Here is a 72,089-nt window from a genome sequence, read left to right as displayed (position 1 = left end):
GGAGTTGAACTAAATTGGGCAAGTACCAAGTCCAAAGTGTAATTGGAGACTCGGCAAATCAGTTCCTCGACGGTTGGCTCACTGGAGTCAAATGAAAACTTTCCCTCCCTTTGAAGAAGGGTTTTTAACCAGCCTGTATTCTCCTTTGCCAACAAAATGCTAACTCTGCTAAAGTAGGGTTGTAGGGCCAAGTAAGGGCTACTGCCACACCCAAGTGCTTGCTCCAAACCAATACTTTATCCAAGAACAACAGAGTCACACCAGGCATCCAAACTCAATTCTAACTTTTTACTAAGTGTTACTAACCTTAAGAACTAGGACCCTACCAAGTTTGGTCCCAATCTACCAAAAATAGAAATTTATTATTTTGGGCTCCCTAGGCCAACTAGGTAGAAGGGAGCTACATTTGTCAGGGTCAACTTGATCGGGCCGTAACTTTTGACTCCGAACTCCGATTGGGGTGTTCAAGTAGTTATCTACTACAGAAAACAAGGAATCCAAATATGCAAAAACTATGCAGTTCTGGATTCTCTATTAAAACTTATTGTAGTTCAGGGAACAACTTTTTATAGGGTTTCCAATTGTTTTCTTTATGGTTTCCCTTGTATTGACAATAGAGGGTACATCAATAGAGGATAAGGGAGTGTAAACACACCCTTGGGTGGGCGGGCCCTAGTCCTCTCCAAATCCTTATCAAGGTTCGTTTATCCCCCTAGTAACTAGGGAAATCAAACTCAATCTTCTCCATAAGGAGGTTTTTGTTGCGACACTCAAATGCAAAATTAGCGTGGAAGAGTTTTTGAGCCTATCACAACTAGCATATTAAAGCACTTCTCCTGGGCTAGATGTGCTAGGCTAATAGCCCCTATAAATTTCTTTCCACATACCAACCCTTGGTGGAATCAGTTAAGTAGCTTGGCTAGTAGAACCCAACCTTTACTATTCCAGGTAATGACTCACCAAATCCTGATTTTGTTGGCACGGAGTCAGGCACAACAGAGAATTTGCGAGCTTTTGCATAAAGTTCAGTTGTCTCATGACTTGCTCAATTTCAAGTTCTTCACAAGGAAGATACTTATTCTCCCAAACATCTTTGTTAAAATAGAATCCCAAATCCAGATTTTCAATCTTGAAAACTACGGGATTCAAGGGGTTTACATTGCAATATCCTTCACAAGGTACTACATTAAAGACCCTGTGGGCTTTCTCAATATACACATGCTTGCTTAAGGAATCCATGTAGCATCTTTTCAATATTGTCATGTCGTCTAGGACTCTTTCCCAATCACGTGGCATTGGTTCACTTAGAGTTTTCCGAGCAGGCTCAACAAGGATCTCAAGGAAACGATTCAAGCATTCCTCAAACATTTTAGAATGGGTTCACTTAGAGTTTTCCGAGCAGGCTCACCAACAAGGATCTCAAGGAAATGATTCAAGCATTCCTCAGACATTTTAGAATGGGTTCTTGGAACCAAGAATCGTCACTTAAGAAGGAAAGGTGATCCAACTCACTAAGATCTCTCAAGGTTAGTTGAGGCCTTGGAAGAGCTTCTTTTAATTGGTTCTTGCTTGCATAGCTACCTGCCGTAGGAGCGTGCAAAGCTTTGTTCGATGCGCTTCTCAAAGAGTTAGGCGATCACTCTACCACTTCTAAGGTGCATTAAAAAACTGTCCCCGAGGGCTTAGTCTAGTCAGTTATTGGTCTTTTCTCACTCTACCACTTCTAAGGTGCATTAAAAAAGTGTCCCCAAATGTAGTGTCAAACTCAGAAGGGCTTAGTCTAGTCAGTTATTGGTCTTTTCTCAAATTTACTAAAAATAGTAGTTAGACCAATGATGTCAGAGTTGAACTAAATTGGGCAAGTACCGAGTCCAAAGTGTAATTGGAGACTCGGCAAATCAGTTCCTCGACGGTTGGCTCACTGGAGTCAAACGAGAACTTTCCCTCCCTTTGAAGAAGGGTTTTTAACCAGCCTGTATTCTCCTTTGCCAACAAAATGCTAACTCTGCTAAAGTAGGGTTGTAGGGCCAAGTAAGGGCTACTGCCACACCCAAGTGCTTGCTCCAAACCAATACTTTATCCAGGAACAACAGAGTCACAGGCATCCAAACTCAATTCTAACTTTTTACTAAGTGTTACTAACCTTAAGAACTAGGACCCTACCAAGTTTGGTCCCAATCTACCAAAAATAGAAATTTATTATTTTGGGCTCCCTAGGCCAACTAGGTAGAAGAGAGCTACATTTGATAGGGTCAACTTGATCGGGCCGTAACTTTTGACTCCGAACTCCGATTTGGGGTGTTCAAGTAGTTATCTACCAGAAAACAAGGAATCCAAATATGCAAAAACTATGCAGTTCTGGATTCTCTATTAAAACTTATTGTAGTTCAGGGAACAACTTTTTATAGGGTTTCCAATTGTTTTCTTTTTGGTTTCCCTTGTATTGACAATAGAGGGTACATCAATAGAGGATAAGGGAGTGTAAACACACCCTTGGGTGGGCGGGCCCTAGTCCTCTCCAAATCCTTATCAAGGTTCGTTTATCCCCCTAGTAACTAGGGAAATCAAACTCAATCTTCTCCATAAGGAGGTTTTTGTTGCGACACTCAACTGCAAAATTAGCGTGGAAGAGTTTTTGAGCCTATCACAACTAGCATATTAAAGCACTTCTCCTGGGCTAGATGTGCTAGGCAAATAGCCCCTATAAATTTCTTTCCACATACCAACCCTTGGTGGAATCAGTTAAGTAGCTTGGCTAGTAGCATTCCTCAGACATTTTAGAATGGGTTCACTTAGAGTTTTCCGAGCAGGCTCACCAACAAGGATCTCAAGGAAATGATTCAAGCATTCCTCAGACATTTTAGAATGGGTTCTTGGAACCAAGAATCGTCACTTAAGAAGGAAAGGTGATCCAACTCACTAAGATCTCTCAAGGTTAGTTGAGGCCTTGGAAGAGCTTCTTTTAATTGGTTCTTGCTTGCATAGCTACCTGCCGTAGGAGCGTCCAAAGCTTTGTTCGATGCGCTTCTCAAAGAGTTAGCCGATCACTCTACCACATCTAAGGTGCATTAAAAAACTGTCCCCGAATGCAAACTCGAATGCAAACTCGGAATGCAAACTCGGGAGGGCTTAGTCTAGTCAGTTATTGGTCTTTTCTCGCTCTACCACTTCTAAGGTGCATTAAAAAAGTGTCCCCAAATGAGTCTCAAACTCAGAAGGGCTTAGTCTAGTCAGTTATTGGTCTTTTCTCAAATTTACTAAAAATAGTAGTTAGACCAATGATGTCGGAGTTGAACTAAATTGGGGAAGTACCAAGTCCAAAGTGTAATTGGAGACTCGGCAAATCAGTTCCTCGAAAAGATGCCCAGTTGGCTCACTGGAGTCAAACGAAAACTTTCCCTCCCTTTGAAGATGGGTTTTTAACCAGCCTGTATTCTCCTTTGCCAACAAAATGCTAACTCTGCTAAAGTAGGGTTGTAGGGCCAAGTAAGGGCTACTGCCACACCCAAGTGCTTGCTCCAAACCAATACTTTATCCAGGAACAACAGAGTCACACCAGGCATCCAAACTCAATTCTAACTTTTTACTAAGTGTTACTAACCTTAAGAACTAGGACCCTACCAAGTTTGGTCCCAATCTACCAAAAATATAAATTTATTATTTTGGGCTCCCTAGGCCAACTAGGTAGAAGAGAGCTACATTTGACAGGGTCAACTTGATCGGGCCGTAACTTTTGACTCCGAACTCCGATTGGGGTGTTCAAGTAGTTATCTACTACAAAACTCCGATTGGGGTGTTCAAGTAGTTATCTACTACAGAAAAGAAGGAATCCAAATATGCAAAAACTATGCAGTTCTGGATTCTCTATCAAAACTTATTGTAGTTCAGGGAACAACTTTTTATAGGGTTTCCAATTGTTTTCTTTATGGTTTCCCTTGTATTGACAATAGAGGGTACTTCAATGGAGTGTAAACACACCCTTGGGTGGGCGGGCCCTAGTCCTCTCCAAATCCTTATCAAGGTTCGTTTATCCCCCTAACTAGGGAAATCAAACTCAATCTTCTCCATAAGGAGGTTTTTGTTGCGACACTCAAATGCAAAATTAGCGTGGAAGAGTTTTTGAGCCTATCACAACTAGCATATTAAAGCACTTCTCCTGGGCTAGATGTGCTAGGCTAATAGCCCCTATAAATTTCTTTCCACATACCAACCCTTGGTGGAATCAGTTAAGCAGCTTGGCTAGTAGACCCCAACCTTTACTATTCCAGGTAATGACACCAAATCCTGATTTTGTTGGCACGGAGTCAGGCACAACAGAGAATTTGCGAGCTTTTGCATAAAGTTCAGTTGTCTCGTGACTTGCTCGATTTCAAGTTCTTCACAAGGAAGATACTTATTCTCCCAAACATCTTTGTTAAAATAGAATCCCAAATCCAGATTTTCAATCTTGAAAACTACGAGATTCAAGGGGTTTACATTGCAATATCCTTCACAAGGTACTACATTAAAGACCCTGTGGGCTTTGTCAATATACACATGCTTGCTTAAGGAATCCATGTAGCATCTTTTCAATGTTGTCATGTCGTCTAGGACTCTTGCCCAATCACGTGGCATTGGTTCACTTAGAGTTTTCCGAGCAGGCTCAACAAGGATCTCAAGGAAATGATTCAAGCATTCCTCAGACATTTTAGAATGGGTTCACTTAGAGTTTTTCGAGCAGGCTCACCAACAAGGATCTCAAGGAAATGATTCAAGCATTCCTCAGACATTTTAGAATGGGTTCCGGGAACCAAGAATCGTCACTTAAGAAGGAAAGGTGATCCAACTCACTAAGATCTCTCAAGGTTAGTTGAGGCCTTGGAAGAGCTTCTTTTAATTGGTTCTTGCTTGCATAGCTACCTGCCGTAGGAGCGTGCAAAGCTTTGTTCGATGCGCTTCTCAAAGAGCTAGGCGATCACTCTACCACTTCTAAGGTGCATTAAAAAAGTGTCCTCGAATGAGTGTCAAACTCAGAAGGACTTAGTCTAGTCAGTTATTGGTCTTTTCTCACTCTACCACTTCTAAGGTGCATTAAAAAAGTGTCCCCAAATGAGTGTCAAACTCAGAAGGGCTTGGTCTAGTCAGTTATTGGTCTTTTCTCAAATTTACTAAAAATAGTAGTTAGACCAATGATGTCAGAGTTGAACTAAATTGGGCAAGTACCGAGTCCAAAGTGTAATTGGAGACTCGGCAAATCAGTTCCTCGACGGTTGGCTCACTGGAGTCAAATGAAAACTTTCCCTCCCTTTGAAGAAGGGTTTTCAACCAGCCTGTATTCTCCTTTGCCAACAAAATGCTAACTCTGCTAAAGTAGGGTTGTAGGGCCAAGTAAGGGCTACTGCCACACCCAAGTGCTTGCTCCAAACCAATACTTTATCCAGGAACAACAGAGTCACACCAAGCATCCAAACTCAATTCTAACTTTTTACTAAGTGTTACTAACCTTAAGAACTAGGACCCTACCAAGTTTGGTCCCAATCTACCAAAAATAGAAATTTATTATTTTGGGCTCCCTAGGCCAACTAGGTAGAAGAGAGCTACATTTGACAGGGTCAACTTGATCGGGCCTTAACTTTTGACTCCGAACTCCGATTGGGGTGTTCAAGTAGTTATCTACTACAGAAAACAAGGAATCCAAATATGCAAAAACTATGCAGTTCTGGATTCTCTATTAAAACTTATTGTAGTTCAGGGAACAACTTTTTATAGGGTTTCCAATTGTTTTCTTTTTGGTTTCCCTTGTATTGACAATAGAGGGTACATCAATAGAGGATAAGGGAGTGTAAACACACCCTTGGGTGGGCGGGCCCTAGTCCTCTCCAAATCCTTATCAAGGTTCGTTTATCCCCCTAGTAACTAGGGAAATCAAACTCAATCTTCTCCATAAGGAGGTTTTTGTTGCGACACTCAACTGCAAAATTAGCGTGGAAGAGTTTTTGAGCCTATCACAACTAGCATATTAAAGCACTTCTCCTGGGCTAGATGTGCTAGGCAAATAGCCCCTATAAATTTCTTTCCACATACCAACCCTTGGTGGAATCAGTTAAGTAGCTTGGCTAGTAGACCCCAACCTTTACTATTCCAGGTAATGACTCACCAAATCCTGATTTTGTTGGCACGGAGTCAGGCACAATAGAGAATTTGCGAGCTTTTGCATAAAGTTCAGTTGTCTCGTGAGTTGCTCAATTTCAAGTTCTTCACAAGGAAGATACTTATTCTCCCAAACATCTTTGTTAAAATAGAATCCCAAATACAGATTTTCAATCTTGAAAACTACAGGATTCAAGGGGTTTACATTGAAATATCCTTCACAAGGTACTACATTAAAGACCCTGTGGGCTTTGTCAATATACACATGCTTGCTTAAGGAATCCATGTAGCATCTTTTCAATATTGTCATGTCCTCTAAGACTCTTGCCCAATCACGTGGCATTGATTCACTAAGAGTTTTCCGAGGAGGCTCATCTACAACGATCTCAAGGAAATGATTCAAGCATTCCTCAGACATTTTAAGAATGGGTTCACTTAGAGTTTTCCGAGCAGGCTCACCAACAAGGATCTTAAGGAAATGATTCAAGCATTCCTCAGACATTTTAGAATGGGTTCCTGGAACCAAGAATCGTCACTTAAGAAGGAAAGGTGATCCAACTCACTAAGATCTCTCAAGGTTAGTTGAGGCCTTGGAAGAGCTTCTTTTAATTGGTTCTTGCTTGCATAGCTACCTGCCGTAGGAGCGTGCAAAGCTTTGTTCGATGCGCTTCTCAAAGAGTTAGCCGATCACTCTACCACTTGTAAGGTGCATTAAAAAACTGTCCCCGAATGCAAACTCGAATGCAAACTCGGAATGCAAACTCGGGAGGGCTTAGTCTAGTCAGTTATTGGTCTTTTCTCGCTCTACCACTTCTAAGGTGCATTAAAAAAGTGTCCCCAAATGAGTGTCAAACTCAGAAGGGCTTAGTCTAGTCAGTTATTGGTCTTTTCTCAAATTTACTAAAAATAGTAGTTAGACCAATGATAACAGAGTTGAACTAAATTGGGTAAGTACCAAGTCCAAAGTGTAATTGGAGACTCGGCAAATCAGTTCCTCGAAAAGATGCCCAGTTGGCTCACTGGAGTCAAACGAAAACTTTCCCTCCCTTTGAAGATGGGTTTTTAACCAGCCTGTATTCTCCTTTGCCAACAAAATGCTAACTCTGCTAAAGTAGGGTTGTAGGGCCAAGTAAGGGCTACTGCCACACCCAAGTGCTTGCTCCAAACCAATACTTTATCCAGGAACAACAGAGTCACACCAAGCATCCAAACTCAATTCTAACTTTTTACTAAGTGTTACTAACCTTAAGAACTAGGACCCTACCAAGTTTAGTCCCAATCTACCAAAAATATAAATTTATTATTTTGGGCTCCCTAGGCCAACTAGGTAGAAGAGAGCTACATTTGACAGGGTCAACTTGATCGGGCCGTAACTTTTGACTCCGAACTCCGATTGGGGTGTTCAAGTAGTTATCTACTACAGAACTCCGATTGGGGTGTTCAAGTAGTTATCTACTACAGAAAACAAGGAATCCAAATATGCAAAAACTATGCAGTTCTGGATTCTCTATTAAAACTTATTGTAGTTCAGGGAACAACTTCTTATAGGGTTTCCAATTGTTTTCTTTATGGTTTCCCTTGTATTGACAATAGAGGGTACTTCAATGGAGTGTAAACACACCCTTGGGTGGGTGGGCCCTAGTCCTCTCCAAATCCTTATCAAGGTTTGTTTATCCCCCTAACTAGGGAAATCAAACTCAATCTTCTCCATAAGGAGGTTTTTGTTGCGACACTCAAATGCAAAATTAGCGTGGAAGAGTTTTTGAGCCTATCACAACTAGCATATTAAAGCACTTCTCCTGGGCTAGATGTGCTAGGCTAATAGCCCCTATAAATTTCTTTCCACATACCAACCCTTGGTGGAATCAGTTAAGCAGCTTGGGTAGTACACCCCAACCTTTACTATTCCAGGTAATGACTCACCAAATCTTGATTTTGTTGGCACAGAGTCAGGCACAACAGAGAATTTGCGAGCTTTTGCATAAAGTTCAGTTGTCTCGTGACTTGCTCGATTTCAAGTTCTTCACAAGGAAGATACTTATTCTCCCAAACATCTTTGTTAAAATAGAATCCCAAATCCAAATTTTCAATCTTGAAAACTACGAGATTCAAGGGGTTTACATTGCAATATCCTTCACAAGGTACTACATTAAAGACCCTGTGGGCTTTGTCAATATACACATGCTTGCTTAAGGAATCCATGTAGCATCTTTTCAATATTGTCATGTCCTCTAGGACTCTTGCCCAATCACGTGGCATTGGTTCACTTAGAGTTTTCCGAGCAGGCTCAAAAAGGATCTCAAGGAAATGATTCAAGCATTCCTCAGACATTTTAGAATGGGTTCACTTAGAGTTTTTCGAGCAGGCTCACCAACAAGGATCTCAAGGAAATGATTCAAGCATTCCTCAGACATTTTAGAATGGGTTCCTGGAACCAAGAATTGTCACTTAAGAAGGAAAGGTGATCCAACTGACTAAGATCTCTCAAGGTTAGTTGAGGCCTTGGAAGAGCTTCTTTTAATTGGTTCTTGCTTGCATAACTACCTGCCGTAGGAGCGTGCAAAGCTTTGTTCGATGCGCTTCTCAAAGAGTTAGCCGATCACTCTACCACTTCTAAGGTGCATTAAAAAATTGTCCCCGAATGAGTGTCAAACTCAGAAGGGCTTAGTCTAGTGAGTTATTGGTCTTTTCTCACTCTACCACTTCTAAGGTGCATTAAAAAAGTGTCCCCAAATGTGTAAGATTCCTCCCCCAACCCCTTTTTGATGTCTAGCATATTCCCCTATAATCAATCCCTCTTCAGAAATATAAAGACCTTGTTTCTAACTGTTTTAGCCTAGAGAGAGAAAATTATTCTAGAGAGAGAATATTCAGATTATGAATATTTTTGAATAGAAAAATAACTCATCTTATTAAAATAAGTTCCCCTGAAACAAAAATTCAGAAAGAATTTTCCAATGTGCAATTGGAATTAATTGGAAATAGGTATAAAGAACCTTAGTCTAAGGGTCTAGATTTTCAGAAATTTTTAGATTATGGTCCAATTAAGGTTCCTATGTGCCAATAGCATCAATCCATGTGTAGGGAGGAGATAAATCCAATTTGAAAAAGAAGAAACGAAAAATGAGTAAATGCTCACATAAGATGAAGAGTTGAAAATGTACAAGGTTTATTAGTAAAAAACTATGAGCAATAAAATTTTGACACATATGTAAGGAAGGAGAGTTCTTTAAAGAAGGTGCATATTTCACATAAAATGAAGAGTTGAAAATGTACAAGGTTTATTAGTAAAAAACTATGAAGAATATTAAAAATATGAGATATTTTGGGTATCCAAAAATGAGTAAATGCTCACATAAGATGAAGAGTTGAAAATGTACAAGGTTTATTAGTAAATAAACACATATGTAAGGAAGGGGAGTTCTTTAAAGGAGGTGCATATTTCACATAAGATGAAGAGTTGAAAATATACAAGGTTTATTAGTAAAAAAAACTATGACACATATGTAAGGAAGAGGAGTTCTTTAAAGGAGGTGCATATTTCACATAAGATGAAGGGTTGAAAATGTACAAGGTTTATTAGTAAAAAACTATGAGCAATAAAATTTTGACACATATGTAAGGAAGGAAAATTCTTTAAAGGAGGTGCATATTTCACATGCTTGAATGAGTTTTAAACTCAAAAATAATGTGATATTTTTATCTCTCATCTCTCTTGAACCAAACCAAATCAAAATGGAACCAAACCGAATCAAAAAGTAACCAAACTAGGTCCAAATCTAGTCCAAATTCAACCAAACTGACTTGGAAAATTCTAGAATCAATTTGTTTGGTTAGGAGCTCAATTTTTCCTATAAATAGAAGCCTCCCCTTGTTGAAAAGAATATAATGTCTTATGCATTGTTACTCTACTCTACCTAAGCCAAGAACTGTGAATTCTTTAATAATTCACTAGTTTTTGATACTTCTCTCTTTCTTCAATCCCCATTGGTGGCTCCATCAACATACTAAACCAATTGATTGGTTCGGGGCCTCTACCGTGAACAAAGAATCAAGCAAATTATAAGATAAGTATAGTGAATTATGATCTTTTCTATAATTTCTCAATGATTCTCTCTTCTCAACCCCTCTCAAGCTTGAGAATCTTAATTGGTATGGTTTTTGAAATGCTATTGAAGTTAATTAATTAATGATAGTAAAGAATTACATAAATTTCTATTTATATTTAATTCTAATGGTTTTTCTCTCTTTCTCACTTAAGAAATGGTCATACTTAAGAAATGGTCTCACTTAAGAAATGGTCATACTCATGACCCTTTTCAATCCAAATGAAGCTTTTCATAAGGCTTTTCCTTAATCCAAGATTAAGCTATGCTTGAGACCAAATTAATGGCTTTTTTCTATGCTTTTAGTTTATGTATAATGATGATTCAATCCATTATGGATTGATGATCCAATTAGAGACCATTCTAATTATTTTCTTAATGATCCAATTAGAGACCATTATGGATTGATGATCCAATTAGAGACCATTCTAATTATTTTCTTAATGATTTAATTAGAGACCATTATGGATTGATGATCCAATTAGAGACCATTCTAATTATTTCTTTAATAATGAGCCTTATCCCTTAGAAAAAAATTGAGATTTATCAGTCATAGTAGCGGAGCTATGGCAAAATTTTTATAGAAATTACGCATAAAATAATTTCATTCAAAGCATAAAAAGAGGACTTCCTACCATATTCTAGGAACTATCATCCTAGATTAATGAAAAGAATATTATTATGCATGGAGATATGGATGTTTGCATGTAGATGTAGAGGTATGGATGTGAGTGTGAATGTGGAGGTGGATGTATGCATGGAGATGTGGATGTATGCATGTAGAAATAGATGTGTAGATGAGGATGTAAATGGAGATGTGGATGGATGCATGTAGAAGTAGATGTATAGATGTAGATGTGAATGGAGATGTGGATGTATACATGTAGATGTAGATGTATAGATGTAGATGTGGATGTGGAGGTGGATGGATGCATGTAGATGTAGATGTGGATGTGGAGGTGGATGGATGCATGTAGAAGTAGTAGATGTATAGATGTAGATGTGAATGGAGATGTGGATGTATACATGTAGATGTAGATGTATAGATGTAGATGTGGATGTGGAGGTGGATGGATGCATGTAGATGTAGATGTAAAGATGTAGATGTGAATGGAGATGTGGATGTATGCATGTAGATGTAGGTGTATAGATGTAGATGTGGATGTAGAGGTGGATGTATACATGTAGATGTAGATGTATAGATGTGGATGTGAATGTGGAGGTGGATGTATGCATGTAGATGTAGATGTATGGAGGTGAATGTGAATGTGGATGTGGATGTATGCATAGAGATGTGGATGTATGCATGTAGATGTGAATGTACGCATATAGATGTGGATGTATGGATGTGAATGTGCATGTAGATGTGGACGTATGGATGTGGATGCATGAATGTGCATGTAGATGTGGATGTGAAAATAGATGTATGGATGTAGATGTGGATGTATGGATGTGAATGTGGATGTGGATGTAGATATATGTGATGTGAAGGAATCTGAAGTGATGAGATGGAAAATGACGTGATGGGATGAGTACACATATAACTGGAATGTGGAATAAGCAATGTGGATTGATGAGGGATAATGTGGAAAAATGAGAGTTAATATAGAAACTGTATTTTGTGACTGTTTGTAAATGTTGTTTGTAAATGACTGTTTTATGTCAAGATTGTTGGGAAAGCATTGTGACCATCTTGTGATTAAGGTCGTGGAGACCTAACTGAAAAAGTTACAACTGCTGACGGAGAGTCAATGAAGGACATCTCGCGTAGCAAGGTCGGCCGAGGTCTTGACCAACCTCGGTGCGATTAAAATGGTGAGCTTCCGGTATGGTGGATGAGGGGCCAAGGAAGCGGCCTATGAGTGAAGCGCTAGGTCACCTACGAAGGATCCTAGAGGGTGCTGACCATACGGTGCTCGGGCTCTGGATCGCCTAGGATACCCACGCGTGCGTCGAGGAAGATATTGGAACAGAGTTGGAGTCGTTTTCTGAAATCGGGCATGGATCTGGTTGATTGACCTTGCTGGTCTTCAATGGATGAGTCCATGGCTCTTTATATGGATCTGTTGGTTGATCTTGCTGATCTTCAACGAGAGTCCATCTTGATAAGTGATTATATTGCCGAGTAGTATGGGCTAGGGATTAGGAAACGGCCCCTGAGTGGACAGGTGGTGAGCGTCCTAGTTGCCAATGATTCCATAGATACTTTGATAAAGGAATGATGGAAAAATTAAGAATCAACTGGATAAATTGGAAGATGGTGATCAGTGATACTATGGTTTTATTAAAGGATTGTTTTAAACTGGTTGAATCTATGAAAAGGCAATTTCATATTGGGTGTGTGAGTGGTGTGACTAGTTTTATTTTGCATGAACATCTGGCTAGGGGGCCTTGGAACTCTTTTCCTTGGTACCCGGGACAAAACCTAACCAAATTATTAATTGGATCCCATCACTACAGTGGTTGGGCGGTTGGCTAACCCATGGGATCGGCGGATGGGGTTAGGCTGGACTGATGGATCCGTAAATCGAGACTCAAACTTTTGTTTTTACGATAGATAAAATAAATCCCGAACAGTAACTGTTCTATGGATAGGAATCAACGCGGCTGTGCCTCTTGAATGGGGAAAAAAGCGTTGATCCCAATGATCCAAGTGCAAGTTTCTTCCTTGATCTGACCAAGTATCTTATAGACGTAATTGGATCAGCTCGATCAGAAATGATCTTGACTACGTTAGAGTAAAAAGTTATCCTGGTGGAATCGCCCGTGCTTTCCGGTAAAGGAAGTTTTTCCGGGTTCGGTTTTGGAACAACCGACGGATTAGTCTCTTATCCGGATATCCGTGGTTGGGTGAGGCCCCGAATGTGGGACCCCTGTCCCGCGCAAGAAGTGCTACTTCCGCTGCTAGTATCCCGAATCTGTTGCTCGGTGGGAACAGGGATCTTACAGTTGGTATCAGAGCATTTGGTTAATAAAGATCAACTAAGAAGACAAATATATCAAAAATTTATCAAGAAATACAAAAAGGTTATAATTGTGTGATATAATTCATACAAATTGATATTCAAACTGAAACTCGTAATTTGGTAATTGGGTCTTCAGATGGAAGTACCGCAATTATATAGAATCCCTGACTTGCTTGAGGCCTAGACATGATAGTATTTACCTTATAATTCCAAGGGCCGTGACTACCCGTATATATTGAGAGTATACTGCAGCTCTTTACTGACAGCATATACGAGTAAATCTAAGACTTGAAATTATAAGCGTTAATGCTATCCAGATGATGATTTCGAATGTGATTGATATGATTTTAATTCTGTTTGAGAATTGATGAATTGATTGGATTCTGATTGAAAATTCTGATTGAAAAATGATGATTTTTAAAATTAGTTGAAATATAATGAAACCACAATGAGGGGGAATGGGACGAGTCCCTGTGATGATATTCATAACTAGAATGATGATAACGAATTCAGCAAATCACTATGAGATTAGTGGGTTGTGCTGTCAGATTGCTACTGTTAATACTTGACTGGTAGATCAAGTTAAGGGATGTCAAATTGAGGACTAACTTAACTGGAATTCCCGTGAAGGAAGGCTCCGAAGGAAATTTTTCGGTCTAATGGACCATTATCATGTTAAAGATATGAATGATATGATCTGAATGAATTGTTAGTTAATGATGAGTTCTATATAAGGGATATTTATCCCAGTGTTCTGTTGGGTTGACCAGAATATAAGGAACCCCAGAATAAAATTGGATGTTAAGAAAAAGAGCTGTCCTCTACCTTGCGAGATGAGGACATCTCGCACTTTTTAAGTGGGGTAGAATGTAAGATTCCTCCTCCCCAGCCTTCGAGGTATAAGGAGTAAGAATCTCCCTTTCTGATCTTATAATTATTCCCTCTCTAAAATAAAAGAAAGTTTCTGTTTAAAAAAAGGAAGACCCTTTTCCTAGAATACTTCTCAGGAGTCCCACCTGTTTTAAGGATTTAGAACAATGAGTTCAGAAGTGAGAATCGGTGTTTTGGATACCAAGGTTTTGGTTTTCATTCGAGTACGGCTCAAAAGAAGTTCTTTATCTCTTAGGGAGTATAAGAAGTTATCCCCCAGATATTGTGACCCTTATATCTGAATTCAATATGAAAGTAGGTGACTTAGCCTACAAGCTTCTTTTATCTCCTCATCTCAAAATTCTTAATGCCTTCTATAGAAAAATGTGTCAAACACAAATCATGGAAAGACGGTAAGACTTCAGTGGCAAGTTACCGTTGGCTTCTAGGTTACGCTAGCTCCTTCCTTTATATAAGTCGTAACTTTTACTTGCCGCTCACAATAATCTTACTTCCATCAATCTCCTTTCTTTCTTAATCTCCTTCATGGCCTGGTAACAAGAATTAGTTTTATCCATAATGATTCCTCACCTTCAAGATGCAAGTGAGTCTGTGAAGAAGGATTTTATAGAACAATATGAGCGCTCACTTTTCCCTCACTTGGGAACTTCTGTAGCTCAGACCAAATGGCGGACCTATCAAGACATAACTAGGGTAACACCCTGGGGTCAGCAGCACCTTCGTAATAATGTCCGCTTGGCCATGGTTATTGAAGCCTTGGGTTTGGGTCCCCGATACTACTGCGTCATGAGATCAAGGCATCTTGGGTTTTCTGAGAGCGGATCTTCTTACTGGCGTGTTTTCTTCCTCATGAGAAGATATGCCTTTATCCCGTTTTTGGCTTGCCTCTCAGAGGTCCTTTTGTTAGATCGCATCATACCACTGAGATAGGTGTAGCAATAACCAGCAGAATCATTCCCATAGATGAGTTACCCTATACGTGCGCAGCTTGTGAGTACTGCTTTTGTGATCATATGATGGACGGGCTTATGGAAGTATAAAGAGTTCTTCTATCTTTACTGTATAAGTTCCGAGAATGAATAAAGTTTAAATCTTGTTCTTATCTTGCTTTCTTTAAGACTTTTCTTGGTGGTTAAACTTGATTAAAATTTTTCTCTAAGTCTCATATTCGTGCTTCTTGTGAAATTATCCCAGCTTGCGAGATGAGGACATCTCGCATTCTTTAAGTGGGGTAGAATGTAAGATTCCTCCCCCAACCCCCTTTTTGATGTCTAGCATATTCCCCTGTAATCAATCCCTCTTCAGAAATATAAAGACCTTGTTTCTAACTGTTTTAGCTTAGAGAGAGAAAATTATTCTAGAGAGAGAATATTCAGATTATGAATATTTTTTAATAGAAAAATAACTCATCTTATTAAAATAAGTTTCCCTGAAACAAAAATTCAGAAAGAATTTTCCAATGTGCAATTGGAATTAATTGGAAATAGGTATAAAGAACCTTAGTCTAAGGGTCTAGATTTTCAGAAATTTTTAGATTATGGTCCAATTAAGGTTCCTATGGGCCAATAGCATCAATCCATGTGTAGGGAGGAGATAAATCCAATTTGAAAAAGAAGAAACCAAAAATGAGTAAATGCTCACATAAGATGAAGAGTTGAAAATATACAAGGTTTATTAGTAAAAAACTATGAGCAATAAAATTTTGACACATATGTAAGGAAGGAGAGTTCTTTAAAGAAGGTGCATATTTCACATAAAATGAAGAGTTGAAAATGTACAAGGTTTATTAGTAAAAAACTATGAGGAATATTAAAAATATGAGATATTTTGGGTATCCAAAAATGAGTAAATGCTCACATAAGATGAAGAGTTGAAAATGTACAAGGTTTATTAGTAAATAAACACATATGTAAGGAAGGGGAGTTCTTTAAAGGAGGTGCATATTTCACATAAGATGAAGAGTTGAAAATATACAAGGTTTATTAGTAAAAAAACTATGACACATATGTAAGGAAGAGGAGTTCTTTAAAGGAGGTGCATATTTCACATAAGATGAAGGGTTGAAAATGTACAAGGTTTATTAGTAAAAAACTATGAGCAATAAAATTTTGACACATATGTAAGGAAGGGAAATTCTTTAAAGGAGGTGCATATTTCACATGCTTGAATGAGTTTTAAACTCAAAAATAATGTGATATTTTTATCTCTCATCTCTCTTGAACCAAACCAAATCAAAATGAAACCAAACCGAATCAAAAAGTAACCAAACTAGGTCCAAATCTAGTCCAAATTCAACCAAACTGACTTGGAAAATTTTAGAATCAATTTGTTTGGTTAGGAGCTCGATTTTTCCTATAAATAAAAGCCTCCCCTTGTTGAAAAAAATATAATGTCTTATGCATTGTTACTCTACTCTACCTAAGCCAAGAACTGTGAATTCTTTAATAATTCACTAGTTTTTGATACTTCTCTCTTTCTTCAATCCCCATTGGTGGCTCCATCAACATACTAAACCAATTGATTGGTTGGGGGCCTCTACCGTGAACAAAGAATCCAGCAAATTATAAGATAAGTATAGTGAATTATGATCTTTTCTATAATTTCTCAATGATTCTCTCTTCTCAACCCCTCTCAAGCTTGAGAAGCTTAATTGGTATGGTTTTTGAAATGCTATTGAAGTTAATTAATTAATGATAGTAAAGAATTACATAAATTTCTATTTATATTTAATTCTAATGGTTTTTCTCTCTTTCTCACTTAAGAAATGGTCATACTTAAGAAATGGTCTCACTTAAGAAATGGTCATACTCATGACCCTTTTCAATCCAAATGGTCTCACTTAAGAAATGGTCTCACTTAAGAAAGGGTCATACTCATGACCCTTTTCAATCCAAATGAAGCTTTTCATAAGGCTTTTCCTTAATCCAAGATTAAGCTATGCTTGAGGCCAAATTAATGGCTTTTTTCTATGCTTTTAGTTTATGTATATTGATGATTCAATCCATTATGGATTGATGATCCAATTAGAGACCATTCTAATTATTTTCTTAATGATCCAATTAGAGACCATTATGGATTGATGATCCAATTAGAGACCATTCTAATTATTTTCTTAATGATCCAATTAGAGACCATTATGGATTGATGATCCAATTAGAGACCATTCTAATTATTTCTTTAATAATGAGCCTTATCCCTTAGAAAAAAATTGAGATTTATCAGTCATAGTAGCGGAGCTATGGCAAAATTTTTATAGAAATTACGCATAAAATAATTTCATTCAAAGCATAAAAAGAGGACTTCCTACCATATTCTAGGAACTATCATCCTAGATTAATTAAAAGAATATTATTATGCATGGAGATATGGATGTTTGCATGTAGATGTAGAGGTATGGATGTGAGTGTGAATGTGGAGGTAGATGTATGCATGGAGATGTGGATGTATGCATGTAGAAATAGATGTGTAGATGAGGATGTAAATGGAGATGTGGATGGATGCATGTAGAAGTAGATGTATAGATGTAGATGTGAATGGAGATGTGGATGTATACATGTAGATGTAGATGTATAGATGTAGATGTGGATGTGGAGGTGGATGGATGCATGTAGATGTAGATGTGGATATGGAGGTGGATGGATGCATGTAGAAGTAGTAGATGTATAGATGTAGATGTGAATGGAGATGTGGATGTATACATGTAGATGTAGATGTATAGATATAGATGTGGATGTGGAGGTGGATGGATGCATGTAGATGTAGATGTAAAGATGTAGATGTGAATGGAGATGTGGATGTATGCATGTAGATGTAGGTGTATAGATGTAGATGTGGATGTAGAGGTGGATGTATACATGTAGATGTGGATGTGAATGTGGAGGTGGATGTATGCATGTAGATGTAGATGTATGGAGGTGAATGTGAATGTGGATGTGGATGTATGCATAGAGATGTGGATGTATGCATGTAGATGTGAATGTACGCATATAGATGTGGATGTATGGATGTGAATGTGCATGTAGATGTGGACGTATGGATGTGGATGCATGAATGTGCATGTAGATGTGGATGTGAAAATAGATGTATGGATGTAGATGTGGATGTATGGATGTGAATGTGGATGTGGATGTAGATATATGTGATGTGAAGGAATCTGAAGTGATGAGATGGAAAATGATGTGATGGGATGAGTACACATATAACTGGAATGTGGAATAAGCAATGTGGATTGATGAGGGATAATGTGGAAAAATGAGAGTTAATATAGAAACTGTATTTTGTGACTGTTTGTAAATGTTGTTTGTAAATGACTGTTTTATGTCAAGATTGCTGGGAAAGCATTGTGACCATCTTGTGATTAAGGTCGTGGAGACCTAACTGAAAAAGTTGCAACTACTGACGGAGAGTCAATGAAGAACGTCTCGCGTAGCAAGGTCGGCCGAGGTCTTGACCAGCCTCGGTGCGACTAAAATGGTGAGCTTCCGGTACGGTGGATGAGGGGCCAAGGAAGCGGCCTATGAGTGAAGCGCTAGGTCACCTGCGAAGGATCCTACAGGGTGCTGACCATACGGTGCTCGGGCTCTGGGTCGCCTAGGATACCCACGCGTGCGTCGAGGAAGATATTGGAACAGAGTTGGAGTTGTTTTCTGAAATCGGGCATGGATCTGGTTGATTGACCTTGCTGGTCTTCAATGGATGAGTCCATGGCTCTTTATATGGATCTGTTGGTTGATCTTGCTGATCTTCAACGAGAGTCCATCTTGATAAGTGATTATATTACCGAGTATTATGGGCTAGGGATTAGGAAATGGCCCTTGTGAGTGGACAGGTGGTGAGCATCCTAGTTGCCAATGATGCCATAGATACTCTGATGAAGGAATGATGGAAAAATTAAGAATCAACTGGATAAATTGGAAGATGGTGATCAGTGATACTATGGTTTTATTAAAGGATTGTTTTAAACTGGTTGAATCTGTGAAAAGGCAATTTCATATTGGGTGTGTGAGTGGTGTGACTAGTTTTATTTTGCATGAACATCCGGCTAGGGGGCCTTGGAACTCTTTTCCTTGGTACCCGGGACAAAACCTAACCAAATTATTAATTGGATCCCATCACTACAGTGGTTGGGCGGTTGGCTAACCCATGGGATCGGCGGATGGGGTTAGGCTGGACTGATGGATCCGTAAATCGAGACTCAAACTTTTGTTTTTACGATAGATAAAATAAATCCCGAACAGTAACTGTTCTATGGATAGGAATCAACGCGGCTGTGCCTCTTGAATGGGGAAAAAAGCGTTGATCCCAATGATCCAAGTGCAAGTTTCTTCCTTGATCTGACCAAGTATCTTATAGATGTAATTGGATCAGCTCGATCAGAAATGATCTTGACTACGTTAGAGTAAAAAGTTATCCTGGTGGAATCGCCCGTGCTTTCCGGTAAAGGAAGTTTTTCCGGGTTCGGTTTTGGAACAACCGACGGATTAGTCTCTTATCCGGATATCCGTGGGTGAGGCCCCGAATGTGGGACCCCTGTCCCGCGCGAGAAGTGCTACTTCCGCTGCTAGTATCCCGAATCTGTTGCTCGGTGGGAACAGGGATCTTACAAAATGAGTGTCAAACTCAGAAGGGCTTAGTCTAGTCAGTTATTGGTCTTTTCTCAAATTTACTAAAAATAGTAGTTAGACCAATGATGTCGGAGTTGAACTAAATTGGGCAAGTACCAAGTTCAAAGTGTAATTGGAGACTCGGTAAATCAGTTCCTCGAAAAGATGCCCAGTTGAAAAAGTCACACTTTTATAATAAAATAATCAACTTTTATGCATGCCTCTATGCATGAAATCCAAATATGATAAAAGTCGCAACCTAATCAGATAATGTAGGCATGGATACTCAAAAACCAACAATAACTCATTAGGATAATGCCTCAATTTATAGTGTTTACATCAATAAGATGCCAAGCATCTAATCCCACTGATTTCTCCTTGATTTGTGCCACCTCCCCTACACACGTGGGGGCACCTTTTCCTAGAATCTTTCCACACTCCTATATTCACTCATGCTACCCTTGATTCTCTCATCAGTAGATACCTCTCACCTTTTCACTGCTACCCACTCATTTACAAGCTCTTTTTATAGCCTCTTGTGGAGTGGTTTTGGCTTGATTTTTGAATTAACCGTAGGGGCTTGTGGATGAGCTTCTCGTATTCTTGGTAAGCATACTCAGCAACCACCACTACAGTAAGTACTGGTAAGTGTCCTAATCTATTATCTTTGCAAGGAAAGAATTTAGTTTGAGGGCATACAAACCCCCTCAAACACATCTTCTCCTTCGTAAAGATCTTATATTCAAGGCAAGTCTCATCTTTTGGTGAGCAAAGTGGAGGTTCTTCGGCTGACTAGGATCATCTCCAAGTGCTAGCAACTCAACCAAAGCTACAGGGGCTTCACCAACAAGAGTCTTAAGCCACGGTAAGTATGGAAGGCTCTTGTACTCTCATCCCTCACTGGCACTCTTTAGCAACATACTCTTTTAGGTCACTGTTGCAAGTCCTATTGTGTCCACACTTCCACTTGGTAAAGAACTAAAATGTTGTTGAATTTTTTAAGTTTTTACTAAATCTTGTACCATTTGATTTTGTAAGAAAAATTAATACAAGATTTAAGTGCACAAGAGAGCCAATGGATAAGGAGCTTCGAGAGACACAATTCATTCGACATTTGGGACGCTTCTACGAGATATCAAGAGATGTTGAGCTCTCCAAGTAAGATATAGAATCTAATCCATGCATTCTTTTATCCCAATTTATTATATCTAAGCTTACTTAAGGGAAAAACAATCAATGCAAGTAATGGAGGAGTCATTTGGGTCAGGAAAAATGCTTGAGAATATGGTCAAAAAGTTAAAGTTCCCTGAATTGCAATAACTTTTGATAGAGAATCCATTTCTGTAGAGTTTTTGTAGATTTGGATTCCTTGTTTTTTGTAGATAACTTTTGACTACATGAACACCCCAATCGTAGTTCGGAGTCAAAAGTTATGGCTGTCTGAATTTTACCCTATCCACAGGAAGGAGCTATCCACCAAGAGGGGCTTGGTAGCCTCCATGTTTGGATTTTGTGCTCACACTAGGTATCCAAACTCAATTCTAACTTTTGTCTTAGGCTAAGGATACCTTGGACTAACTTCCTACCAAGTCTCAACCCGATTGGCCAAATTTAGAAATTTGCTATTTTAGGTACCTTGTTCGAGTTGGTTTTTCAGACTAGCATAATTAGCCATAGAGATTCTTGAATCTCAACCTTGGGTACTAGGTTTGTAGACCTCATAAATTACTACTACCATACCAAGCCATGGAGCAATTAGATTATTCTTGATTCATTTATAGAAACTCCAAAAGTGCAAGTTCTCTTGCCAGGTGTTGGTTAAGAGTTAAAGAGTGTAAAAACCCGCTCTCAAGAGGGATTTGGTTGGGGTCTACTAGCCAAGCTACTTAACTGATTCCACCAAGGGTTGGTATGTGGAAAGAAATTTATAGGGGCTATTAGCCTAGCACATCTAGCCCAGGAGAAGTGCTTTAATATGCTAGTTGTGATAGGCTCAAAAACTCTTCCACGCTAATTTTGCATTTGAGTGTCGCAACAAAAACCTCCTTATGGAGAAGATTGAGTTTGATTTCCCTAGTTAGGGGGTTAAACGAACCTTGATAAGGATTTGGAGAGGACTAGGGCCCACCCACCCAAGGGTGTGTTTACACTCCCTTATCCTCTATTGAAGTACCCTCTATTGTCAATACAAGGGAAACCATAAAGAAAACAATTGGAAACCCTATAAAAAGTTGTTCCCTGAACTACAATAAGTTTTAATAGAGAATCCAGAACTGCATAGTTTTTGCATATTTGGATTCCTTGTTTTCTGTAGTAGATAACTACTTGAACACCCCAATCGGAGTTCGGAGTCAAAAGTTACGGCCCGATCAAGTTGACCCTGTCAAATGTAGCTCTCTTCTACCTAGTTGGCCTAGGGAGCCCAAAATAATAAATTTCTATTTTTGGTAGATTGGGACCAAACTTGGTAGGGTCCTAGTTCTTAAGGTTAGTAACACTTAGTAAAAAGTTAGGGGTGTGAAAAGATTCTAGGAAAAGGTGTCCCTAGATGTAGGGGAGGTGGCACAAATCAAGGAGAAATCAGTGGGATTAGATGCTTGGCATCTTGTTGATGTAAACACTATAAATTAAGGCATTGGCCTAATGAGTATTTGCTGGTTTTTGAGTATCCATGCCTACATTATTTGATTAGGTTACACTAATCTTATCTTAAATCATCATCTAAACTTTTATTAATTATGTTGATTCTAGTATTTGATCCACCATAGCCCACTCTTGCTTTCATTTTAACACAAGGATTTACTCTTTATTTGAAATAAAAATGGATGGAAGCTAAACTATGAACAACACATTGAATACAACATCATGGATTGGTAAGCTGAACTATGAATGGCACATCAAATACAACATCATGGATTGGTAAGCGTATTGTCTTGGCTTAATTTCAATAAACTTTAATTTATAAGAGTATTTATTAGAGCCTTGTAATTTTTCACATAATAGGAAAGATCACATAGAAACTTTCCTCTTTGGGCTTAACAAACAGATGGATATGGATCACTAGCTTGTTTTTACTGTAAGAACAAACCTGTATATAGAAGAATGTGTAGTGCTACGATGTACTATTGTATGCCTGCTGATCCACATATGTCAAGATTGATGATACATCAAGGGGAACATTTGCATGAGTTGCAAAGGGACACATCAAGGCAGGCATTGCAAAAGATAAGAGAACTTGTGCAAGAGGCAATTTCAGAGGTTGCTACAAGTGGTCCAAGGAATGTACCAATGGATATCACCAAACAACGCATATTAGATGCAGTTGTCATCAGGAAGCATATGAAGAATGAATCAAATATTAGCAACATGGAGTTGTCACTATTATTAGAACACATGCATCCCCTAATTTAATGTCAAAGGTAATGTTCTTTCCATATTGATTTTAATTATTTGGTAATTGTCTTGTGAATGAACGTTTACATAGTTTGTTAATTGGTCCAATTCTCTTGTAGATTCAAGAGGATGGTGCGTGCTTCTAGGATCAACAATTCAGTGCAAGGAGCAAAGTCAAGTATTCTAGAATTGAAGAGACGATGTGCTTTTGAGTTCTTCCATGGTAGTCGTTTTCCTGGGCAAGCTTTGGATGAGTCAAACCGGTGTTATGTGTTTAAAATGTCAACCACCACAGGGCCTGCATCAGAGATCTGGTGAACCGTATATACGCCAAATAGGAGACGGGGATTTGAGGAAGTCTTGGGTTTGTTTTGATCATGTCAGGCGTATGCAAGGATGGACAACAATGGCTACACATGTATATGATCCAAGGTAGAGTTTGGTCTTGTTAAGTTCTTGAAAAAATTTGATTTTGATTTTAGTACTTTTCCAATTGTCGTATGATGGCATGCAACCTGTAAGAGCTCATGACAATTGCAATTTGTGAAATAAAAGAGGAGGACACAGTGGCACAAGTGTTTTTTTGGGAGATAATTTACAATGTTGTGGTCCAAAAAGGCTTCTTCAAGCTATATTTTTTTTGCTTCATGCTGATGAGGCTAGAGCCAACTAGAGGGCAGTTAGGATTGTCTATAACAATGGACTAGAGAATATATTGGAAGGTCGTGAGCATTCGTGTCTTTTTCATCGGGAACAAAGCTTGAACATCCATACAATACAATATGTAGTTTGGAATTTTTAGGAAGAGCACAAGTGACTATATCATCAGTGGCATTGTGCATTGAGTGAGGAAGAGGCACTTTTAAAATACAAACACATTAGATAGTGGTGGATGAACGGTAGAGTCATTGATGCAAATTTACCAGCCATGGATTGTTGGCTTAGTTGGTGGCATACTAGATATACCCATTAGAGGAAATATCTTGTCATGAGGTAAGTATTGTTTTCTTGGTTCTTGAAAAGAATAGCTTGTATTTTGAATCTAAATTGTCAACTTAACTATCTTGTTATAGAATGCGGTTGGATGACGTAATTAACATGATTTCCTATTGTAGGATGACGCCTTTGCCCCCCATACCATTCTCTCCTACCTTGTGTGCCGCACATGCCGACCACTAATCTAGCAGAAATGAAGCATGCAAGTTGGTTAGCAGGAGACGGTTTCAGGGGAACCATCTCTTTATATGATGCAGCTGTTTCAAACCTCACCAATGCCCTCTTGCAATCCACAAAGAAGCATGCATTCATGCAAGGCAAATATCATGGAGCAGGCTCTACAATAACAAAGTTGATGAAGAAGGCCAAAACATCAAAAGCTCCAAGTCTGTCAAGCACTAGCAGATTGATGGGGGAAGCAGTGAGTGGCACACCAATGCACGTGCAACCAATTTTTTTTGGTGATAACATTACTGTTAGCCGACGTCGAAAACCCACAATTATAAATCTTGAGGAAGATAACTCATCACATCATCCAGAGTATGTCACAGAAAACCAGCCACATAAGAAACAAGGTAGGAGATTAAGCTTTCCACCCCCTATTCCTTTAACTACAGGTGGTCAAAAAAATGTAGAGGGAGATACAAGTGAAGCATAACTGCAGGAAATTGTGAAGAGTGACATACACAATTCAATGTGGGCTATATGTCGAACATCTCTACACAACAAGGTAACTTGCCAAGGATGGTTAGGTGGCCAAGATGGCAAGTGCAAAAAGGGCATCAAGAATTGCAGAGGCAAGGTGCTCCAGCTTCTTCTTTCTATGGTATGAGAGAATGGTATGGGGGCAAAGGCGTCAGTTCATGTGGTTTGTAACAGCAACGTGGATCATACTTGGAGAGTATGTAACACCATTTGTCAATCACCTGCTAGACCCCCGGGTTGTTTAGCCAGTGGGACAAGGTACAAACTTGACTGTGGATGAGATTCAAGAATTGGAGGTTGGTGGGTTTGTGTTCCAAAAGGGACAACGTCAGAAAGCAAATGATGTGGGCCAACGGCCAACAAGGTACAGAAGTGGCATATCAGATATGACAGCCAAGCGAATAGATTCGGTAGTCTCAAGTATACGATCTTTGAGCATTTGGTCATTAAAGTTGGGCAGATGGAAGTTTTTGTAATTGAGACTAAGGAATCACTAATGCGTAATGAAAAATACCGGGTGACTATGGAAAAGAACCCATCATGCACATGTCCTGATTTTCAAATCAAGGTAGATGCTGGGCAACCATATTGTGCATGGAAGCACCTTTACTTTGTATATTTGCGTATCTTTGGGTTAGATGCAAACCATAGAGAATGTTTATACATCGACCCACTCTAAAAAAGAAGAACCTAATGAGAATGTTAAGCAGCAGGAGAACAATGTGAAAAGGACCTAATACAGTTCATGACATTGTACTGTAGTTTTGAAAAGATCCTTCATGTTGCAATAATAAAATGTCTGACTATTTATTTTTTGTTTTTTTTAATGTTTCATCATGGTTATATGTCAATGCCTTGAATATGTTCATTCCATTCATCTACTTTTTCAAAAAAAAAGTGGATAGACATGCATATACTTTTCTAAATTTAGGGAAAAGCTATGCATGTACTTTTATAAATTTAGGGAAAAGCCAAGCATTTACTATTCTAAATTTCATGGGTAACCATGCAAAGTAGCTTTTTGTGCATCTATAAATTCGACCCCTGCCTCTTACTATAATCCTCACTTCCAAATCTTGTTGTCTTCCTCTCCCTCTTGTTGCCTCCCTCGCCCTCTCATTGTATTTCTCTCCCTCTCTATTGTTCTCTTCCTTACAACGCTCAAGATGTTCATCTCTAATGCCTTCTTCTACTGGCCCTAGAGATGTACTTTTGAAGGAAATCCTGCAAAGAGTTTGCAAAGATTTATGCAACAAAATGGGCGAAGATGTAAGAGAACATCTCAGAATCATGGCAGAGGCCTGCAATCTTTGGACAAATATGCTAGAGCAGATGAGCCTATTGATTCTTCTGGAGATTTGTTTGTGTGGAACATGAAAATTGGAAGCACCATTGGTACTTGGCAAAGTTTTGGATATATTGCAAAAGAGATGGAGGAGCCTTACGAGAGGAGTTGAAGAATAAAGTAGCCCAAAAGAGTATAGGTGTAGGATCCGTAGGTAGTTATAGTATGTTTTCAATTTTAAACAATGTTAGATTGATGTAGCCCATGTAATAACCTTTTTTTGGAATAAAGTGGCTTCAACTCTAGATCGTTATGTCTTTTGTATTAATTATGGATTTGTTGTTGTTATGGTTAATTATATCAAATTTTAGGTTTATTATATGTTTTGAATAGCTGCGTCATGTTCTTATCTCTCTCTCTCTCTCTCTCTCTCTCTCTCTCTCTCTATATATATATATATATATATATATATATATATATATATATATATATATATATATATATATATATCACTCCCTCTTCCTCTCAAAGAATTAGGCCATGATCTCTGTCAATAATTGAAAAATTATTGACCTTACTTCTTACGCAAGGCATTGTAGATAGCTTGTATATGTAATAATCTTGAAATTATTCACCTTGTTAATTATACTCACATGCAAAGATATGCCGTCACATGCAAAGGCTTTAAATTCTATGAAGTCACGTGCAAAGGGCATGGAGTACCATGCAATCACATGCACATATAATAACATCTGGATGAAGAGAATATGTGTAGGGAGGGTGGGACAAGGAGAGAGAGAGAGAGAGAGAGAGAGAGAGAAAGAGAGAGGGAGGGTGAGAGAAGGAGAGGGAGGGAGGGTGGGAAAGTGAAAGAGGGAGGGAAGAGGATGGGAGAAAGAGAGATAGGGTAATGTGGGACAAGGAGAAAGAGAGAGGGAAGAGGGTGGGAGAAGGAGAGAGAGGGAGGGTGGGAGAGAGAAAGGGAGAGAGGGTGGGTGGGATAGTGAAAGGGAGGGAAGCGGACGGGAGAAGGACAGAGAGGGAGGGAGAGCGAAAGGGAGGAAAGAGGACGGGAGAAGGACAGAGAGGGTAGTGTGGGACAAGGAGAGAGGGAAGAGGGTGGGAGAAGGAGAGAAGGGAGGGTGGGAGAAGAAGAGAGAGGGAGGGTGGGACATGAGAGAGAGGGAGGGTGAGAGAGATGAGAGAGAAGGAGGGTGGGAGAAGGAGAGAGAGGGAGGGAGGGAGAGAGGGAGAGGAGGGGAGACGAGAGAGAGAGAGGGTGGGAGAGAGAAAGGGAGGGAAGGAGGAGAGAGAGGGAGGGTGGGAGAGAGAAAGGGAGAGATGGGGAGGGAGTGTGAGAGAAGGATAGAGAGAGAGGGAGTGTGAGAGAAGGAGGGAGCATCATTGGGGAGGAAGAGGGTGGATAGGAGAGAGAGGGAGGGCGGGCTGGGCGCGCGGTGGTGGGCGGAGATGGCAAGGCAATAGTTAGAGAGAGATAGTTCAAGTAGAGAGAGGACAACCAAGAAAAGCTCCCTCCACCAAGCTTCCTCAAAAATCACACTCCAGACCTAGAAACACTTTGCCTAGACTGCAATCTCAATATCTCATATGTAAGCCATGATTATGCAATTTGCAAAATCACGATCCTCCACCATTACCATGACTACATAATCATGGCGGAAAATTACCCCTTCTACATTGCCATTCGAGATGCCAATGGCCCTTGTTGAAGCCTTATCAATTCCATTAGTTTTCGGTATCTTAAAGTCTACAAAATCACACGCGTGATTGCCACATCACCAATCATGGTGCAAGGTCACCAATCATGACTATAAAATCACGACCTCGTGACTTCCATGTCATCAGTCATGCCTGCATAACCACGGTTACGTATCCCCACCACATTAATAAAATGAAAGAATAACAACATTTTACCATATCTCTAGTGCCTAAAGGCTGTAGAATCACATGGTGTTTCACATTGTGAATTTAGTCTGCAAAATCATGGTAAGGATGACCACATCATCACACAGCTAGAGCCAAAATTTGCTCTACAACAATTGTTAGCCACTCAAACCATCCAGTGATTGCTACATCACCAATCACAGTGCCATGCCACTAATCATAGTTGCACAACATGATGTGATGCTGCCATGTCATCTATCATGCTGCCACATTAGCTCTGCAAAATCATGACACCAATTGTAACTGCACAATTATAGAAAATATCCATCATGCACAAATCCAATTCTTAATCTATGACACTTTTCCAGTGTTCAGCTACCCAAAAGTATGAAGATTATGAGGTTTGTCATATCGTGATTTTGTAGTTCGTTGAATCACGGCCTTGACTGTCTTTCCAAAGAACTGCCATTCATCCTCTAATTTTGTGCTAGTATTCATAGTCTAGCCTAACACAAAATTCTAACAAATTAACTCTCAAGGGAAAATGGTGCTCCTACCAGTTAGTGGACTGATAAAGCTTTCTATGTTTTAGTATCATGGCAGGGAAGGATATGAATCCCGACTCCTTGTACGAAGATCCAGGGTCACCCAACTATCCTCAGAGGGAGATGACCAAACACCAAAGAAGAGGGCCAAGGCTGCATCTGACCTCTCATGGATCACCAAAAGCCTAGCTACATCTGACCTCTCATGGATCAGTGCCAAGGCACCATACTTAGCCATATTAGGTCTATTTTTAGTAAGAGTCTCCCTGCTCGTGTATACAACTCGTGAATGATGTAGAGATTAAAAAGAAGCTTAACCAAATAGGGCTCGGAAGTTTGGTAGAGGAAGTACAATGTAAGGGTTCTTGTAGAGATCATGGTTGATGGACCATCCTTTCTCCCAAGAAACCAAAGAGCTCTGTGACATTTGCCAAAATTCCATGTTCTGTTCCTGCCCACATATGCACTTGAAGAAAACAAACCCACCTTTGTGGTTAGCTGAGCGAAGGTTTCATCGTTGTGCGATGGTCGCTGTAGCCAATTAACCAATTCACTCAAGCAGGGAGCCACATATATGTGAATGTATAAAACGCTTTCTTTAATTACATTTTGATGTGCTATATATGGCCAGCCACCCACCACTATGTGCTGTTGCCTGCAGCTTGCATAGACCGCACTTTTGTTTTGCAGATGGTTGCCCTTATTCTCTCCCAGATTTGGCCACCCACTTGATGCACCTTCCTCCGCTCTTGTTTAGCTACATTTGAAGCATCAACAGGTTGCCTTGCTTGCTTGTTATGTTCACCCATTACTTTTGGTGTGTTTAGTCCTCCTTCTTGCCCTTTGGCTTGAGCACCCCTTACACACACACGCACGAGCTATTTGGTAGAGAATTTGCAAAATGCAGGCTTGATAAAAAAAACGCAAACCTGAGTGAAAACGTAAATGATGATGGGGTTCTTCTCCATGTCTTTATGAGAAAAAAATTACAGCCTTTTTGTCATTAAAAACCTGACGCTCTAATACCAATATAGCATGGGTGCTTGTGGAAGTGTGTTTATGAATTGATTGCTTATAATTAGCATCTAATCAAAGACTTAAACCCATGTTCCAACTGCTTCTTCTTCATGCTCAGTACACAATAGAGAGCGGTGACCTAATCTACCATGTATTACTTACTAATATGAAATGTATACAATGCTGAATAGAGATACTCAATGGTAGCACTGCTCCTGAGTTAATGACTCAATGATGATCAATGAATGAATATGGCTAAAAGCAACCATGATCTTGCTTTCAAACACATATCCATTCTCTTTTTCATTCCTTTCCCTAGCTTATTGTCTCCCATGTACCTTGGTCGCATCCTCTCACACTCCATGATGCTTTGTATGCATTAAATCTTAAAATAATCTTTGTATTAAAACTATGGAACTATAAATGTAGCTACTAATTTTTATACAAAACTAACAAATGGGAGGCATTAGCTACTCAAAAATCAATCTCGTTTTAGAGAGAGAATTTCCAAAGTACCCATATGTGGAATTTCTAAACTACCTAGATGTGGAAGCTGCATTAGCTACTCAAAAATCAATCTCGTTAGAGAGAGAATTTCCAAAGTACCCATGTGTGGAATTTCTAAAGTACCTAGATGTGGAAGCTACAGAATTAGATTCTTTTGAAGGTTGCTAATGTGCATTGTAAACAAGATTAAAAAAGCAAGGTCACCAATTAAGGAAAAAAGAGGGTCTATTTTTAGCTTAATGATTGATTTGGACAAGGTTCTCCAAAAAGTTTGGGGCCATTTAATAAGAAAAACTTGTGGCTCTATTTTTCTTTCCCAAAATCACTAATTTTGGGTGGGTCATGAAGACCAAATTGCAAAAAATACACTACATGATGTGAGTGCATATAGTGTATTTTTGGGCAGGTTATAAAGATAAAATTGCCAAAAATACACTACTTGCAGTACACAAGATAGAAATTTTGAATGATTTACCCAAGGTTTTTGTACCTTTTAATATGCATGGAAATAATAAAATCACCACCATCTTCATTTATAACATGATAATAGGTTCTTATTTTCTACCTTTGATACATTAACAATGCACATTAGATTTATAAGGGTGGAGAAAAAAAAAAGGCAAATTGTCTTACTAGCCAAAAGGAGCACATCCTTGAAATTATAGAAATGTCAAAGTATACTTGTTTTTTTAAGGAGTGCTTAATTAATTCAAGGTTGGGAGTGCTTGGGACCATATTCTTGCTATCGCTTTGGTTTCGTCCATGAGACATACATCCTAGCATAGGGCTTGGTGGAAAACAAGAAATGCCAAATGATAGATGTTTTTAATGTCAGAAAAGATCATCTTGTAAATAGAAACAATCATTTCTATTAGTTAAGTAAAAGAAAAGAGCTAGGTGGGAAAACCAAAATTTTGAAGCACAACTTTTAAAGGATAGAAACGAGGGAAAAGACCAACATTTGAGTTTGAGGCACCTAGGAAAGAAGCTCAACTGAGGGAAAGACCCAATAGCACACTATCTAATGTTTACAATGACCTATGGTATGATAACGCACCATAAAGACTAAAGTAAGAAATGCATAGAGAGGATGTAGAAGTTATTAAGTGAATAATGCAGTGAAAAGAGGTATGATATGGAAGTTATTAAGTGAACATTGACATATATCATTGGCACGTTTTGCATGGAGCACCAAAGGATTTTACAAAAAAAAAAGAATTATCTTTAGGTGTAAATGAAAACCCACCATATGCTAAGTTAACAAGAAAGCCACTATGAAATCAAAATGAATTACCTTTAGGTGTAAATGAAAACACACCATATGCTAAGCCAACAAGGAAGCCACTATGAAATCAAAAAACAATGTGTTTACAATAATGTAAAGAAAGTTATGGAGCATGCCCTACATGATGCTTTTAGAATCTAAATAGAAACTCGTGCACTACAAAACCCAAGAAGAATGTTGTCAACTTCTCAAAAATCCTTTCTTTTGTGACACATGTGGTAATGAGTTTTTTTTAAAAATATAAAAATAATCTTTCCATAAGATTTTGGTACACAACAACATGTTCAAGTCTCACTACCAAGTTGATCACTCTCCGTGCTATTTTTTAAAGAACACATGTTACTTTTTGGTAGAAGGGGCTTGAAAAAGAGGGAGGGTTGCAAACTTTGGCTATAGGGTCCCTCCAAAAAAAAAAAACATTGCCTCTCCCACAAAAATTGCCACAAATTATATGCGAATTATGGGTAAAAATTTACTTAATATTGATACACCCTAACATATTTAGATCAAATTACCAAAATAGGATTGGACAACCTAGATTAGATAAAAAAATTTACTTAATATTGATACGCCCTAACATATTTAGATCAACTTACCAAAATAGGATTGGACAACCTAGATTGGACTGTTGGAAATAGGGGGCCACATCCTAGGAGGTCACCCATCCCAATAGTGTTCATGCCACTGTGCGATTAACCTCCACCACTCTAATCCCTTCCAAGGCACGAAAATTGGTGGAGGAGGGATGAGAAATATTGTCATGTCCTCTAGGATTCTTGCCCAATCACGTGGCATTGGTTCACTTAGAGTTTTCCGAGCAAGCTCAACAAGGATCTCAAGGAAATGATTCAAGCATTCCTCAGACATTTTAGAATGGGTTCACTTAGAGTTTTCCGAGCAGGCTCACCAACAAGGATCTCAAGGAAATGATTCAAGCATTCCTCAGACATTTTAGAATGGGTTCCTGGAACCAAGAATCGTCACTTAAGAAGGAAAGGTGATCCAACTCACTAAGATCTCTCAAGGTTAGTTGAGGCCTTGGAAGAGCTTCTTTTAATTGGTTCTTGCTTGCATAGCTACCTGCCGTAGGAGCGTGCAAAGCTTTGTTCGATGCGCTTCTCAAAGAGTTAGCCGATCACTCTACCACTTCTAAGGTGCATTAAAAAGGTGTCCCCGAATGAGTGTCAAACACAGAAGGGCTTAGTCTAGTCAGTTATTGGTCTTTTCTCACTCTACCACTTCTAAGGTGCATTAAAAAAGTGTCCCCAAATGAGTGTCAAACTCAGAAGGGCTTAGTCTAGTCAGTTATTGGTCTTTTCTCAAATTTACTAAAAATAGTAGTTAGACCAATGATGTCGGAACCAGCCCGTATTCTCCTTTGCCAACAAAATGCTAACTCTGCTAAAGTAGGGTTGTAGGGCCAAGTAAGGGCTACTACCACACCCAAGTGCTTGCTCCAAGCCAATACTTTATCCAGGAACAACAGAGTCACACCAGGCATCCAAACTCAATTCTAACTTTTTACTAAGTGTTACTAACCTTAAGAACTAGGACCCTACCAAGTTTGGTCCCAATCTACCAAAAATAGAAATTTATTATTTTGGGCTCCCTAGGCCAACTAGGTAGAAGATAGCTACATTTGATAGGGTCAACTTGATCGGGCCGTAACTTTTGACTCCGAACTCCGATTTGGGGTGTTCAAGTAGTTATCTACTACAGAAAACAAGGAATCCAAATATGCAAAAACTATGCAGTTCTGGATTCTCTATTAAAACTTATTGTAGTTCAGGGAACAACTTTTTATAGGGTTTCCAATTGTTTTCTTTATGGTTTCCCTTGTATTGACAATAGAGGGTACTTCAATAGAGGATAAGGGAGTGTAAACACACCCTTGGGTGGGCGGGCCCTAGTCCTCTCCAAAATTGAACCGGCAAAACATTGTGAACTTTAGCGTAATTTGGGTCAGATCTCGATCCCACTACTTGGCCACATTGTGGTGCTAGGCTTATCGAGGTACGTAATAACCATAATATCTTTCGCTTTCTACAAATGACAAATTGTTGGCATCCTTGTGGCGATCCCCTTTGATAGATTGCTTAATATGAGAAGTAACTCCTTGATAAATTCAACCACACATACTTGAGGATGCTAAGGAGTAAAAGTTCTTGAGTGAAGATGCATAAAAGTGACATACATTATCAATTATTGTTGTTGTGGGGAGCATGCATAAGAATACACTTGGAATGTGGATGAAAAGATTGGTCTTGTGGTTTGAATTGTGGGAGTGTGTGTGTGCATGGAAGGATGGTCATTGGTGTGCATCATTCTTGTGCCCATCACTTTCAAGTTGAACTCTCATATGGAGTGAGTGAAGTTGAGAACAATCCTATGATGTATCTTTCACACTAGCATGAGAGTCTAGAGAGCATGTTGAAGTTGGCACTAGTCAAGAATAAACACCTATGGAATTCTCGTGTGGGGAAGCACGCAAGGGAAGGGAGAAGGACGGAGCAAAGTACAAGGTGCACTCTTGTGAGGAAAATTTCAAAACAAGGAGGAGTTATTTAAACGCCGCATGGAAACTACTTAGGAAGGCCTAGGTGGGGGAAGAGGAAGTTGAAAACGAACAGGTTTTAAATAAATATAAGGGGAGGGGGAAGCACGCCAATGTTTTAAAAGATGATGGTAACTAGGCAGACCCTAAGGCTAGAGGCTACTACTCTTTTAGAGGAGGGGGAAGTTCTAAGCCTTTGAAAATCCCAAAGATCGAGTAACGGATTTTGAATGACGCATTCAATTTGAAGCGCATAAATATTTTTGGTGGGAAGAGCATCTGGTATTATTTATTATATTCAATTGAAGGGATTATTATTAATTATTATTATTACCAACAGCGTCAGCGAACTTTAATAAGTTAAAATCCGCATTATTTATTCGAGGGGAGAATATATTTTGATGATATTTGTTTACTAATACCAGGAAGGGTTAATTATATATATTTAAGAGGACGTAACGAACGGCGGAGGGCGGCACTGAAACCACTACGTGGTTGCAAATAGTGGATTTGTGGGGCCTCGCAACTAGATTTCAAAAGAAGGTAGTGTTCGGTTGTTACGGCGGTTTTGGGGGAGGTCGACGGCGGTTTCGGCGCTCACCGTCAGTGGCGGCCGGAGAAGCGACAGAATCTTCCTAAGGTTCTGTCGTCGTCAGAAGATTCCCACGGGTGGCTCTCTGCTCCGTTGCCCCTCTCTCTCTCTCTCTCCCGCCAGTCAAAACCGAAATTCTGTCGAACATAAAAACTCTCATCCTCTTCATCTTCAGTTTCCGCAATACTCTTCGTCTTCCTCGTCATCATCGTCTTCGATTCTTCTTACCCCTTTCTCTTCTTCTTCTTCTTGTCTGCAGAAACGTTCGCCGTAGCCAGGATCTCTCTTCATTTCTACACACACAATGCTGGCGCCCTTCACCTCTGCAGAGAAGGCAATTGATCCCCGCCTTGGCTACCCCCCTGCTTACGCCAAGCTCTGCAGCCATAGCCCCGCCCTCTTCGCCGACTCGCCCCCCCACTGTTTCCTCCCCTACTCTCTCTCTGTTCACCACGTAAGCTCTCTCAAACACACCTGCTAGCTTCATTGAACAAGAAAAAACTTGATTCAGTAGTCTTTTCTTGGCTAACTCACGCTGCATTACAGGCTGCCAAGCTCAAAGAGCTAGAAGCTCTGTTTCCAGTCATAGCTACTGAAGAGCAGGACCCCTCTGCCGCAAAAGTCCATGCTGATTTTCTTTGGACTCAGCTTGACCATCTTGGGTACATGCGCTTAACACTCTGTGCAGCTCGAATCTGTGTGCTAAGGGAATCGACCATGGCAAAATGTTGAGGATAAAAACACTAATACATCAACGGCATAGGTCTTACAAGCAGCTAGAGTCTAACAAAGACATCATCAATCATCTCTGTATGGGTTTGCAGGAATGCTGGATTTGATCCCGCGAAGTTCAGGGTAGACCCCTATGGCAATGTGCTCCACTGCAGCGCAGACCCATCTTCTCCTCTTGCCTGGGAGATCGATCACTGGTTTCCACAATCAAGTAGATACAAAAGTTCAAGGATTTTGATGTGCTTTAATCTTAATGGCATTTACCACCCTCTACATGATCCAAAATTTTGAAGTCAATTCCCCTTTCCCTCTTTACACAGGAGGGGGCAAATCAATGGTTGGAAATCTCCGGCTGGTGCAATGGCAAGTAGTTCAGTGCAAGGACCAGCGGCTGGAGTTTCTTGTTCCATGGTGGGATCTTCAATTGGGCGTCTCTGTCAACCAGTTCCTCTCCATATTTGCATCCAAGAATGCAGATTTCAGGTCATCCTCCCTTTACTTCAAGACAGTGGCTCTATCCATAGTATTCGCAAGCGTGTCTATCTTGAACTTTCATTTGTACTATGAATAAAACACCACTTTGGTTTCTTCACTTGTATTTAACTCTCATTCATACTTTTTTTTTTTTTGTTGCTGCAGACAAAGAGCATTCTCTTTGCTCTTTCTCCGCAGCAGCAATGCCGATCTTGATAGCCATTTTTGGCCTCAGCAATTCAAACAGAGAGCCAAACAGGACGGATACGGTGCTGCTGCAGTGGTGAAAACAAGGAAACACACAGATCAATTTAAGGTTGGCACCACCACTTCAGATGTACCAGGTAAGATCAAGGTGTGGGAGTGGTTAGCATTAAGTAGTATGGGCAAGATTGTACTTGGGGGAACAAGGCGAGACCTAAGCTTTCTTGGTATTAACTCTGTAAGTGTGTATCTTTTAGGGACTCCTATTAGAAGAAAGTGGCGCATGGAGGAAGAAGAAGCTTTACTCATTGCGTTGCAAAAATATAGGCCTGTAAATTGGGGGGAGAGAGAGAAGCATGAACCTGACTGCCACAATTTCTCTGATACAAATAAGGTGAAGGCATGCTGTACAGTATAATTGTGCTTAGGTGGTAATTGTTATGCAGGGTGAAGGTGTTGCATAGACTACAAACTTTCCGTAATAACATGTCTATGGAAGATGTGTGTTTAAAGCCGCTCTGGTATGAAGCACGCATAGTGTATAGCATCTCTGCTTACAAGATGTAATCTCAGAATGCAAGTGTTCTAAAGTTGCATCATTTGAAGATGCTAGAGTGGAATCCCTTGTAAAAGCATGCGTACAAACAATTTCAAGTATGTCGAGTGGTCCTTGATGTGAGAAAAATACACGATGATGATGTTGAATATTATGGATCACACTGACGAAATATAAGTAGAGCTTTTGATAGGCATGGCAAAGTGGTTGGCATGGACATCTCTTCCTAGAAGCATACATTAGATGCTTAGATGCCACCCTCTCTCACCCATGCTTAGATGCCTTCTTGCAGGTACAAGCAGTTAATGGATGTGAAGAAGAGTGGATGGCGAGGCATTCATCAGTCTCGTCATCCATACAACAGGAGAAAGAATCTGGGAAGAAGCTAGGTTCAGAGATTCAGCAAAAAAAAGACCAAGTTGCTCGGATGGAGAAGGAGCTGAAGATTATCAAAAAACAGAATGAGAGGGAAAAAGCAGCTCTAGAGGAACTCGAAAGCACTCTAGCAAAACACAAGAAACGCGTGGAAAAGCAACGGCGTTGGTCGGAGACGCAGTCACACTATCGTCAGTGCCTCGAGCGCATTATAAGAGACACCTTGCATCAGTAAGTGGCTGCCCTTTTCCTAATCATCCAAAAGGTATGTTTGTACTCCATATCCTGAAGGGAAGAATGCATTGTTTAAACAATCTGCCTGTGGTTCTTGTGTGCAGGAGCTTTGTCTTTAAAGAGCAGGCAAGACTTAACCAGGCCGCATGTACTGCGCTGCTAGCCAAAATTCAGTCTCACAAAATGACTTGTGAAAAAGCGGAGCTGGACCTTGTAAAGCGGTCCAAAGAGAGAGAGGCCCTGGAGATACTTGCTGAGCCGAACTTGATGGAGTACGTATGCAGGCGACTCATAGAGGAAGGATTCTTGAACATCGGGAGCTTTGTGGATCAAGAAGTATCTGACAAAATATTAGGTGTAGACAATGTACATTCCACCCAGCACGTCAGTTTGGATGATGAGAAATGTGTGGTAGAAGATGCCATGCAGAAACCATCAAGGAGTAACCCAGAAGTATCTGAAAATCTGTCGAAGCCACCACCAAAGTGCATGGATACCATTCTAGAAGAGGATGAACAGAATGAGATAGAAGAGCCCCAACTACACATACAGAGGTCCCCATTGAAGAGAAAGGTGACAAGTGGCGAGTTGGACATCGATCTGGGGTACGCGTACCAAAGGCAAAAAGTCGAAACAGGCCATGCCATGTCACAGGGACCCAGGGCAGCCCAACAGATGGGAGATGGCCTAAAGGATGAGATTGGGTGTCCCACGATTGGAGAACAACAGCAGCTTGATGAGATTTTGCAAGAGATACTGACATTTCAAGGAAAACCAGATGATGTTGCTGCAGATGCTGACAATGGGGAGAACGAGGAGCAGCGAATGAAGCTGGTGGGGAAGTCAAATGTGGATAAGTGGTTACAAGAGCTACTACTCAGCAACACTTCTGGGCCAAGTGTCATGGTGGACAAAGATGTCGAGGAGGGCGCATGTGAGAAAGAGGGGGCAAATTCTTGCAAGGACCGGTGCCCGGATGCTCCGAGGCATGAAGAACCGGCTGCCACCACCACGGTAGGAACTGCAGAGAAACCAAGGAGGGTATTGGATGGGCTGTTCAGGAGAATGAGCTTTAGGCATGATGCAAAGAAGCTGAAAGTTTTGAAAGAGAGGGCAGATAGTGCTCATGATGATGATGTGAGAGATGGAGAGTTACTTGAAGAGCAGGCAGTGAAGTCAGGCAGAAGTGGAAGGAACCAGGTCATGGAAGCTGATTGTAGCAGGGAAGAGAATGGAAATGAAAGGAGGACTAAAAGCCAAGAGCAACAGCAGGATGCAGAGTCCAAAAGGGGGTTGGCTATGGAGATAGAGAGTGCAGGGGGTGTTGTGGAGAGGCTGGAAAGGCTGCAAGTGGACTCAAGAGAAGGGGGCGACGTGTTCCCGAGTGAGATAGACTTTGTGAAGAGAATGAGGGAGGTACGGGAGGAGGACAAAATAAGGAAAAGTGGGAGGATGAAGCTTGGAATCAATTTATCAAGCTTGGGAGGGGCAGCAGAAGAGGTGCCTATGCATGCCCAATTGCAAAATCAACAGCATCAGCACCAGCATCATCAAGACAAGCTACAGAAGAAGGTGAAGGTGAAGTCGGCCGAGAATCCCAACTCCATACTCAATGCCGCTAGCTTGTCGTCTGACATAACACCGTCTGGTCCTGATAAAGTGAAAAGAAGCTACAGCATGAGGGCTGCAAGCACTGGCGGCAGATGGGTTCTGCACACGCGGAAGGGCTCTGATGTGCTTCCTCCTTCTACCTGCTTGGAAGGGGAACCCATGGATGAAGAGATAGAGATTGTGCTCCAGCCTTCGTCCTCCCTCCGAAGTGAGGATGCTGGCCGTGGATCACATACCATTGGCGGTAGTAGCGGTGGCTTCGGCACCATGGGGCTCAAAGCCTCTCTCAAAACATGTACCAAGGCCTGGAAGCGTGCTGTCGCTAAGAGAAGCTCTAATAATAATCAGGGAACAATGAAATAGCTGCTGCAAGCTATCCCATTACTCCATTAACGCCGGGCCATTGCTCCATCGGCATCCCTTCATGGTGCTCAGATCCTTCCCCATTACCGACGCCTTCGGAGGTCTTTTTCTGTTTTTCTTACAAGTGGGTTATTTTTGCATTTCAACTATCTGATATACTACTGTACACAGCTATTTATTCAGAGCTCGTGGAGGCCAAAGAGTCCAGGGCGTTTCATGGTAGTAGGCGATTCGTTTTGGAAAAGAGTTATAACATGCATAAATGAGAGAGAGACACGAAGGCGGGACGTGGCATTCATCATCGTTTTAGAAAAGAGTTTAAAGAGTTATAACATGACAAAATTAAATTTTTTTTAGAAATAATCATTTTTCTCCCATGGTGGTGGAGAAAACCTTAGGCTAATAAGTGAAGGCTGAAACATTAGGGGAGAGTGCAATAAGTGGGAAGTGGGGTTAGTGGGAGTAGGGTTGAGGGGAGGATCCATGCATGGTGGCTATGGTGAGTGGTGCCTTCATCTGCACAACTATGGGTGGCTTGGTAATTTGTGGCCTCTTCTCCTTTCTGTTTCTACTCGTTGCATCCTTTCTCTTGTCTTATTAGAGTTCATAGTTTCTCTTGTTGCTCTTGTTAGGGTTCTATCGTCTATTTTAGTTAGGGTTTGTGGTGGGTGGTTAGGGGAGTAGGCTATTGCATGGCCTTGTTTGTGTAGGCTAATAAGTGAAGGTTGAAATGTTATGGGAGAGTGTTATAAGCGGGGTTAATGGGTAAGTAAATGAGGGGGGAAGATGCATGCATGGCGGTCTTATATGTTGGTCTGTCCTCTTTGGTGACACGACAATGTTGAGCATGGCGCCTTGGTGTGTGATAAGCGACCTTCATCTACATGGCCTTGGTGATCATCAAAAGTTGAAGCTTTTGGTATGGATTTATGACTCCTTGTGGACCTACATTGGTGTGCTTGAACTTTTTGCAAACTCCTGGTCATTCAAAAACATTTGTGCGATTTGGTTTCATAGCAAAATTGTATGATCCTCTACTTTGCACACCTAAAGATGAGTAAAAACCAATGGTAGCAAACTCACAAGCCCAAGAAAGACGATCGAGTTTATAACCTTGTATGTTTGGATTTGTCCTACAAAACAAAAGTTAACATCTAAGAAAAGAGCAACACATAATAACACCATAATGCTAGTATCAAAATTTTCAAAGGTTGTACATACCATGTCATCATTTGACATGTCATGTTTGAGTCGGTGAAGGTTTTTGTGTTGCAGTAATTTGATCATGGGCATGAAAAATACTCGTGTCCAAGAGTCACAACTAGTGAGCTTGCTAAAAGTCTCTATGACTTTTTTGTAGGGTAGATACTCCATACTTCACATCGTCATTGATTGAGTTAGGAGCACAAAAACCATAAGGAGCATCTGCAATGGCTAAAGTGTAAGGACGTGCTGTGACAAAAGTATTCATGTCTTCAACACACCAATGAGTTGGAGACTTGTCTACATTATCAGGAATGAAAAGTGTGAGACTAAGAGTGATTTCAATGCTTTGGAGCTATTGTCTCCTCCTTTTTAGACGACAACGGGAAAGAAATTGCTCAAAGTCAAAAGGGATTTGCTTGATGGAAACCCACGGATCTTTGTTCTGAAAAAACTAAGCAAGATGTGAGAGGTGACAAAAAAGGTTTATTAAACAAAGATGAAAGCAAGATGAACAACTCAGCGTGTTACCAAATAACATGTACTTCTCCAACACTTGGTGTTTGCTTGAGTCTGGATGGTAGACCACTACCTCATCCCAATTAGAGAAATTAAACTTTTCAATCATTATTCTTTGCATGTGAAGCATGGTTTTTTGCCTAATAGACAACCAAAGAAATTAGAGCTAATGAAACAAGTAAAACTTCAAAAAACAAAAGAGTCAATTTAACAAACAAGCTTTCAAATTCTTCTCCCTTTGCTCTAGAGAGATGCTTTCACCCTTCAGCCGTGAGAGAACTACAATGATCAATGATTTCTCACAAATTCCTTGAAAATGTCTCCACACTGTTATCTTCATTTCTTTGGGAATGGGCTTTGGTGCGTCATCACTTGAGGCACCTTTGCCTTTGGAAGCTGCAGGTGACTTGCTTAACGTTTGACCTTTTAACTTTCGCTGCTCATGTAGCTTAAAAATATCTTCTTGTAGATCCCAAATTTCTCCATCATGAAAGGAAAGTTGAAAATAGTTATCATATTGTTTCACATTGGGCTTCTCAATTCAAGACCACACTTTTCACCAAGTGCAGTTTGAAACTTCTCATCAATTTTCTCACCACGCTTCAAGGAATCAATCCACTCATTATGAAAGAACCTTATATTTTGAATGAATTATGAAATTCATTTCCATTCAAAAGTCTTAGTCAATATTATGGTCAAGGGCAAGTGCCTTTGCCTCTTCATTTGTTAAACTAGCATACACCCAGCACATAGCCATTTTGTAAGTATCAACGTGCTCATATTCGGCAGCAAGCTCTTGCTTGTCAAACAAAGAATGAGTGTCCCCAAGAACCCAATATCTGTAAGACTCAGCATTGACCTTCACCCAAGATTCCCTATTAGGACACTGTTGTCTATCCACTAAAACAAACAAGGGTAACATAATGGCATTCGGCTTGTTTTCCATTTTGTACTTTAGATTATGAACATGATGATCAACAACAACGTGAACCTCTAAGGGTCTTCTTCTTGTTTGGGGATCCACTTGTGGACGTTCAATCATACTTATGGGTAAAAATATAGGCTTTCTTGCCTGTAAGATAGGGGTTTGCATTAGTGGAGAGAGGGAGGGGGGGGGGGGCATTCTTTCTCAACCTCCTCTCATCACTTGAAGAAATTGACTCTTCTTCTTCCTATCCTTCCTCTTCGATATAGTCACTTGAAGAGTTCTTATCTAAGCCAAAAAAACCCTCTAGCACCTCACTGTAGGCTCTCCCAAATGTCTACAACCAAAAACAATGAAATTGATGACACGTTTCAAAAAAAAGAGAGACAAAAGTTGAAAAGAGTGAGAAAAGTTTAGTTCTTACCGAGCCTTGAGTTTGCATTGCATCAATCATCAAGTTTTTTGTACTTAGAGGATTTATTTCATCCATGTCAAAGTCCTTCAATAAAACAAGAATGACAAAGCGAGTGGAGTCATCACTGTAAGATCCCTGTTCCCACCGAGCAACGGATTCAGGATACTAGCAGCGGAAGTAGCACTTCTCGCACGGGACAGGGGTCCCACATTCGGGGCCTCACCCATGGATATCCGGATAAGAGACTAATCTGTCGGTTGTTCCAAAACCGAACCCGGAAAAACTTCCTTTATCGGAAAGCATGGGTGATTCCACCAGGAAAACTTTTACTCTAACGTAGTCAAACCCTTACTGATCAAACAGATCCGACTGCATCTATAAAGATACTTGGTCAGATCAAGGAAGAAACTTGCACTTGGATCATTGGGATCAACGCTTTTTTCTCCATCAAGAGGCACAGCCCGTTGATTCCTATCCATAGACCCGTTGATTCCTATCCATAGAACAATTACTATCCGAGATTTGCTTTATCTATCGTAGTAACAGAATTTGAATCTCGATTTACGGATCCATCAGTCCAGCCTAACCCCATCCGATCCCATGGGTTAGCCAACCGCCCAACCACTGTAGTGATGGGATCCAATTTGGAATTCGGTTAGGTTTTGTCCCGGGTACCAAGGAAAAGAGTTCCAAGGCTCCCTAGCCGGAAGTTCATGCAAACATAAAACTAGCCACACCACTTACACACCCAATATGAAATTGCCTTTTTCTTAGCATCAGCTAACTTTAAAACAATCCTTTAATGAAACCATAGTACCACTGATCACAATCCTTTAATGAAACCATAGTACCACTGATCACAATCTTCCAATTTATCCGGTTGATTCATAATTTCCCATCATTCCTTCATCAGAGTATCTATGGCATCATTGGCAACTAGAACGCTCACCACCTGTCCACACAGGGGTCTTTTCAATAGTTCCTAGCCCATAATACTCGGCAATATAATCACTTATAAAAATCAAGATGGACTCTCGTTGAAGATCAGCAAGATCAACTAACAGATCCATATAAAGAGCCATGGACTAATCCATTGAAGACCAGCAAGGTCAATCAACCAGATCCATGCCCGGTTTCAGAAAAACAATTCTTACTCCTTGTTCCAATATCTTCCTCGACGCACGCGTGGGTATCCTAGGTGACCCAGAGCCCGAGCACCGTATGGTCAGCACCCTCTAGGATCCTTCGCAGGTGACCTAGCGCTTCACTCATAGGCCGCTTCCTTGGTCCCTCATCCACCGTACCGGAAGCTCACCATTTTAATCGAACTGAGGCTGGTCAAGACCTCGGTCGACCTTGCTACGCGAGATGTCCTCCATTGACTCTCCGTCAGCAGTTGCAACTTTATCAGTTAGGTCTCCACGACCTTAATCACAAGACGGTCAAAATGCTTCCCCAGCATTCTTGACATAAAACAGCCATTTACAAACAGCATTTACAAACAGTTTACAAATACAATTTCTATATTAACTCTCATTTTTTCACATTATCCCTCATTAATCCACATTACTTATTCCACATTACATTTATATGTGTACTCATCCAATCACATCATTTTCCATCTCTTCACTTCAGATTCCTTCACATCACATATCATATAGTCACATCCATATCCACATCCATACATCCACATCCACATCCACATTCACATCCATACATCCATATCCACATCCACATCCACATTCACATCCATACATCCACATCTACATGCTTACCTCCATTTTCACATCCTCATTTATACATCCACATTCACATCCATACATCCACATCTACATGCTTACCTCCATTTTCACATCCTCATTTATACATCCACATTCATACATACACATCCATATCCACATCCATACATCCACATCCACATGCATACATCTACTATCACGTCCTCATTCATACATCCACATTCACATACATACATACATCCACATCCACATTCCCATTCACATCTATACATCCACATCTACATCCACATACATACATACATCCACATCCACATTCCACATTCACATCTATACAGCCACATCTACATCCACATTCACATCTATACATCCACATCTACATCCACATTCACATACATCCACATCCACCTTCCCATTCACATCTATACATCCACATCTACATCCACATACATACATACATCCACATCCACATTCCACATTCACATCTATACAGCCACATCTACATCCACATTCACATCTATGCATAAACATCTTCATGCATACATCCCTTTCCACATTCATACATCCACACTCCCATCTCCACATCCACACATCCACATACATACATCCATTTCCACATTCCCATTCATATAACCCCATATGCCTTTACATCTAATCTTTTACATCACATCCATTCTCGCCCTATCACAACCCATATACATCTTATCCTATCACATACACTTCTTACCTCATCCCATACACATCTTATCAAATCTTAATTTATCTTATCACCTCATAACTTATTTCATAAGCATCTTATCACCTCTTGTCACATCTTATACACCTCTTATCACATCCTATCACATCTCATATATATTTATAGAATACAAGAGAATTCTTATATTTGATATAAGATTTCTTTACACATTTATTTATGCATAAATTCTATTTAAGGAGATTAATACTTTCGAAGAAAAAATCAATCTTTTATGCATCTTCTTATGCATAAATTCAATTTGATAGGAATAACACTTTTAGAATAAAAGAATTTCTCTTATGCATCTAAGTTATGCATAAAATCCATTTATGATGAAATTCACACTTTTAGTATAAAAGAATATCTTTTATGCATACCTCTATGCATGAAATCCAAATATAATAAAAGTCACACTTTTAAAATAAAATAATCAACTTTTATGCATACTTCTATGCATGAAATCCAATTATGATAAAAGTAACACTTTTACAATAAAATAATCATCTTTTATGCATACGTCTATGCATGAAATCCAAATATGATAAAAGTAACACTTTTATAATAAAATAATAAACTCTTATGCATACTTCTATGCATTAAATTCAATTGTGCTAAAAGTAACACTTTTACATTAAAATAATAATCTTTTATGCATACCTCTATGCATGAAATCTAATTATGATAAAAGTAACACTTTTATGTTAAAATAATAATCTATTATGCATACCTCTATGCATAAAAATCAATTATGCATAATATAAAAATCAATTTCTCTATGAATATCTTCAATTAATCTAGGATGATAATTCCTAGAATATGGTAGGAAGTCCTCTTTTCATGCTTTGAATGAAATTATTTTATGCATAATTTTTATAAAAATTTTGCCATAGCTCCGCTGCTATGACTGATAAATCTCAATTTTTTCTAAGGGATAAAGCTTATCATTAAGAATTAATTAGAATGATCCCTAATTGGATCAATAATCCATAATGGATTGAATCATTAATATTCATGAAATACATAAACTAAAAGTATAGAAAAAAGCCATTAATTTGATCTCAAGTATAGATTAATCTTGGATTAAGGAAAAGCTTTATGAAAAGCTTCATTTGGATTGAGAATGGGTCATGAGTATGACCATTTCTTGAGTGAGAGAGAGAAATTTCATAAAAACCATTTGAATTAAGCATAAATAGAAATTTATGTAATTCTTAACTATCATTAATCAATTAACTTCAATAGTTTTCATCAAATTATGTAACTCTTCACTACCATTCATCAATTAACTTCAATAACATTCAAAAATCATTCTAATTAAGCTTCTCAAGCTTGAGAGGGGTTGAGAAGAGAGAAACATTGAGAAATTATAGAAAATGATCAAAATTCACTAATTACCTTACAAATTGCTTGATTCTTTGTTCACGGTAGAGGCCCCCAACCAATCAATTGGTTAAGTATGTTGATGGAGCCACCAATGGGGATTGAAGAAAGAGGGAAGCTCCAAAAACTAGTGAATTATTAATGAATTCACAGTTCTTGGCTTAGGTGGAGTAGAGTAATGATGCATAAACACTATATATTTTTCAACAAGGGGGAGGCTTCTATTTATAGGAAAAATTGAGCTCCTAACCAAACAAACTGATTCTAGAATTTTCTAAATCAGTTTGGTCAATATTTGACCATTTTTAGGTCAGTTAAGCTAACTTTTTGGAACTAGACTTGAATGAGGAGAGAGGAGAGATGAAATATCTCAATTTTTATGAGTTTAAAACTCATTCAAGCATGTGAAATATGCACCTCCTTTAAAGAACTCCCCTTCCTTACATATGTGTCATAATGGAATCATTTTAATATTGCTCATAGTTTTTTTACTAATAAACCTTGTACATTTTCAACTCTTCATCTTATGTGAAATATGCACCTCCTTTAAAGAACTCTCCTTCCTGACATATGTGTCATAATGGAATCATTTTAATATTGCTCATAGTTTTTTTACTAATAAACCTTGTACATTTTCAACTCTTCATCTTATGTGAAATATGCACCTCCTTTAAAGAACTCCCCTTCCTTACATATGTGTCATAATGGAATCATTTTAATATTGCTCATAGTCTTTTACTAATAAACCTTGTACATTTTCAACTCTTCATCTTATGTGAGCATTTACTCATTTTTGGATACCCAAAATATCTCATATTTTTAATATTGCTCATAGTTTTTTACTAATAAACCTTGTGCATTTTCAACTCTTCATCTTATGTGAGCATTTACTCATTTTTGGGTATCTTCTTTTACAAATTGGATTTATCTCCTCCCTACACATGGATTGATGCTATTGGCCCATAGGAACCTTAATTGGACCATAATCCAAAAATTTCTGAAAATCTAGACCCTTAGGCTAAGGTCCTTTATACCCATTTCCAATTAATTCCAATTGCACATTGAAAAGTTCTTTTTGAATTTCTGTTTCAGGGAAACTTATTTTAATAAGATGAGATAATTTTCTATCCAAAAATATTAAAAATCTGAATATTCTCTCTCTAGAATATTTTCTCTCTCTAGATTAAAACAGTTAGAAACAAGGTCTTTTATATTTCTGAAGAGGGATTGATTATAGGGGAAGATGCTGGACATTTTGAGAGGCTGGGGAGGAATCTTACATTCTCTCCCAGTTGAAAAACGCGAGATGCCCTCATCTCGCAAACTGGGGGTAATTTCGCAAGATGCACAAGTATGAGACTGAGAGAAATTTTTTAATTAAGATTAATCACCAATTAAAAAAGTCTCAAAGAGAGTAAGGGTCAAGACAAGAACAAGATTCAAACTTTATTCATTCTTCGAACACATACAGTAAAGATAGAAGAACTCATTACACTTCCATAAGCCCGTCCATCATATGATCACAAAAGCAGTACTCACAAGCTGCGCACGTATAAGGTAACTCATCTATGGGAATGATTCTGTTGGTTATTGCTGCGCCTATCTCAGTGGTATGAGGTGTTCTAACAAAAGGACCTCTGAGAGGCAAGCCAAAAACGGGGTAAAGGCATATCTTCTCATGAGGAAGAAAACACGCCAGTAAGAAGACCCGCTCAGAAAACCCAAGATGTCTTGATCTCATGACGCAGTAGTATCGAGGACCCAAACCCAAGGCTTCGATAACCATGGCCAAGCGGACATTGTTACGAAAGTGCTGCTGACCCCAGGGTGTTACCCTAGTTATGTCTTGATAGGTCCGCCATTTGGTCTGCGCTACAGAAGTTCCTAGGTGAGGAAAAAGTGAGCGCTCATACTGTTCTATAAAATCCTTCTTCACAGACTCACTTGCGTCTTGAAGGTGAGGAATCATTATGGATAAAACTAATTCTTGTTGCCAAGCCATGAAGGAGATTAAGAAAGAAAGGAGATCGATGGGAGTAAGATTACTGTGAATGACAAGTAAAAGTTATGACTTATATAAAGGAAGGAGCTAGCGTAACTTAGAAGCCAACGGTAACTTGCCACTGAAGTTTTACCGTCTTTCCATGACTTGGGTTTGGCACATTTTTCTATAGAAGGCATTCAGAACTTTGAGATGAGGAGATAAAAGAAGTTCATAAGCTAAATCACCTACTTTCTTTGGTCCACAATATCTGGGAGATAACTTCTTATACTTCCCAAGAGATAAAGAACTTCTTTTGGGCCGTACTCGAATGAAGACCAAAACCTTGATATCCACAACATCGATTCTCACTTCTGAACTCATTGTTCTGAATCCTTAAAACAGGTGGGACTCTTGAGAAGTATTCAGGGAAAAGGTTCTTCCTTTTTTAAACAGAATCTTTCTTTTATTTTAGAGAGAATAATTATGAGATCAGAAAGGGAGATTCTTACTCCTGTATACCTCGAAGGCTGGGGGAGAATCTTACATTCTACCCCACTTGAAAAGTGCGATATGTCCTCATCTCGCAAGGTAGAGGACAACTCTTTTTCTTAAGATCCAAATTTTTTTCCTGGGTTCCTTATATTCTGGTCAACCCAACAGAATACTGGGATAATTATCCCTTAAATGGAACTCATCATTAAATGACAATTCATTCAAATCATATCATTCATATCTTTAACATGATAATGGTCCATTAGACCAAAAATTTCCCTTCTGAAGATTCCTCCACGGAAATTTCAGTTAAGCAAGTTCTCAATTTGCCATCCCTTAACTTGATCTACGGGTCAAGTGTTAACAATAGCAATCTAGCACAATCCACTAATCTCATAGTGATTTGCTGAAATCATTATTATCATTCCAGTTATGAATATCATCACAGGGACTCGTCCCATTCATCCTCATTGAGGTTTCACTCAGCTTATTACATTTCAACCAATTTTCAGGAATCATCATTTTTCAATCAGAATCCAAATCAATTCATCAATTCTCAAACAGAATTAAAAATCATATCAACCACATTCGAAATCATCCTCTGGATAGCATTAACGCTTATAATTTCAAGTCTTAGATTTACTCGTATATACTGTCAGTAAAGAGCTGCAGTATACTCTCGGTATATACGGGTAGTCACGGCCCTTGGAATTATAAGGTAAATACCATCATGTCTAGGCCTCAAGCAAGTCAGGGATTCTATATAATTACGGTACTTCCATCTGAAGACCCAATTACCAAATTACGAATTTCAGTTTGAATATCAAATTGTATGAATTATATCACACAATTACAACCTTTTTGTGCTTCTTGATAAATTTTTGACATATTTGGCTTCTCAGTTGATCTTTATTAACCAATTCGCTCTGATACCAACTGTAAGATCCCTGTTCCCACCGAGCAACGGATTCAGGATACTAGCAGCGGAAGTAGCACTTCTCGCACGGGACAGGGGTCCCACATTCGGGGCCTCACCCACGGATATCCGGATAAGAGACTAATCCGTCGGTTGTTCCAAAACCGAACCCGAAAAAACTTCCTTTATCGCAAAGCACGGGTGATTCCACCAGGAAAACTTTTACTCTAACGTAGTCAAACCCTTACTGATCAAACAGATCCGACTGCATCTATAAAGATACTTGGTCAGATCAAGGAAGAAACTTGCACTTGGATCATTGGGATCAACGCTTTTTTCTCCATCAAGAGGCACAGCCGTTGATTCCTATCCATAGAACAATTACTATTCGGGATTTGCTTTATCTATCGTAGTAACAAAATTTGAGTCTCGATTTACGGATCCATCAGTCCAGCCTAACCCCATCCGATCCCATGGGTTAGCCAACCGCCCAACCACTGTAGTGATGGGATCCAATTTGGAATTCGATTAGGTTTTGTCCCGGGTACCAAGGAAAAGAGTTCCAAGGCCCCCTAGCCGGAAGTTCATGCAAACATAAAACTAGCCACACCACTTACACACCCAATATGAAATTGCCTTTTTCTTAGCATCAGCTAACTTTAAAACAATCCTTTAATGAAACCATAGTACCACTGATCACAATCTTCCAATTTATCCGGTTGATTCATAATTTCCCATCATTCCTTCATCAGAGTATCTATGGCATCATTGGCAACTAGAACGCTCACCACTTGTCCACACAGGGGTCTTTTCAATAGTTCCTAGCCCATAATACTCGGCAATATAATCACTTATAAAAATCAAGATGGACTCTCGTTGAAGATCAGCAAGATCAACCAACAGATCCCTATAAAGAGCCATGGACTAATCCATTGAAGACCAGCAAGGTCAATCAACCAAATCCATGCCCGGTTTCAGAAAAACAATTCTTACTCCTTGTTCCAATATCTTCCTCGACACACGCGTGGGTATCCTAGGTGACCCAGAGCCCGAGCACCGTATGGTCAGCACCCTCTAGGATCCTTCGCAGGTGACCTGCGCTTCACTCATAGGCCGCTTCCTTGGTCCCTCATCCACCGTACTGGAAGCTCACCATTTTAATCGAACCGAGGCTGGTCAAGACCTCGGTCGACCTTGCTACGCGAGATGTCCTCCATTGACTCTCCGTCCTCAGCAGTTGCAACTTTATCAGTTAGGTCTCCACGACCTTAATCACAAGACGGTCAAAATGCTTCCCAGCATTCTTGACATAGAACAGCCATTTACAAACAGCATTTACAAACAGTTTACAAATACAATTTCTATATTAACTCTCATTTTTCCACATTATCCCTCATTAATCCACATTACTTATTCCACATTACATTTATATGTACTCATCCAATCACATCATTTTCCATCTCTTCACTTCAGATTCCTTCACATCACATATCATATAGTCACATCCATACATCCACATCCACATCCACATTCACATCCATACATCCACATCCACATCCATACATCCATATCCACATCCATACATCCACATCCACATCCATACATCCACATCCACATCCACATTCACATTCATACATCCACATCTACATGCTTACCTCCATTTTCACATCCTCATTTATACATCCACATTCCATATCCACGTTCATACATACACATCCACATCCACATTCACATCCATACATCCACATCTACATGCTTACCTCCATTTTCACATCCTCATTTATACATCCACATTCATACATACACATCCATATCCACATCCATACATCCACATCCACATGCATACATCTACTATCACGTCCTCATTCATACATCCACATTCACATACATACATACATCCACATCCACATTTCCATTCACATCTATACATCCACATCTACATCCACATACATACATACATCCACATCCACATTCCACATTCACATCTATACAGCCACATCTACATCCACATTCACATCTATACATCCACATCTACATCCACATTCACATACATCCACATCCACCTTCCCATTCACATTTATACATCCACATCTACATCCACATACATACATACATCCACATCCACATTCCACATTCACATCTATACAGCCACATCTACATCCACATTCACATCTATGCATAAACATCTTCATGCATACATCCCTTTCCACATTCATACATCCACACTCCCACCTCCACATCCACACATCCACACTCCCATCTCCACATCCACACATCCACATACATACATCCATTTCCACATTCCCATTCATATAACCCCATATGCCTTCACATCTAATCTTTTACATCACATCCATTCTCGCCCTATCACAACCCATATACATCTTATCCTATCACATACACTTCTTACCTCATCCCATACACATCTTATCAAATCTTAATTCATCTTATCACCTCATAACTTATTTCATAAGCATCTTATCACCTCTTGTCACATCTTTTACACCTCTTATCACATCCTATCACATCTCATATATATTTATAGAATACAAGAGAATTCTTATATTTGATATAAGATTTCTTTACACATTTATTTATGCATAAATTCTATTTAAGGAGATTAATACTTTCGAAGTAAAAATCAATCTTTTATGCATCTTCTTATGCATAAATTCAATTTGATAGGAATAACACTTTTAGAATAAAAGAATTTCTCTTATGCATCTAAGTTATGCATAAAATCCATTTATGATGAAATTCACACTTTTAGTATAAAAGAATATCTTTTATGCATACCTCTATGCATGAAATCCAAATATAATAAAAGTCACACTTTTAAAATAAAATAATCAACTTTTGCATACTTCTATGCATGAAATCCAATTATGATAAAAGTAACAATTTTACAATAAAATAATCATCTTTTATGCATACATCTATGCATGAAATCCAAATATGATAAAAGTAACACTTTTATAAAAAAATAATCAACTCTTATGCATACTTCTATGCATGAAATTCAATTGTGCTAAAAGTAACACTTTTACATTAAAATAATAATCTTTTATGCATACCTCTATGCATGAAATCTAATTATGATAAAAGTAACACTTTTATGTTAAAATAATAATCTATTATGCATACCTCTATGCATAAAAATCAATTATGCATAATATAAAAATCAATTTCTCTATGAATATCTTCAATTAATCTAGGATGATAATTCTTAGAATATGGTAGGAAGTCCTCTTTTCATGCTTTGAATGAAATTATTTTATGCATAATTTTATAAAAATTTTACCATAGCTCCGCTGCTATGACTGATAAATCTCAATTTTTTCTAAGGGATAAAGCTTATCATTAAGAATTAATTAGAATGATCCCTAATTGGATCAATAATCCATAATGGATTGAATCATTAATATTCATGAAATACATAAACTAAAAGTATAGAAAAAAGCCATTAATTTGATCTCAAGTATAGATTAATCTTGGATTAAGGAAAAGCTTTATGAAAAGCTTCATTTGGATTGAGAATGGGTCATGAGTATGACCATTTCTTGAGTGAGAGAGAGAAATTTCATAAAAACCATTTGAATTAAGTATAAATAGAAATTTATGTAATTCTTAACTATCATTAATCAATTAACTTCAATAGCATTCATCAAATTATGTAACTCTTCACTACCATTCATCAATTAACTTCAATAACATTCAAAAACCATTCTAATTAAGCTTCTCAAGCTTGAGAGGGGTTGAGAAGAGAGAAACATTGAGAAATTATAGAAAATGATCAAAATTCACTAATTACCTTACAAATTGCTTGATTCTTTGTTCACGGTAGAGGCCCCCAACCAATCAATTGGTTAAGTATGTTGATGGAGCCACCAATGGGGATTGAAGAAAGAGGGAAGCTCCAAAAACTAGTGAATTATTAATGAATTCACAGTTCTTGGCTTAGGTGAAGTAGAGTAACGATGCATAAATACTATATATTTTTCAACAAGGGGGAGGCTTCTATTTATAGGAAAAATTGAGCTCCTAACCAAACAAACTGATTCTAGAATTTTCTAAATCAGTTTGGTCAATATTTGACCATTTTTAGGTCAGTTAAGCTAACTTTTTGGAACTAGACTTGAATGAGGAGAGAGGAGAGATGAAATATCTCAATTTTTATGAGTTTAAAACTCATTCAAGCATGTGACATATGCACCTCCTTTAAAGAACTCCCCTTCCTTACATATGTGTCATAATGGAATCATTTTAATATGGCTCAGAGTTTTTTTACTAATAAACCTTGTACATTTTCAACTCTTCATCTTATGTGAAATATGCACCTCCTTTAAAGAACTCCCCTTCCTTACATATGTGTCATAATGGAATCATTTTAATATTGCTCATAGTTTTTTACTAATAAACCTTGTACATTTTCAACTCTTCATCTTATGTGAAATATGCACCTCCTTTAAAGAACTCCCCTTCCTTACATATGTGTCATAATGGAATCATTTTAATATTGCTCATAGTTTTTTACTAATAAACCTTGTACATTTTCAACTCTTCATCTTATGTGAGCATTTACTCATTTTTGGATACCCAAAATATCTCATATTTTTAATATTGCTCATAGTTTTTTTACTAATAAACCTTGTGCATTTTCAACTCTTCATCTTATGTGAGCATTTACTCATTTTTGGGTATCTTCTTTTACAAATTGGATTTATCTCCTCCCTACACATGGATTGATGCTATTGGCCCATAGGAACCTTAATTGGACCATAATCCAAAAATTTCTGAAAATCTAGACCCTTAGGCTAAGGTCCTTTATACCCATTTCCAATTAATTCCAATTGCACATTGGAAAGTTCTTTTTGAATTTCTGTTTCAGGGGAACTTATTTTAATAAGATGAGATAATTTTCTATCCAAAAATATTAAAAATCTGAATATTCTCTCTCTAGAATATTTTCTCTCTCTAGATTAAAACAGTTAGAAACAAGGTCTTTTATATTTCTGAAGAGGGATTGATTATAGGGGAAGATGCTGGACATTTTGAGAGGCTGGGGAGGAATCTTACATTCTCTCCCAGTTGAAAAACGCGAGATGCCCTCATCTCGCAAACTGGGGGTAATTTCGCAAGATGCACAAGTATGAGACTGAGAGAAATTTTTTAATTAAGATTAATCACCAATTAAAAAAGTCTCAAAGAGAGTAAGGGTCAAGACAAGAACAAGATTTAAACTTTATTCATTCTTCGAACACATACAGTAAAGATAGAAGAACTCATTACACTTCCATAAGCCCGTCCATCATATGATCACAAAAGCAGCACTCACAAGCTGCGCACGTATAAGGTAACTCATCTATGGGAATGATTCTGTTGGTTATTGCTGCGCCTATCTCAGTGGTATGAGGTGTACTAACAAAAGGACCTCTGAGAGGCAAGCCAAAAATGGAGTAAAGGCATATCTTCTCATGAGGAAGAAAACACGCCAGTAAGAAGACCCGCTCAGAAAACCCAAGATGTCTTGATCTCATGACGCAGTAGTATCGAGGACCCAAACCCAAGGCTTTGATAACCATGGCCAAGCGGACATTGTTACGAAAGTGCTGTTGATCCCAGGGTGTTACCCTAGTTATGTCTTGATAGGTCCGCCATTTGGTCTGCGCTACAGAAGTTCCTAGGTGAGGAAAAAGTGAGCGCTCATACTGTTCTATAAAATCCTTCTTCACAGACTCACTTGCGTCTTGAAAGCTTGCCTTGAAGTTTTAGACTTCTGCTTGTATGAAAAAATTGAGATGGAGAAGCCATTCGGGGGGTTCACCTCTAAGAAATTTTATGTATCATGTGAGTTTAAGGGGTATTCTAAAAACCCCTTACACTTACATAACTTTCTGATAAAATGATCCCTTTTTTCTTCATAAACTTACGATTTTAAAAAAAAAAAGGTTTAAAAAACCCCTCTTGTAAATGTAATTCTATAACTTTTTTGAATTAATGTACCCCTTCTAACTCACGTAATACACTTACATATTTTTAGGTGACCCCCCCAAGAAAAGCCATGACCCACAAAAAATAAACAAGCATGGCTAAAAGTTAATCATGGATTCTAGAGTCCACCAGAGAGGACAAGAGAAGTGACTGGCAAAACTAGAATAAAAAAATATTAGAAAGAGGAGTGGGATTCTACAATCCTACAAGGCCGCAGTGGGTATGGTGGACATTGGCAGTTGCACATAGGTTAGTGCAGGCAGGTTGACAGTGCACGTAGGTTAGTTAGGAACAGGCTTAGTTCCGTACGTCGTACGGACAGATTCGTACGTACGAATCGTACCGTACGGTACCGTACGTATCCGTACGATTAGGTACGAAAATCGCCTGTTTCTGCCCGTTGGAAGTAGCCGTTTCTGTCCGTTGGAAGTAGCCGTTTTCTGCCCGTTTTTCTAGCTGTTTTCTGCCCGTTTTTTTTGGTTGTTTGCCTTCATCTCTCTTGAGTCCTTCTATAAAAGCCTCAAGGACCAAGCCTCTCCTCCATCTACTCCAAGCAAACTTCAAGCACCAAGCCCTACTCCAAGCCTCTCCTCCACCCTCCTCCACCCTCCTCCAAGCTCCTTCCAACCCACTTGAGCCTCTACTCCAAGTTCTCTTCCTCCAAGCTCTTCCTATACTTCATCTTCTCTACGCTCTCTCCTCTACTCCACTTCAGCCCTTCTCTTATCCATCATGCCTCGGGAGAAGCATGAGGCTTTTGATTTGCATTGCCTCAATGTGGAGAAGGACACCAAGAAGTCCAACTCCCATCATTGGACATGCCGATATTGCGGCAAGTCATACACTAGTGGAACAACAAGGCTTCTCCAACACCTTTCGAAGATTGGGGGACAAGTTGCCCCATGCAAGGAGATTCCGCAAAGCATTGCCGATGACATTTCGTGGAAGATGAGCCGCGGCTCAAATTCAAGTAGAGGAGCATCATCAACATGCGCACCGGCACCACCACCGGCACCACCATCGGCACATGATGAAGCGGCCACCGGCTCTTTCATTGGTGTATCCTCCACTGCCACTTCCACGGATGCACGGTCCGCCTCCGCACCGGGCAAAAGGCAAAGGGTGGTGGAGCGTGAAGGGGTGCAACCCTCTCTCCACCAAGTCACGGGTAGTGTGAGAGGTTCGGTTGCATTCCTTAAGGAGCGGCAACGCCTTGCGGAGATAGAGATTGCTCGCACCATTATTGAATGCAATCTTGCCTTCAATGTACTCCAAAAGGAGCAATGGAAGAAGATGGTGACGGCGATTGCAAATGTGGGCCCATGTGAGGGGTGGACGGGGGTCTCTTACACGGCTATGCGCACAAGGAAGATTGATGAAGAGAAGGAGAGAATTGATCAAGCCCTTGACCCGATTCGAGCCGCATGGACGAAGTATGGATGTTCTATTCTCACAGATGGATGGAGTGATCAAAGGAAGCGTGGCATTATCAACATCCTTGTGTCTTGCCCGCTTGGCACATACTTCTTGCGTGCGGTTGACACCGGGAGAAGGGGGAGAAAGACAACCGGGAGTTTCATCTACCGCCATATTAGGCAAGCGATCATAGAGGTAAGCATTATTTTACTTAAGTGTGGCTGATTTTGTCATTTGTGCAAAGCCCTCAACTCATATGATTTATCTACCATGTAGGTTGGGGCTCAAAACGTGGTGCAAGTCATCACCGACAATGCATCAAATTGTCGACGCATGGGCCGCTTGCTTGAGGAGGAATTCCCCACCATTGTGTGGACTCCATGTGCGAGTCATTGCATTGACTTACTCATGGAGGATGTGGCGAAGCTCGGCTGGGTGAAGAGGATTGTGCAACAAGCTACATCTATTGTCAACTTCTTCATGCTAAAGGTGAAGGTGCTTGCTATGTTTCGTGAGCATAGCAAGCTTGACTTGAAGAAGCCATCGGCCACCCGCTTTGCCTACATGTGGCTGGTTTTGGAGCGTCTATATGATGTGAGGCCCGCCCTTCGCCAGACAGTTGTTTCCACCATGTGGAACGATTGGGATGAGCACGTCACTGAAGAGGCCAAAGCCATGCAACGCGTTTGCCTAGAGGAGAGATTTTGGGCTAGAGTCCGAGCAATTGTCATTGCTATGACTCCATTCTATAGGCTCTTGCGGATGACAGATTGCGAGGGGTCCACCATGGGCCTTCTTGTCCACTTCTTTAGAGCTGCCCTTGTGGAGTTGGAGGCTTGCACAGACATTACATCTGAGGAGCGAGCACAAATCATGGAGATTGCACTGAAGAGATGGAGGTGGATGCACAAACCAATCCACGGGTTTGCAGCATTGGTACATCCAGCCTACAAGTCTCCAGTAGTTTGCACCGATAGGGAGCTTCGACAAGATCGGGATGCATATATGCTTCGAGCTGTGCCAGTTGATGAGCACAATGCCTTTCTAGAGGAGTTGGGCTGCTATGTTGATCAGAGAGGTCAAACCTCCTTTTCGTCTCCCACTTGCTGGAGGAGGGAGTCACTTGTGAAGCCCCTTTTTTGGTGGGACAATTTTGGGTATGGACTAGAGCATCTCCAACCCATAGCCTTAAGGGTCCTAGCCCAGGATTGTTCTTCGGGGGTGCATGTGAGAGGAACTGGAGTTCCTATTCTCTCATACACACGAGGATACGCAATTGACTGAGCACACGACAGTTGGAGCGGTTGGTCTACTGCCGCACTAACTTGCGCATGATGCAGGGCATTCTTAGTATGGGTAGTCCCAAGCAAGTAAGTGACAAGTCTAGACTCTAACTTGTCATGACTCATAACTTTTAAGTTTTGTGTACACTGTACAGACTCTAACTTTTGTGCCTTAATGTGTAGGTCAATGTTGACACTTTCACCTTGACGAGTGAAAACTTTGCAAGTGTCAATCAACAACCTGATGAGGAGGAGGAGGCAATCTTCATGGAGCTCTATAGTGAGCTTGTGGCAGCAGATACTCGCAGCACCAGGAGTCAGCATGGACGGGGCCGAGCAGTTCGAGTTCATAGGCCTCCGCCTTCGACATCGGCAAAGGGTGGCCTCCTCACATATGTGAGGCGGGGATCCTCGAGCTCCAATCCCCGCCTTCATGATGATATTCCATTGCCCCCTCATGATGATACCCCACTGCCTAGAGAGCCCTTGTTTGATGATGATGGCAACCTACTTAGCGAGAATGATCCCCAGAGTGTCTCGTCCACCTTCGAAGAGTCCTCTTCAGAGAACTCTCTTGATGGACACTCTAGTAGTGATCATGCAGATGTTGGTGATGATGTAGACTTTTGATATGTTATAGCTCTCTAGGCATTGGGCATCTATCTCCTTCTAGCCCATCGATGATGTATTGTAGTATGTAGTATCATGTATGTACGCATGTTGGCGGTCGCCCATGCCATGAGTTTTTGGCCTATCCTTTTGTAGCAATTTTGTACTCTAATGGCATGATGACATTATGTTCATGGTTCTACTATTTTGTAACTTCTTGTCTACAATTTTTAAGTTTAGGAAGTATTTAAAAAAAAAAAACGTACTAATATCGTACCGTACCTCAAAAAATTTTAAGGTACCAATTAGTACCGTATTTTATCGTACCGTACCGTATCGTACCTTTCGTACTAACTAACCATGGTTAGGAAGCTGGGTTTGGTAGCACAAAAAGCCGGGGTTAACTGCAAGGGAGCCAGGGAAGTGTATATGGAGCAGCTTGTAGTGTGTATGAAACTCTTCTTTGCATCCCCATCCGTAGTTGAGAACATCATCTTACTCAAAAGCTTCAAAGCTTCAACATGGGCATCAAAGCTTCAAAGTACCTGTGTGTGCTCATGCGCAGCTACGTGTGATCTTGGGCATCAAAGCTTCAATGCAACTGCGTGTGATCATGCACAACTGTGTGTGATCTTGGGCATCGAAGCTGCAATGTAGCTGCATGTGATCTTGGGCATCGAAGCTTCAATGCAGCTGCATGTGCAGCTGCACTGATCTTGGGCATCAAACCTTCAAAGCATCAACAAAAAGGCGCTTTAGCGAACCCTCATCGCTGCTCCCCAAGATCACATGCAGCTTCAGTGCAGCTGCATGTGATCTTGGGCATCAAACCTTCAAAGCATCAACAAAAAGGCGCTTTAGCGCACCCTCATCGCTGCTCCCCTTCTTCCCATATGCTACTGCCTCATATCGTCTCCCCCCTTCGCATGTGCAAACGAGAGAGATAGACCCTATGGCGGGTTGGGCAAAACTCATAGCCATCATGGTGTGACGGTGGCCATTTCTCAGAAGAATAGTGACGTCAAATGCAGAGCTAGAGGAGTCACAAAACTGGGTGGGTGTGTGGTCATCACCACCGAGACCAGAGGAGCAGAAGTCATCACACTACGCAAGCTCTGGCAGCCAGCGCATCAACAAATCAACACAACTATGCGCGATAGGTGGACGATGAATAAAATCATGATGTAGGTGGCGGCGGCTTACTAGGCGCAATAGATTCGTCAAAAGTACACACTCCCAAGGTTGTTGCAAGCACGCAACTATGAGGGGGCATTGTCGGCTCATCACAAAAGCTTCAAAGCTTCATGCCACAGCCTCCACCGGCTTGCTTGTCAAGGAACACACCTGAAGCTACTTTCTCCTTCCCAAGCTTGCATGTCTTCTCTCCTTCTTCTTCCTCATAAGCCCTTGTGCTTTTGGTGCTTTTTAGATTCCAGAATGCACTTTTTTGTGTCAGGTTGGATTCCAGAATCCACTTCTTTAACAAGGAGGTTGGATTCTCTCCTTCTTCTTCCTCATAAGCCCTTGTGCTTTTGGTGCTTTTTAGATTCTAGAATCCACTTTTTTGTGTCAGGTTGGATTCCAGAATCTACTTCTTTAACACTAGTTTGGTACCAAAACAGGACACTTGAGTGTCCTTTTTTGGGGTTTGCGAAAAAAAAATCAAACTCCTAATGTAGGCTTTAAAAACCAAAATGCTTCATTGGGCATGTAGAACATAACCCTATGCTTGTGTAAAAAATGCTAAACATAGAAAATGCCTTTTTATTTGGAAGTACATAAGCAACAAAGTAGCATATGTCTTGAAAATGAACATTTTTTCAGGATTTTTCCAAATATGCAAGCATCATTCTCTCAAAAAAAAAATCCAATGATATCAATAGCATTTTTCCCAAGATATTTTGATAGCATACATCAGTCCAAGGAGGTAGAAGTTCACCAAAAAAATCATTTTCCTTTCCTAGATTTTTTTCCAAAAAAGTTGTATAAAATCAGCAAAAGTAACGCGTATTATCAAAACTCAATCACGCCACTAAAAAAATTATAGCCCTATCAATGAGAATGTTGATTATTGGTTTTCATGCTTGAGATGAGATAAATAAGCCATAATTTGATGTGTATGACACTAACTTAGCCTCCACTTAAGTAGGTTCTTATCGCCTAGTTCTAAAAAAACTGTAAAAAATAAAAATACAAAATTTGATCATCTTTTTTCAAAAACTAATCATAACTATGCTTGCACAAGTAGTCTACACCTATAGTTACAACAAATAATGCACTTATACAGTTTTCCCCTTTGATGAAAATCAAAATTAGGCTCATAATTAGACATTTTATGTATTAAAAACAGGTTGCGCAAAAGGCCATGTATGAGAAGAGGCCCAAAAAGTGGCTATAAAGTTTTGGAAAATTCAAAACAAAGTAGTATTTACCCTATATAACATGGGTGCACCTCAAGTTTTACATTATTAGCTTGCATATGGAAGGAGAAAAATTCATGCTCCACCTGTATAAAAAACGTCATTTCAATATTAGCGAGTCAAAAATTTATCCAATAATTATCGTTTGATGATTCCAAGATTTAGTTTACATCATGGGCTTTCAATCAAGCCAAGTTTCATGATCAAACTATGTCCCTTCTAAAAGTTATGTACAAATTACTACTATTTTGAAAACAGCAAAAATCATGCATTTTATCAGCATGTGTCTAAGAAAATTAAAATATTACCTTGCAAAAGCTAAGAAAAGTGCAATTTAAAAAATCTCAATTTTTTTTTGGGTCTTGAGGAACATCTGTGGATGTTAAGCATTTCAAAACTCTTAATAGATTGCCCACAAAAATTCAAGAAAAATGCTAACTTTCAGGACACTTTAGTGTCCTCAGGACACTTTAGTGTCCAATTTCAGAACTAGTGTTAACAAGGAGGTTGGATTCTGGAATCCAATTTTGCTCTTGAGTTGGATTCTAGAATCCAGATTATCACAAAGTAGGATTTTGGACTCCACTTGGTCTCATAAGTTGAGTTCTAGACCCAAAATTTTCTCAAAGCATAGATTTTAAAAAATAACATGTACTTTATGTTTAATTTTTTACCAAACAATTAAGATTTTAACAATAATACATATTTTTCTCTAAACTTTTGATTTCGTTTCACTAAAGAATTTTTACAAGTTTGAATTTTTTATAGAATTGCAAAAAGGATTCTAGAATCCAAATGTTTCTTCCACTTGAGATATAGACCGTTATTTTGCACTCCAAAACTCAAAGAGAGTCATTTTTTAGTTAAAAATTCTAAGGAACCAACATGATTTTTAAAATTTTCAAAAAAAGTAAAAAATTTAAGTCGAAAAAATGTTATGTTTTTTTATTTGTTGTTGTAGAATATTTTGTTATTTTTATTTATTTTAGGATTTTGAGGCAATTTAATAATTTTACAAAAAAAAAGATTACTCCTAAAAATTCAAATTTCAAAAAGACATGCTTACCTTGAAGTAGAGTTTGAAAAAAAAAAAAGACACGTTTGTAGAGAAGGTAGTTGAGTTCTCCACAGCTCCAAACACAACTTACACATGTGAAAAATGAACCCCTCCCTCACCTTTTAAAGCCTCATGGTGTCTAAATTTAGAATTATTTATTTAATTAAATATTAAATTATTTTAAATTAAAAAAAGAATAACCCTACTAAGTCACCCCTTCAGAAGTCCAAGTTAGTTCATTTTGATTGTCACAGTCTAACAAATGGAGCTTCTAAGGAGTTCTAGAAATTTGCAACCCTTTTGCCCTTCTATCTCGCTCTGGCACCTTCTGTGTAAACACAAATTTGAATGCTAATGAAGAAACTCCTTGTTCTAGACTGTGCTCAAGAAGAGTTTCTTTTGATGTGGTAAAAAAAGAACCACATCTTAATGTGGCAATGTAGTGGTCACATGAGAGAGATCGCGAGCAACAATGACCTCAAATGGCAAGAGGTGAGAAAGTAGTGGCTTCTTTCAAGGCTAGCGATTCGAGAGGCATGTAGAGATTTTTGTTGTGCCAGAGCAGAAATTGTTTGAGGAGCTTAGAGTTTCAAAAAATCCAACTAGAGCATAGGAATTTTTTCAGTTTTGGGAGAGGTCCACAAAATGTGTTCTTAAGGTCTTATGTGCGACGCTCCACCTTGTCAACTAAATATGCGGTCTCAGATGTTGTAGTTTGTAGAGCAAGTTTCTTAAAGGTATTTGGTATAAGCAATCTGAGAATTAAAAAAATCTTAGCAAATGTGGCCCAAGAAATTTTTTCTTTAACATTTAGCACACATGAAACCCCCTAATATTGTTTCCTAAAGCAATGGTTGGGAAACTTTATCACCTTCAAACGGAGAAGTACTACCTAACTCAGACTTCACACATCTCCCCGATAATTTCACTAAAAGAGAGATGTACAATTTATATGTGGAGTCACAAAAATAAAGTCTAAACCCCACTCTCTCACTTTGCTCTTTCTTGAGAATATGGAGATAAAGTTTCTCGCACGTCAAAATTCCCAAGAAGTGTGGGATGGGTGTTTGCCAAATATGTGTCGAGATGAAAGCAAAGTGAGACACATCAAAGACTACAGAAGAAAAATGTAAGTTAAGTTTGAAGTTCTAGCTTGAGATGGATCCGAAGGAGTCTAGCCTACCTAACTAGGAAGCACTTTGCTAAGTGCCTACTTGTTTACTATGACTGAAGACTTGGTAGGTTTAAGGAGGTATGGTTCGATACGTTGCAATTGATTCTATTATCGTTTCCAACAATTAGTCGAGACCGAGTTTGCATCAAAGGTTCCGAGTACTTCTAGAGCAAGTATGAGAATGGTTTCAAATAGTTTTTTGTTGTTGTTGCTAGGATCATGTGTCCAAGTTCACATCTCTAGACTCACGTCTTCAATAATGCATGAACAAATTGTGAGAAATTATGAAATACATGAACAAAATTAATAATTTCACTCTAGTCCAACCTAAGGAAGCTCAATGCTCATGTTTTCGAAGTGGATTCCACTCCTAATCACAATTGCTAAGCTGATTCTTGGATCAAAGCAATGAAATCTAAGCCTTTTCTCTATCTCAATCCAAGGATGGCCGAACTGCAACTCGAAAAACAATAAAATCTAAGCCACTTAAACTCACTCGGGGCCTCGCCCACGGATATCCGGACAAGAGACTAATCCCCCGGTTCTTCCAAAACCGAACCCGGAAAAACTTTCCTCGCCCGAAAAACACGGGCGATTCCTCCATGATATTTTTACTCTAACGTAGTCAAAAGCCTAAACTAAATGAACTGAATGAACTGATCTGACCGAACCCGTAAGTCCCATAGTCAGATCAAGGAAAAGATTGCCTTTGGATCATAGAGACCAACGCTTTTTTTCTCATTCAGAGGCACAGTCGTTGATTCTTTTCCATAGAACAATTTTTATCCGGGATTTACTTCATCTATCGTACCATAATAGAATTGAGTCTCATTTTAGGGATCCATCAGTCCAGCCTAACCCCATCCAGCCTCGTGGGTTAGCAAACCGCCCAACCATTGTAGAGATGGGATCCATTTAAAAATTTGGTTAGGTTTTATCCCGGGTACCAGGGAAAAGAGTTCCCAGGCCCCCTAGCCGGATATTCATGCAAACTTAAAACTAGTCACACCACTTACACACCCAATATGAAATTACCTTTTTCACAGAATCAAATGTCTTTAAAACAATCATTTAATGAAACCGTAGTGTCATTGATCATAATCCTCCAAAATATCCGGTTGAATCCTTATTTCCAATCATTCCTTCATTGGTGTACCTATGGCATCATTGGCAACCATAACGCTCACCACTTGTCCACTTATCAGGGGCCTTTTCGATGGTTCCTAGCTCATAGTACTCGGCAATATATTCACATATCAAAATGGAATCTCTGTTGAAGATCAGCAAGATCAACTAACAGATCCATATAAAAGAACCATGGACTCATCCGTTGAGGACTAGCAAGGTCAATCAACAAGATCCATGCCCGAATTGAGAAAACAACTCTTACTCCTTGTTCCAATATCTTCCACGATGCACATGTGGGTATCTTCGGTGACCCAGAGCCCAAGCACCGTATGGTCAGCACCCTCTAGGATCCTTCGCAGGTGACCTAGCGCTTCACTCATAGGCCGCTTCCTTGGTCCCTCATCCACCGTACCGGAAGCTCACTATTTGAATCAAACCGAGGCTGTCGACCGAGACCTTGCTACGCGAGACGTCCTCCATTGACTCTCCGTCAGCTGTTGCAACTTAAATAATGTGGATTAATGTGGAACAATGTGGAACAATTCCCCAACATCCTTGACATAAAACAATCATTTAAAAATAGGTCATAAATACAGTTTCTAAAATGAACTCTCGTCTTTCCACATTAATCCACATTATTTAAATCACATCCATTTCATAAGAATTCCCATTCTGATCCGATCACATCATTTTCATCTCATCACATCTTTCCTCATTTATCCTTATCAGATCTCATCCACTCACATCTACCCATCTCCACATCTCATCACATCACATTCATTCACATCTCATCCATTCACATCCCAATTTCCATCACATTCACTTAAATCCATCACATTCATTCTCATCACCATCCTATCACATCACATCTATCCACATCATATCTCATTCATACACATCCATCCAACCGTTCACATGTACTACGACTATCCACATCTATTCATACATTCATATCTATCACTTCACATTCACATATATTCATGTCACATCACATCTCTTTACGTCACATCACATTCTTTTACATACACACACACATCACATTCTTTCACATACACAACCATATATTCATATCTATCACTTCACATTCACATATATTCATGTCACATCACATCTCTTTACGTCACATCACATTCTTTTACACACACACACACATCACATTCTTTCACATACACAACCACATCCATTCTTTCACATACATCCACATTCATTCTTTCACATAAATAACCACATCCATTCCTCCATTCTTTCACATACACATTCGCATCCATTCTTGACATATACATTCACATCCATTCTTCTCATACATAACCACATCCATTCTTCACTTATACATTCACATCCATTTTCATCACATATCATCCACTCATATCCCATATCATTCATTTACATCCTGATTTACATGATATCACATCTCATCCATTCATATCCCATATCATTCATTTACATCCTGATTTACATGATATCACATCTCATCCATTCATTCACATCTATCTGATTCACATCACATCTCGTCACATCTATTCACCTCACATCTCATCACTCACCTCTATTCACTTCACATCCTTCCATCCATTCATTCACACCTATCTGATTCTCATCACATCTCATTACATCTATTCACCTCACATCTCATCACCTCTATTCACATCAAATCCATCCATCCATTCATTCACACCTATCTGATTCTCATCACATCTCATTACATCTATTCACCTCACATCTCATCACCTCTATTCACATCACATCCATCCATCCATTCATTCACACCTATCTGATTCTCATCACATCTCATTACATCTATTCACCTCACATCTCATCACCTCTATTCACCTCACATCTCATCACCTCTATTCACATCACATCCATCCATCCATCCATTCATTCACCTATCTGATTCTCATCACATCTCATCATATCTATTCACCCCACATCTCATCACCTCTATTCACATCACATCCATCCATCCGTTCATTCACACCTATCTGATTCTCATCACATCTCATTACATCTATTCATAGAATTTAAGAGAATTCTAATTTTGATATAAAGATTCTTTACGCATCTATTTATGCATAAAAATCAACTTCAGTGGGAATAACACTTTTATAAAAATCCTTTTATGCATCTGTTTATGCATAAAAATGAACTTTAATGAGAAAAACACTTTTGAAATAAAAATAAATCCTTTATGGATCTTCCTATTCATAAAATCAATTTTAATGAGAATAACAGTTTTGAAATAAAAATAAATCCTTTATACATCTTCCTATGCATAAAATCAATTTTAATGAGAATAACACTTTTGAAATAAAAATAAATCCTTTATGCATCTTCCTATGCATAAAATCAATTTTAATGAGAATAACACTTTTGAAATAAATAAATCCTTTATGCATCTTTCTATGCATAGAAATTAATGAAAATAACACTTATAAATCAACTTTAATGAGAATAACACTTTTGAAATAAAAATAAATCCTTTATGCATCTTCCTATGCATAAAATCAATTTTAATGAGAATAACACTTTTGAAATAAATAAATCCTTTATGCATCTTTCTATGCATAGAAATCAAATTTAATGAAAATAACACTTTTATAATAAAAATTTCCATTATGCACCTTTTTATGCATAGAAATTAAATTCAATGAAAACAACACTTTTATAATAAAAATTCTAATTATGCATCTTTCTATGCATAGAAATTAAATTCAATAATTAATATCCGTGATATCCATGCATATTCATAGGTAAATATGTACATGGAGTAAATTAGAATATTTCTTTTAGAATGCACAAACGGTGGGAATTACTCTTTTGGAATAACATAAAAATAAACTTTCTTTTCCATAAAATTCTAGAAAATTTTGCCATAACCTCCTTTGTATGGCTGTCCATTTCTCATTTTTAACATTCTATTTTTAGTTTAAATTAACCCCAATTAGATGTAAAGGACTCTAATCTACACAATTTTCAATTTCCAAGAGAGTAAACAATAAGAAAAGTTTAATTAATCTTTTTGTTAAACATTCTATGATAAAGAAAGGCTGAATTGTAAAGAAGAGAAGGGGATGGCCTTTTCATCAAGGCATAGCATTAGAATTTACTTTAATCAACTATGAAACAAGAAAATCAAGAAAACCATAGATTTAAAATTAAAAAGTAAGAAAAATTTACCTTACATGGACTTGTAATCTTTCCTTTGGCTTGAGGGATTGAGGGTTCTACTCTTTTTTGAAGCAAGAGTGGCCACCAATTACTTTGGAGAGGATTAAGCCAAAAACAATTGAATTATCAAGAAAATTCAATGTAAATGGCTCTGGGTAGGAGTAGAGTAACAGTGCATAAAACACCATTAAGCTTTTACAAAGGAGGAGGCTTCTATTTATAGGAAAAAGTGAGCCTCCAACCAAGCAAACTGATTCTAGAAATTTTCAGATCAGTTTGGTCAATTTTTGACCATTTTTTGGGTCAGTTTAGCTTACTTTTTGGATCTAGTTGAAACAGGAAAGAGGAGAGATGAAAATATCTCATTATTTTTTAGTTTAAAACTCCTCCACACATGTGAAATAGGTGCCTCCTTCATGAGGAGAGATCCCCACACTGAGGTGTCAAAAATGCATCATTTCTTATAAATATCTCTTAATTTTTAACTAACAAACCTTGTACTTAGTCAACTCTTCATCTTATGTGAGCATTTACTCATTTTTGGGGGTTTTTCTTTTATTCTTAAATTTATCTCCTCCCTAAATTTGGATTAATCTTACTGGTCCATAGGAACCTTAATTGGACCATAATCCAAAAATTTCTAAAAATCTGGACTCTTAGGCTAAGGTCCTTCTTACTTATTTTCAATTAATTCCAATTGCACATTGGAAAGTTCTTTTTGAATTTCTGTTTCAGGGGAAACCATTTTAGACACTAGGAGGATTTTTATATCCAAAAATATCTCAATTTTGAATTACCTCCCTCTAGACATTTTCTCTCTCCAGGCCAAAACAGGGTAAAACAGGATCTCTCTTTTATTTTAGAGAGGGGAATAATTATAAGATCAGAAGGGGAGGTTCTTATACCTGCACACCTCAAAAACTGGAGGGAGGAATCTTACAATGTTGAGCTTGACATCTCAACACTCCCCCTCAAGATCAACTCTAGCTCATGAACTCCAAGCATATCTCGAAATCTACGGAGCTTCTCAGCTCCCAAGGCCTTTGTGAAGATGTCAGCGACTTGATCCTGTGTGCTGACGTAGGCCAATTTGATGTCGCCTGCCAAGACTCTCTCCCTGATGAAATGGTAATGTACCTCAATGTGTTTTGTCTGTGCATGGAAAACTAGGTTCTTGGCCAACTGTATACTGCTAAGATTGTCACAATATATGACAACCTTTCTCTCCACATGCAACCCCAAATCAGTGAAGTAGCTTGCGTAACCAAGCTACCTCACATGCTGCCACCGCAGCTCCTCTATACTCTGCCTCTGTGCTCAACAAGGCAACTGTAGGCTTCTTCTTGCTACTCCATGTCACAGTAGCACTCCCCAATGAAAACATAAATCCACTGGTAGATCTCCTGTCTAAGATGCTACTTGCCCAATCTGCATATGTGTACCCATATAGCTCCAATGGTACACCCGCTGCATAAAACAATGCATAATCAACAGTAGCCCTCAAAAATCGAAGTGTGCGTCGCACACTGTCAAGATGTGGTTCGCGTGGAACTTGCATAAACTGGCTCTCTAAGCTAACAGTGTGCGACGCACGCTTCGATTTTTGAGGGCTACTGTTGATTATGCATTGTTTTATGCAGCGGGTGTACCATTGGAGCTATATGGGTACATATATGCAGATTGGGCAGGTAGCATCTCAGACAGGAGATCTACCAGTGGATTTATGTTTTCATTGGGGAGTGCTACTGTGACATGGAGTAGCAAGAAGAAGCCTACAGTTGCCTTGTTGAGCACAAAGGCAGAGTATAGAGGAGCTGCGTACCCATATAGCTCCAATGGTACACCCGCTGCATAAAACAATGCATAATCAACAGTAGCCCTCAAAAATCGAAGCGTGTGTCATACACTGTCAAGATGTGGTTCGCGTGGAACTTGCATAAACTGGCTCTCTAAGCTAACAGTGTAACTCAAATCTGGCTTGCTGATCGTGACATAGATCAAACTCCCCACAATCTTCCTATACATAGTGGATCCTCCAACACATAACCTTTATCCGCACACTAATCTTGCCATTTTGATCTAATGGCACCGAGATTGGCTTACAATCATCCATCCCCTACTTGGACAACATGTCCAATACATACTGTCTCTGTGATGACAGCCAAATATCCTCAGGTGAGTGAATGACCTCAATTCTAAAAAAGTAGTGCAGATCTCCCAAATCCTTCATCTCAAACTTCCTTTTTTGAGAAGACTTTTCACACGCTCAATCTCATCCAAGTTGTCACCCCCAAAATAACGATCATCTACATATATGCTGATAATCACAATATCCTTATCACTCTCTTGTGCACATACAAAGAGTGATCTACATCTGCCATATGAAAGCAATAGTGACAAGATACTCAACAATCTTGTCATGCCATGCTCGTGGAGCTTGCTTCAGCCCATACAAAGCCTTATGAATCTTACATACATACTCTGGGTGACGTGTATCCTCCAAACCTAGTTGCTGATCCATATACACCTCTTCTTGCAAGTCACCATGCAAGAACACATTTTTTACATCCATCTGATTAAAAACTAGCCTTTAGCTGTGCAACCACCACAATCACAACTCTCATAGTTGCCATCTTTACAATTGGGGCAAATGTCTCCTCATAATCAATCCCATGTGTTTGCGTATATCCTTTGGCTACCAATCTAGCCTTGTACTTGCTTATGCTGCCATCACTGTTATGTTTCACCTTATACACCCACTTACAGCCAATAGCTTTCTTGCCTTCAAGCAATGGTATCAATTCCCAAGTCTCATTTCCATACAATGCATCCATCTCCTCATTCACAGCTTTCTCCCAACATACATTTCCAATAGCCTCATCAAAACATGTGGGTTCTACAACCTATGCAACTTTTGCCATATAAGCATAGTGATGTGCCACATAACCATCATAAGTCAACCTCTGCACCAGGGTTTTTGACTCTTCCAGATCTTCATAACTTTGCATTCATGGCTTCCATAACTTTCTTCACACTAGGTGTCCTCATTGCTAGAATCCCTTATCAAGACTCATCTTGGAGCCACTAGAATCTCCATCAACAAGAGAATGCCCTGCAGAAATATCAGGCATACCAAGAGGCTCAACCACTTTCTGTTTGCCTTTATGTGATATACCCAACTACATTTTCAAGACTAGTATTATGATGCAGCCTACCACTCGATGGTCTATCAATAGAACCGTTGGATGAGGACTCTCCTGGTCCACTCGATGACTTGAATTCTATGCAATCACATTTCCACTTACATCAGCCCCAACAACATCTTTTTCAGTAGCATACCAGCTACTCATCGCATCAAATACAACATCCCTGCTTACCCTCAAGTCATGTGTAGCAGGATTATAACATCTATATCCCTTTTGCTCAAAGGAATACCCAATAAACACACATTTTTTTCTTTTGGATCCATCTTAGTACGCAACTCATCTAGCACATGCACATATGAAATACATCCAAAAACTTTCAAGTGAGACAAATCAGGTTTCTGGCCAGTAAACTTCTCCTTTGGCATTACATCATGTATGGCTACAGTAGGAGTCCTGTTCATGATATAAACTGCTATAGACATAGCCTCAGCTCAATAGCTATGTGGCATATTCTTCTCTGCAATCAATGCTTGTGCTATCTCTGCAATGTGCCTTTTTTTTGCTTAGCAACTCCATTTTGCTACGGAGTGTATTTACATGTAAATTGTCTCTGAATGCCATTCTTTTGCAATAATTCAGAGAATTCATTGGAGAATTATTCTCCCCCTCCATCTGACCTTACACACTTCACATGATTTCCTGTCTATTTTTCAGATCCATAACTCTGAAATTTTTCAGCTCCATAACTCTGAAATTTTGAAAACTCTAAAATTTTGAAAATGAGTGAACACTTCACTCTTCTCCTTCATGAAATACACCCACACTTTCCTCGTGTGGTGAATGTTACGTAATACCTGTAGCCACCCATAGACATAGTCTTTGCCGCACCCCATACATCCGAATGCACAACATCTAGTACATTCCTGGTCACATTTTCGTCATGTAAAAATACATGTATTGTTAGCTTTCCAAGTTGACATGCTTCACAAACTTTCTGCATACCTTCAACTTTAAACTTAGGCAGCCCTGTCACAATTTCTTTAGTCTACATAGACTCTACATTCTTTGCACATTTACATGCCCAATTCTCTTATGCCAAATGTCTGTATCTGCAACAACTCCTGAACCATCAAGCATTGTAGCACTCACTTCAGGCATATTTACATTCAATGTAAACATTCTGACCACTCTATTGCCTTTTGCAACCAACTTGTACTTATCTTTAAAATCTTCTATATAACAGCGACCGATTAGAGTTAAACCAGACCTGTAAACCCTGCTCAATCATCTGGCTAACAGAAACCAGATTCTTTGTAATGTTTCGAACATGAAGTACATCAATAAGGTACTTCACTTTACCATC

The 72,089-nt window shown here is 39.2% G+C and overlaps 1 protein-coding gene and 1 pseudogene across 1 annotated transcript; one reads left to right on the top strand and one right to left on the bottom strand.

The window, feature by feature from the left end:
• The first annotated feature begins 34,669 nt into the window (after nucleotides 1–34,669).
• On the top strand, nucleotides 34,670–39,180 carry LOC147641423 (uncharacterized). The gene is made up of 8 exons (XM_086810587.1): nucleotides 34,670–34,933; nucleotides 35,026–35,141; nucleotides 35,304–35,422; nucleotides 35,532–35,694; nucleotides 35,851–36,029; nucleotides 36,147–36,283; nucleotides 36,738–37,051; nucleotides 37,159–39,180. The coding sequence occupies exons 1-8, from the start codon at nucleotides 34,784–34,786 to the stop codon at nucleotides 39,026–39,028; spliced, it is 3,048 nt and encodes a 1,015-aa protein (XP_086666713.1). The 5' UTR covers nucleotides 34,670–34,783; the 3' UTR covers nucleotides 39,029–39,180.
• A 1,772-nt stretch (nucleotides 39,181–40,952) lies between these two features.
• LOC147641422 (uncharacterized) lies at nucleotides 40,953–41,696 on the bottom strand (annotated as a pseudogene).
• Nucleotides 41,697–72,089: the final 30,393 nt, after the last annotated feature.

The sequence above is a fragment of the Cibotium barometz genome, chromosome 2 (genome assembly GCF_041138505.1).
Source record: "Cibotium barometz isolate CiBa-2024 chromosome 2, ASM4113850v1, whole genome shotgun sequence".
Classification (NCBI taxonomy): domain Eukaryota; kingdom Viridiplantae; phylum Streptophyta; class Polypodiopsida; order Cyatheales; family Cibotiaceae; genus Cibotium; species Cibotium barometz.
The sequence above is the reverse complement of the archived record's forward strand: the minus strand, read 5'-3'. Positions and strand labels throughout refer to the sequence as shown.

What these genes read in the sequence shown, in the direction of transcription:
- LOC147641423 (XM_086810587.1), top strand. Translation starts at nt 34,784, where the DNA reads ATGCTGGCGCCCTTCACCTCTGCAGAGAAGGCAATTGATCCCCGCCTT. An exon ending in ACTCAGCTTGACCATCTTGG is followed by an intron (nt 35,142 to 35,303) that starts GTACATGCGCTT and finishes ATGGGTTTGCAG; the next exon opens with GAATGCTGGATTTGATCCCG. An exon ending in CACCACTTCAGATGTACCAG is followed by an intron (nt 36,030 to 36,146) that starts GTAAGATCAAGG and finishes TGTATCTTTTAG; the next exon opens with GGACTCCTATTAGAAGAAAG.